General features: G+C 37.7%; 3 protein-coding genes and 2 long non-coding RNA genes across 19 annotated transcripts; 2 read left to right on the top strand and 3 right to left on the bottom strand.

Annotated features, from left to right (window-relative positions):
• Positions 1-2,284: 2,284 nt before the first annotated feature.
• LOC133727076 (uncharacterized) lies at positions 2,285-3,717 on the bottom strand. The gene is made up of 3 exons (XR_009855004.1): positions 3,141-3,717; positions 2,940-3,032; positions 2,285-2,800 (listed from the first exon to the last, which is right to left on the bottom strand). It is a non-coding gene; the product is annotated as an uncharacterized LOC133727076 (long non-coding RNA).
• An 11,112-nt stretch (positions 3,718-14,829) lies between these two features.
• On the bottom strand, positions 14,830-17,315 carry LOC133727075 (uncharacterized). Its single transcript, XM_062154702.1, has 2 exons — positions 17,146-17,315; positions 14,830-16,567 (listed from the first exon to the last, which is right to left on the bottom strand). The coding sequence occupies exon 2, from the start codon at positions 16,533-16,535 to the stop codon at positions 15,450-15,452; it is 1,086 nt and encodes a 361-aa protein (XP_062010686.1). The 5' UTR covers positions 16,536-16,567; positions 17,146-17,315; the 3' UTR covers positions 14,830-15,449.
• A 16,886-nt stretch (positions 17,316-34,201) lies between these two features.
• On the top strand, positions 34,202-38,587 carry LOC133713201 (uncharacterized). Of its 10 annotated transcripts, none has more exons than XR_009847912.1 (12): positions 34,202-34,352; positions 34,705-34,903; positions 35,331-35,433; positions 35,588-35,698; positions 36,196-36,339; positions 36,835-36,950; positions 37,030-37,067; positions 37,279-37,321; positions 37,779-37,844; positions 37,932-38,055; positions 38,134-38,229; positions 38,338-38,587. It is a non-coding gene; the product is annotated as an uncharacterized LOC133713201 (long non-coding RNA). The 10 variants fall into 10 exon arrangements; XR_009847905.1 differs by having other exon boundaries at positions 37,732-37,844; XR_009847916.1 differs by lacking the exon at positions 37,279-37,321 and having other exon boundaries at positions 36,202-36,339.
• A 1,131-nt stretch (positions 38,588-39,718) lies between these two features.
• On the top strand, positions 39,719-49,568 carry LOC133713179 (uncharacterized). Of its 4 annotated transcripts, none has more exons than XM_062139299.1 (17): positions 39,719-39,842; positions 39,942-40,105; positions 41,035-41,164; positions 42,500-42,624; positions 44,491-44,548; positions 44,813-44,865; positions 45,364-45,573; positions 46,070-46,152; positions 46,244-46,379; positions 46,617-47,110; positions 47,195-47,242; positions 47,388-47,562; positions 47,659-47,771; positions 47,860-47,956; positions 48,071-48,290; positions 48,516-48,669; positions 48,896-49,568. In XM_062139299.1, exons 7-17 carry the CDS (start codon positions 45,369-45,371, stop codon positions 49,328-49,330), a joined length of 2,160 nt encoding a protein of 719 aa, XP_061995283.1. In that variant the 5' UTR covers positions 39,719-39,842; positions 39,942-40,105; positions 41,035-41,164; positions 42,500-42,624; positions 44,491-44,548; positions 44,813-44,865; positions 45,364-45,368; the 3' UTR covers positions 49,331-49,568. The 4 variants fall into 4 exon arrangements, with proteins under 4 accessions (XP_061995283.1, XP_061995295.1, XP_061995290.1 ...); XM_062139311.1 differs by lacking the exon at positions 45,364-45,573 and adding an exon at positions 44,057-44,220; XM_062139306.1 differs by lacking the exon at positions 45,364-45,573.
• Positions 49,569-52,516: 2,948 nt separating this feature from the next.
• On the bottom strand, positions 52,517-56,264 carry LOC133727074 (zinc finger CCCH domain-containing protein 64-like). Of its 3 annotated transcripts, XR_009855003.1 has the most exons (11): positions 56,117-56,264; positions 55,747-56,020; positions 55,305-55,432; positions 55,078-55,199; positions 54,840-54,957; positions 54,288-54,736; positions 53,847-54,132; positions 53,678-53,771; positions 53,336-53,481; positions 52,864-53,087; positions 52,517-52,765 (listed from the first exon to the last, which is right to left on the bottom strand). XR_009855003.1 is itself a non-coding variant. In XM_062154700.1 (10 exons), exons 1-10 carry the CDS (start codon positions 56,189-56,191, stop codon positions 52,959-52,961), a joined length of 1,821 nt encoding a protein of 606 aa, XP_062010684.1. In that variant the 5' UTR covers positions 56,192-56,264; the 3' UTR covers positions 52,517-52,958. The 3 variants fall into 3 exon arrangements, 2 of the variants coding, with proteins under 2 accessions (XP_062010684.1, XP_062010685.1); XM_062154700.1 differs by having other exon boundaries at positions 52,517-53,087; XM_062154701.1 differs by lacking the exons at positions 52,517-52,765; positions 52,864-53,087 and having other exon boundaries at positions 53,342-53,481; positions 53,707-53,771.
• Between the last annotated feature and the right edge of the window lie 4,684 nt (positions 56,265-60,948).

Raw genomic sequence — 60,948 nt, 5'->3', positions numbered from 1 at the left:
TTTTTGATGACTATAGGCCCAATTTATTCTCTCCTAGTCTTGACCAGCTCAATGTTATCGGGTTCATTTGCTCTTCTTTTATTTATTTATTTATTTATTTTGAAGTAAGGGCTAGTTTAGCTGTCCTCAAGGCTTTATTAATGAAATTGCAGAATACATGGCGTCTCAGGGGAGGGGGGACATGGTGCCTAACCCTTGGATTATAATATATATCAAACACCAACTAGCGAATAGTGTTCTACTAGCTACTCAATTCGCTTTACAATTGTGGTAACATATCAGAAAAGATAACTTTATTACAAAGAGACATCATTACAAATAGCACAGTTTTCCCACTATGTTGCCACCGGAATATAAATTCAGTAACACTTAGTTTCACCCTACCACTAAGATGTTGCGACTGTTTGACCAATATTTGCTCTTTTTTAGTAGGCCGTCATGTAAGTACTCTTGTAGCTAGTAAATTTTAGGTGCATTTTGTCTCTTTTCTTCTCCTTGGTTTTTTTTTTTTATTTTATTTATTTTTAAGACCTACTTTTAGATCGCATATCCACATCTCGACCGTTCAGTTTTTTGGTCCTAATGTATAGATCACTTTTGCAAATTTTTAGCCAAATTAATGATCGTTAAGGTATCGAATTGGATTAAATCATTGGACGAACCGAATCTGTCCAACCTGAACTGTTCGTATTTATAATTGTAAATCGCAGTTTTCAATACCTTAATGACATTAATTTGGCTGAAAATTTGCATAGATGATCTACTTATATATATATCTAAAAACTGAACGGTCAAGTTGTGGATATGCAGTTAAAAAGTTATCAAGGAAATCTTTAGATATTAATATTTAAGGACCTCCTTAGAAGAGAAATATATATATATATATATATATATATATATATATATATATATATATATATATATATATATAATTTTTCTCAGGTAAGGACGTCCTTACCTAAGGCTTAGGTACGGATTTGGTGTTTTTGGCCACTTTTCAATCACATATTTATATCTTAACCGTTCAGTTCTTAGGTCTTAATGTATAGATCACCTCTGCAAAATTTCAGCCAAATTGATGATCGTTAAGGTGCCCAAAGCTGCAATTTACACGAACGAACCGAATCTGTCGAACCAGAACCGTTCGTGTACATTGTTGTAAATTGCAGTTTTGAACGCCTTAACGATCACCAATTTGGCTGAAATTTTGCAGAGGTGATCTATATATTAGGACCTAAAAACTGAACGGTTAAGATGTGAAAATATGATCAGAAAGTGGGTGAAAACCGAAAATCCATACCAAAGGCTAGGTACGGACGTCCTTAGCGTAGCCGGACTGTGTGTATGTATATATATATATATATATATATATATATATATATATATATATCAATGTTCTAAAAATCAGCCGCCTAGGCGGCGCTGGGCGGCAGCAAGCCGACTCGAGTAATGGGTAATCGGACGTATTGGGCGGCGGAGGCAGAAGGCCAAGACATCTATTCCCGAAAGGCCAAAACAGATCGCAGCTCTTCATCGCTCTTCAGCTCTTCATCCCCGCAGCTGCATAGCGCTTCTGCTCCACCCAGCTCTACCGCACGTCTTCTCTTTCATAGCCGCCGACGGCACCAAAACCAAGTTTGAAAGATGCAAATTTATTTGCAGAACCTCTGTAAAGACTCAAGTTTGACCACAAGCTATGTTATTCTGAGAACTTGAGAAGAACAAACAGCCCAGTAATTTGGATTATTACTGGAAGAAGAATTTGGATGGGATCTTGAAAGGAACCGGTCGTTCCAATTTCTTTTTTGCTGGTCTCCAGGTTATCTGTTGGGTTGGTGTTGAATAAGGATTAAGGAAGCCATGAGGTGTGTTCGATTGACATTGGAATCTATATTTTATTATTTTATTTTTCTTATAGATATTTTATTATTCTTAATTATAAATTATAATAAGTCTTTAACTCTTTATGTATCCTTTTAAGTATATATATACTCTTATTTATATATTTATATGCTATATAAATAAAATAAAAATTAAAAAATACAAAATCGCCTAGGCCCCACCTAGTCATCCGCCTAGGCGCCTGGGCGCTCCTCCCTAGCCCACCACCTGACTAGCGCCTAGCAATTTTTCGAAACTTGATTTATATCATCAATATTAATTAAGCCAATAAAGCTTATGGTTAAATTTAAAAAAACCCCACAATTTACCCTTCTTTGATTATAGTCTAAAAATTTATAATTTAACACATGAAGGATAAAATAGTAAATACACTACTAGAAAATATAGCCACTGCACACTGTGCAGAATCCGTGTGTATTTCTCTTAATTTACACAGATTTCCGTGTGAACTTGCTAATTCACACAGTACAGTGACGGATATTTTATCCGTAGGTATTGCTGGCGTCGCTGATGCGATTGTGCTCGGTAAAGCTTGTCCGTGTGAAAGAAATTGATGGGTCCCACGCTATTCTCGTTTGCTGAATACCAGTGACCAGTCACATCAATCTGACGAGCTTTTGTTATAATATATTACTGGTCCGTGTGAATGGTATTTTACGTTGGATTTGGATATTTTGTTGTATCCTTCATTACTGTTTCACAATACATGGTCCTGTTTCAAAATACATGTTACCGGAGGACGAACTGATCCAGAAAAGTTCCGGGCAGAGGAATTGCACAAGAATTCTTAAGTCAATTATCTAAATCCAGAGGTCGGTAGTTGCAACGGCAAAGATTAAGTCGGTGGAGGAGGGCAGATCCCAAACTACTACTTCTTCATTGGACCATCTGCACATGACTACTGATTCCAAAGAGTTGCAGGTATTAAATCAAGAAGATTAAAAGAAACACGAAGACTAGTTTGGAAAATATCCAATCATGAAGTTTCAACAACCCATTTGATAACGAGTCTAAAAATCAAGAAACTCAGCTCATACCATGATAAAAATATAAGGACGAGAACGATCTGGCGGAGTTGCGACTCTGCAATTCTGCATGTAATTCGAGAACCGACCGGAGACGACTGAGATCTGAGGAGGAATAACATTAAAGAGAGGAATTTTAACCTCAAAAAAACCCAGTCAAATATATAACATAAATACTTCAGCAGTCAAGAAAAAAAAAGAAAGCTACTTTACCAGAAAGCTTCCATGGTTTGGGTTTGGGTTTCGCCGGAATTTTGAGGTGGGATTTTTTTGGGTCGGATCTGAGAGCTTATGGGGTTTATGAGATGGGGACTGATTTGGGGATAAAGAAGGTGACTTTTTGATTTGAGGTTGAGACTAGTGAACATTCTGAGGGGTACATCTTTGCCATTTCTAGTTGTTCTTGTTTTGGTGGAATCTTTGTTTTGGGGTTGCGAAAATCGACATCGTTGAAGCCTGAAGAATCGGAGGGTGGGAGAGAGGTTGAGAGGCCGAGGAGGAAGCGAAGGAGACTATGTCAGTCTTGAGGTAGTCAAGCTTGTTATTTGAGGGTTTCTTAGATTTCTTTCTATCCGCCATTGCTGGCTGTGGAAGATGAAGGCTCTAGGGACTTGAGGTCGTTTCTCTACGAAGCTCTCTGTTGGTTAAGTGTTGATAATTAAACACAAAGTCTTCCGTTTCCATTATTAATAAATTTGCAGGTCAGAATTCATAGGAGCATTAGTGGTTTATTACTTTATTTCCTTCAAAACTCACACAAGCATTCGTGTGTAAACAGAGATGCACACGGATAGCCGTGTGATAACAATACATGATGAGACAGGATTCCTAACAGGATTGTTAACCTTACACAAATATTCGTGTGTAGTTAAAATCACACGGAGTTCTGTATGTGTTAGGACAATTAAATATAATAGAGTTCAGAAATTTCTGACGCGAATGTCTAATCAATTTTTTCATACACAGTTATCCGTGTGTAATGACATTTCAATTTTACTTCATTCCTATGTTACCCTTTGATTTCACACAGTGTCTGTGTGTATTACTAATTCACACAGATTTTTGTATCATAGGGTACTATAAGCCACAGATACTCATCTGTGTGAAAATCCGTGACAAATGAATCCGTGTGCTGTGGCTACTTTTTCTAGTAGTGATATAATAGCAAACTGAATTTAAGAAATTACCAATAAAAAAAAGATCTTAGACGTTTTGTTAACTGCAATGGCAGTTTCTATTTTTTTTTTGGAGTTGGCAGTTTAAATAAAAAAAATTGCTTATTAAACAAAAAGTTATTCTTTTTTTTTGAAGAAAAAAAAAATCATTCATAATTTCATAAAAAATAAACATTTTTTAGAGAAATTACTAAAACAAACTCTTTTTTTTAGAAATACTAATAAAAACTCAAACAAAATATTATAGACACAAATAAAGTATAAAAAAAATAAAAAAGGCCAATTGACACACGCGTGAGTGTGTGTTAAGAGCGTAGTATATATATATATATATATATATACAACCTTGCTCAGGTGCGGATATCCGCACCTAAGCAAAAAGATACGGATTTCCATATTTGACCCACTTTTCGATCATATTTTCACATCTTAACCGTTCAGTTTTTAGGTCCTAATGTATAGATCATCTCTACAAATTTTCAGCCAAATTGATGATCGTTAAGGCATTCAAAACTGCAATTTACGCGAACGAACCGAATCTGTCGAACCGGAACCGTTCGTGTTTATAATGGTAAATTGCAGTTTTGAATGCCTTAACGATCATCAATTTGGCTGAAAATTTGTAGAGATGATCTATACATTAGGACCTAAAAACTGAACGGTTAAGATGTGAAAATATGATCGAAAAGTGGGTAAAAACTGGAAATCCGTACCTAAGAAAAACTGCTGACATCCGCAATGGAGAAGCTTTGTACACACACACACACACACACACACACAGGAGAGGGATGGATTAGGACTTGGGAGCCAACCAGAGTGGGTGAGGAATAATAAAGGAGAGGATGGTTTCTTTTCTCTTCTTTTCAGCCTTTGCAAAGCTGCAGCCTGCTTCTCTCATCAATATCATGATCTCTTCAAACTCTCAAGATCTTATTCACTCACTCTCACACTCATCCCATCATTCTCATTAGTCTCTAGCTCCTATCATTTCTGATATTTGAAGTCTGGCTGCTTCTTTTAGCAGCCTCAGTTGGTTCTAGACTAGCAGAAAAGCCAATGTTGTTGAGTCACAAATTACTTATGCAATTGTGCCTCATAACTATGAAAATTGATTTGTCTACCATGCTATTTTACGCTTTTTAATCCCTTTCCTTTCATATGTAGGAAACCATGCATTGAGAATAAAATGACCATTTGAGGCTTGAAATGTGGAGATTTGAAGCTAGGAGAAGAAGACACGAAGATTGGAAGAAAATTTCCAAATTGACTTTTTCGGCGAACTTTTCCGGCAAAGTTTTCCTGTGAGCCGCCACTCATGGAGGATATTTTCTCCAGCAAAGGAGGACCATGGTTGTGAGAATCTCCAATAACTTTAAATTCAAATATCTCCCTACACCTTGTCATTTTGTCACCTTGCCAATTTGGGACCATTTGGGGGACAATGGTGTAAAAGCATCTTTTGCACATTTTGGGACCATAGAGGACATGCATAGCTGATCCAAAAGAGGCAAAAGACCAATTCTTCAGCATTCTTGGCTCCATTGAATCATCTTCATCCTATCCAAGATCCATTTTTCTCTCTAGAGAAGAGACCACCATTTCCACCACTAAAACCACCATTCCCACCACTTCAACCTCCATTTCCTCCACCACTCAACACCACAACTCACCTTAGAGATTCCAAATTTCACTATTCTTACCAATATCAAGAGCTTGGAGCAAGGAGAAGGAGGTGACCACCACCACATCATGTTTTTGGAGACCCACTCCACCACCTCTTCCGGCATCATCAATAGTCACCCTTTACTCCCTATCTCTTTATGTATTTGATGTTTAATAGAATGTTGAAGCTTGTGTATCTAGCTATGTGTGAGTAGTGAACTTTGTTGGGGCTATGGTTGAAAGTCCTAGCCAAACTTGTTTGTATTGATGCTTTTGTTTATAAATTGATGCAAATTCATGTTGTCACTCTCACATGCTAAGTCAATAGTTGAATGCATTACTTAGACCTAACCAATTTGAGTTATGTATTTGCCATGACATGAAGTTTTTCCTAGAGATTGATTACCTTTAGACAAAAAGGGAGCATGAAAGCACACCATGTGTGCATGTGAGGGTAGTGAGCTAAAATCACCTAGAGATAGGATTGGTTTGCTTGCTTGGTTACCTAAACTCTAAGCTTTATGCATTTAGGGGCAAAGGATTGAGACCTATCCGGTAATTGAATTTGTCTCTAGGTAGTTAGCTCTAGACTTATCCGGTTAGAGTTAATAAAATGAAAGGGGTTTGAGCCTTAGTAGTCCTATCCGGATGTTAAGAGGGTAGTTGGACAATTAGCTTTGCATCATTTATATTCAATTGCTTTAATGCTTGTAAGGGAGGCAAAAGGTGAAACCCGATGCCCTAACTCCCATCCATTTGATAACAACTTATTTAGCTTAACTTAGTTTCCATTACTTGATTTCGTTGTTTCAATTTGAATCGAAACCATTCTCAAAATCAAAATCAAATCTCTACACACCATATTGCACATACTCACCATGAACTTTGGTAGCTGAAAATATGTGCAGCTACTATTAGAAATATAATTAACTAATCAGTGTTTGCTCAATTTGACTTTCAAACCTTTGTTTTTTCTTTTTTTTTTTCTTTTTGCTTTCACTTCTGTTTACAGCAAATTTGTGTTCAAGTTAGATTTGACATGGATTTAACCTCTAGATATGATATACTGCAGGGATTTCCATAACAATATCAAAAGAGGCAGCTAATACAGTTCGAGAAGAATCTTAGAACTTAGAAAAGAGCACATCAGTTGATAGCAGAAAAGGTAACAGTAGCTAAACCAGTAGGAATGTATAAAACAGTGCTTACAGACTTAATGATATTACTATTTGCTGATACCTTTTTGCCATGTGCATACTATTTGGATCAATCTTTTATTTTTTGGATCAATCCCAGCACAAACTATTTGGTTTTGTATTCGCTTAATTTCTGTTTTCGATGTAAATGTAGTTCATGCTTCTTATCAGAATTGATCTAATCTGTGGGATTTGGTCAATTTCAGTGGGTGGGTTTTTTTTTTGTTTTGGGTTTTGTCTTATTGCATGTGATTATGTGAAATTTGTTCTTAGTTTCTTTTAGTGTTGTTCGTGTTTTTAGTTAGGGTCTCTTCCCGTATACCCAAAAAGCTTCTGTATTTTGCCCAACTGCCCAACACTTTTGTATTACACTATTACTTTTAGGGAAAGACTAATAGGGATAAGTCTTTTTATAAATGCCTTTTGTATCCTATGTTGACCCGTGGTTTTAACAGTATTATTTGAAAAAAAAAAACTTTGTTTTAAACGACAAAAACAAAAACAAGACTAGCCTTTAACATGCCTAAGTTTTTCACCTAACGGCCTCTTGCCTAATGGTAACTTTAACAGGCGGAATCACTGCTGCTTGTCCTAATTTTTTGTTTTAAAACTGGTTTTTTCTGGTGAATAGTACAATCAGAACCTTGGATTTCTACAGGATGCATGCATCTAGATAGTGAAACACGAAGAAACATAATGACAACTATAATTAAAGAAAAGTAATGACAACTATATTTGTTTGAAGAAGTGGGTGAGCAGCCACATGAATTCATTTATTCAAATATACATACATGTTAAACATTCAGAGCCTCATTCTCAGGCAAACAGCAAAAGACTGTTTAGCTATTCATAAGAATGAGAACAGGTACTTACTTGTAATGAAAGCACACTACTTCACACTTAGACAGGAAGGGAAGCACACTGCTAAACTATTTGAGAGAAAACTCTTCTACTCAATTTTCTAATTCTATTTTTCGAATCTAGAACTGATATCGGAATTTTCGAATGCCTAGCAACTGAAACTAAGGCTTCATATATAGGGAGCGGAACTCAAACTAGAATTCAAAACATAAAAATGTACAGAACAACTCCATGACTTTTCAGCTTTTCTGAGTGCTCCTGATGATGGAGGTCGGATGGGGAAAGCAGAAAAGTAGTTGGCGAAGTGTCTTTTTCTTGACTTTTGAAAAAGCAAAAGTAGCTTTAGAAAAAGTCTAAAGGTCTATAGTTGCAAGTTTGGTGCTGATTCTTCACCTGTAGCTTCACATGTTCTCGTCTGTTTCAGAATTGTGGCCAAAGACAAAGGAGTTGTTGTCTACCTGGGCCATACGAGTGGTTGTGGCATTATCTTCGACATCTGTATCAACATACATCTTGTAGTGGTTGTCTGTTTCAAGTCTTTCCACCCACTGTAAGCATGCCAGTGTCGAATCTATCTCTTTTCTGGTAAGAGATAAGAACAGGTCACTACTGACTACGTCAGGATGATCGTAAGCAGTGATAATAGTTTTTTCTCCTGCTGCCAGGAAGGTATTGCTGATATCTTCAGAGATGATCTTCTTGATGTATTCCAGTGCCATGGCTTTCATCCATGGGATGCTTGAGTTTGGCTGGCCATTGTACCCAACACAGACAGGCTGAAGATATTGTCTTTGAATAATTCTCACATAATGATACGGAGAAATATATTCAACCTCACCATTTGCCTTCTGGATCCATTCTGGAGGAGTGGATCTGAACTTCAGACGAAGCGTACAGTCATTTTTCCTTATGTTTTTGACTGTGTTAACAATGATAGGGGGCAAGCCTTTGAGATCATCATTTGTTTTAGTCCACAGATTATGGACAAAACCATTTTCAACAAGCCATAGCTTGTGTTCTTGAGGATGTTCACTCTGAACATTGACCAGGTATCTTCCAACATATGGTCCTGCAATAATAAAGAGGGTTGGAGGAATACGGTCTTCAGAATTATGACTTCCTATCAGACTATGGAATTCATGCCAGTCTGATTCTTTGAGTGCTATGACAGGGACCTTAGCACTTTTTGGATCTTCTAGGAAGTGAATTTTTTCTTTCTTGACAGCACTCTGCTGTAGTTCTTCAAACTGTGGTCTTGCATTTTCATAGAGTTCTTTAGCTAATGCAAAGAGAGCTGGAAACATCAGACCACTGCTTCTTTCCTGAAAGGCAAATACGAGATTGTCCAGAATTGCCTTCTGGTGGTAAGCTAGTCTCCTGCCAGTTCTGAACACAGGAGTATCAAAAGTTCGAAGTTCATAATTAAAAACATTTATTACTCCAGTTGGAGTAGGTTTGCTTTTTGGCAAAGTAACAGCCATCAACGGTCTTGATGAGCCTTTACCGTCTGCCGTTTGAGACGGGCTAGCCAATCTTTTACCCTGAGATTGATCAGTTGTGGCTAAGCCTTTTGGACCTAGCAGGAATCTCTTGAGGATTTTTTCTTTAGGATCCTCAGCTGGCTCATTGTTAAGCCAAATAGCTACCCTCAAGTGCAAGAGGTACAAGTTATAGAATAGAGGATTAAGTAAGGATGTCGAACCCACGAGGATTGGTAAATCCTTTCCTAGCTAGGGAAAAACCTAAAGGAAAACTAGAAGAATATGGCAAATGTACAATCACAAACAAAGGCTCACAAGTGAGTACAAGTTCATGGTGAGTATGTGCAAGATGGTGTGTAGAGATTTGATTTAATGTTGGGAATGGTTTCGATTCAAATTCAAACAACAAAAGCAAGAAAAGTAAACTAAGCTAATTAAACAAGTTGTTGTCAAATGGATGAGAGTTAGAGCTTAGATTGTCCACCAAAGCCTCCCTTGTATGCATTGATGCTTAAACTACAAGTGATGCAATCCCAAATACCCAATTACCCTCTTTGCATCCGGATAAGATTACAAAGGCTTAAACTCTTTTAATGTTATCAATTCTAACCGGATAAGTCTAGAATTAACTACCTAAGAACAATTCCTATTACCGGATAAGTCTCAATTCATTGTTCCTAGATGCATAAAGCTTTGAGTTTAGATAATCATGCAAGCAAACCAATCCTAGATCTAGGTGATTTTAACTCACAACCTTCATATGCACACATGGTGTGCTTTCATGCTCTTAATGTCTAGAGGTGACTAATCTCAAAACACTAATCATGAGATGACAAATGCATTATACTTGAACTAGTCAAATTCCAATATAAGCATTCACTTCTTGAATTAGCATGTGAAGGTGGTAATGGAAAATTGCATAAAACATAGGATTCACATCAATATCATACAAGATTGGCTAGGGCTTTCAACCCTAGCCCCAACAAATTCACTACTCACTCATAACTAGATAAACAAACTTCAACATTCTAAGATACATCAAGAATAAAGAGTTAAGGAGTAAAGAGTGATTATTGATGATGCCAAAAGTGGTGGTGGAGATGGGTCTCCAAGCTCATGAGGTGGTGGATGTCTCATTCTCCTTGCTCCAAGCTCTTGATGATGTGGGAATGGTGAAAGTAAGAGCAGCTAGTGATGATTTGTGGTGATGGAGGGTTATGAAAGTGTTGAGAAGATGAGTGTAGTGGTGGAAAAATGGAGGTTTTCTCCTGGAAAAAATGGTGGCCTTGCTTGAGAGATGAGAGAGAGCATGAGAGATTCCTTCCAGCCCCCTTCCGTCAGTGAGAGAGAGAGATTGCAGCTGGATGGAGTTGAGTGAGTGGACTCCTCTTTTCAGCCATCCATGTTCCCCTTGGTGTCAAAGTGTGCAAAAGTTGTCTACCACCTTGTCTCCCCACAAAGCTCCAAAGTGTGCAAGAGACAAAAGCACAATGTGTAGGGAAAATATCTGAATTTCAAGTGAGAGATTCACACAACTATGCTCCTCCATTGCTGGAGAAATGATCCTCCATGAGTGGCGGCTCGAGGAAAAGTTCACCGGAAAAGTCGCCGGAAATGCCGATTTGTAATTTTCTTCCAATCTCCGTGTCTTCTTTTCCTTGCTTCAAATCTCCGCATTTCGAGCCTCAAATAGTCATTTTATTATTAAAGCATGGATTCCTACAAATAAAAGGAAATGGATTAAAAAGAGTAAAATAGCCTGCAAGACAAATCAATTTCTAAGTTATGGGGCACAATTGCATAAGTAATTTATGACTCAACAAATACCCCCAAACTTAAACATTGCTTGTCCTCAAGCAAACTAACCCAAATCCGACACTACAACAACTACCTAATCCTTCCAACAATTTCCTCAAAGAACACAACATCGATAGGGCATGGAAATCAAGTTAAGTCTTAAAGCTTCATGGATCATGGATCAAATGCTTGCGTTTTGAAATGTGTAGCATGTCTTCAATTTGTCATTTCAACATACCGAAATTGAGAATGCATGTCAAACCATGTTAACCATAAACTCACAAGATATTCACTCTGTTTTTCACACAAGTGTTTATGGGTTATCTATTCTACACTCAAAACAATCTCATGCAATACCGCCATATGCTTGCTCTTCAATCTTATCTCCACTTATCAACAAAATCACACCTTGGATGAAAAAGGACTTTTATTGGATGTAATGAGGCTTAGGGGTGAGGGGTTAAAGAAATGAAATGGAATGGAATAGCAATTTTTCAAGCAACAATCCTTTTGAGAGTAAGAACTTAAAAATTAAAGATGCTCAATTTTCACTTTCTCACCACTCCCCCAAACTTGAACAAAAACTAATTATTGAATTGAAATAACATTCTTTTGAGATTTTCTTTTGTTTCACTTCTTCTTCTTCTTCTTTTTTTTTTTTTTTTTTTTTTTTTTTTTTTCATACTACTTTTTTTTTACTAATAAAAAGTAAAATTGCAAAACAAAGAACACCCCCAAACTTATTCTTTTCCGAGTACCCCCAAACTTGTTTCTTTTAGCATCATAACACAAACAATCTCGTATTGCTCATTAAGAAAACTTGAAAGGGTAAGGCAAATGTTTAAGTTAAGGGTAAACATTTATGGTGTGAAGAATTGAAAGGCTAATTACACAAAGGCTCAAAATGGCAATCTAAGGATATTCAATCTTTTGGGACATACTCATTTGGCCATGGTGGATTCCTAGTTGCCTAAATCATTTCCAAGATGTAACATTGAGACAAAGAGTTTCGAAAGATATGAAGCAAGTTCTAGAGATGCAAAGCAAATGAGATGTTCACTCATGAAGAAATCAGTGCTTATAAGGCATGTATGCACTCCAATTAAGCTCAAATCTCACTATATGGCATGTAATGGCTCCCACAAGTCTCACTATGCTTCTCTAGCTCAATATATTGACATGACAAATATGGATATAAATGAAAGCAAACACTTGATCCATAATGATTTATTTTGAAAAATAAAGCTCATAAGACCCAAACATGCTTTCTAGCCCACATTTATATTAAGCTCAAGTTCATCATTGGTGTTGGAAGGAACCTAAAAGAACACACACACAAAACTAGAAAAGAAAAGATTTTTTTTTTTTTTTTTTTTTTTTTTATATATACTAACTACTAAAAACACAATAAAGCAATAATCTTTCCCCCATACTTAATTCATGCATTTTCCTCAATGTATAAACAAATATAAAGCATGCAAAGCATAAATCAAGCATAGAAGAGAAAGTTAACGCAACGAAACCTAAAACAACTTAAAATTCATGAAAATAAAATAGAAGGAAGAGTTCAAGAAAGCAAATCTGCGTTTGATGGCTCCTCCACAGCTACAGTTGAAATGGGTTGCCTCCCATGCAGCGCTTAATGTTTAAAGTCTTTCAGCCTAGACTTATACCTCCATTTACTCATTTGGAGGAGCGGTATGCGGGCGAGTAGCAGCCCTCTTGCTGGTTTCAGCCTCCGGAGGAGGGTCCTCATGGTGTGATGCAGTAGAGTCCTTGCGAGGAAATCCAGGAGGATAACTCTGCAAGTTATTGACTTCTTGAGCAAGCTTGTTTATTGCAGTGTGACAGCGGATCAAAGAGAGGTTCATCTCAGAGATGTAATCGATCATGCATGTGACTCTCCAATCTGTCACCATAATACCATCGCGGAGAGAGGAACGCAAATCATCAATCGAATCCGACAAGCTTTCCAGGGTGGCCACAGGCCGAGGAGCATGCGCAGCTGGTGAGGAAGAGGATTCTCCGGGATGCAATCTGGGAGAGCGACGAGGCAGAGGAGGGGGACTGCGGCTACGCTCACGTATAGGACGATGGTCCCCAGGACGAGTGAGGCCAGCTCTAGCGGCCGCTTGACGACCTTCTTCCTCCAAAGAGAGAACACGACGTTGATTGACGCCCATGCGAGCAGTAACCCTGGTTCGAACCATGATGAAGGAGAAGGAATTTGAAAAGGCACACAGTTTGAACAAAGCTTCTCCGGGAAAGAGGAGGGTTATGACAGTTCACAGCCCAAGAAACACGTATGCACATGAACAACTCCCCCACGCGGAAATATTCCTTTCTTTTCCGTGATTTACGGCAATTAGATCTGCTTTCGGCTGTAGCTCGTCTGTCACAGCTCCTCGAGATCCGTTTGATTCCCCCACGCGTCCTTTCTTTTCCTTGATTCACGGCAATTAGATCTGCTTTCGGCTGTAGCTTGTCTGTTGTAGCTCCTCGAGATCCTCTCAGTCCCCTCACACGCTCTCCACGCGCCAACAGCTTTTCCGTGTTTTCAGGCGACTTTAATCCAACGCGTAGAATGAATCTCAGAGATCGTCCATCCAACGGTGGAGATCTGCTCACCTTGTTCTATAAATAGGTGCATCCTGGAGAAAAACTGTTCACACCAAAGAAAAGAAATTTTTCCCCAGCCATTCTCTCTCAAACTCTTCAGCCTTCCTCTCGAAACTCAAATCCTTTTTTCATCAATTTCAATCCTTCTTTTCTCTGAACTTTCAGATCTCCAACACCCCTTCATCGACCTTAATCCTTCTAAGGTCAATCTCCCACAAACACTCAACAACTTTGTTCTTCAATTTACACTTCCTCTCAACTCATCACCATGGAACCACGAACTCTGCAACTAATGGAGCTACCAACCCAGCAACAAATCGAGGATGTAGGAAACAACCAAGCAGCCGGGAGTAGTGCCAACATGGATTTCTGGCGAAGCCGTACCAGGTGGATTCCTACTCCAGATCAAATAAGAATCCTCAAGGATCTTTACTACGACAAGGGAGTTAAGTGCCCAACTACAGAGCAAATTCACGAGATCTGTCTCCAGCTGAACCAGTATGGACAGGTTGAGGGCAAGAACATTTATTTTTGGTTCCAGAACGTCAGGGCTCGAGAGAGGCAGATGAAGAGTTGTAATCAGGCTGCTCAAGTGCCCATGGGAACTAGTTCTCCTGGTACTGGTGGATCCATTGATCTCAATTTTGGGTCCACTGGTTCTACTGGTGATGGTGGATCCATCGACATCAATTTTGGGCCAGCTGGTGGATCCATTGACATCAATTTTGGGTCCACTAGTTTTACTGGTGCTGGTGGATCCATTGATCTCAATTTTGGGCCAGGCAGTGTTGACCCGTATTTCTCCTCACCCTTCACTACTAGTACCAGTACTACTTTCTTTGGCAGGAATGAAGAACAAACTTCCATGGAACAACAAGGAGAAGATCACCAGGAGATTGAAACCCTTCCACTGTTCCCCATGCACGATGAGGACATTGGCAACAAGAAGACTCCTTCCGAGGGAGGTAGCAGCTATGATGACTACTCAGGTGGCGGCTACAACGGTGGCTCTCGCATTGTTCTTGAGCTCAGCCTCAACTCCTCCGGATCTGCTGACATGGCTTAGTTACAATTTTATTTTGTAAATATATGTAAATTATTATTATTTTTTTTTTTTAATTTATTTATTTAATCATAAAACAATAACACACAATCCCCCCACACTTGAACTTAACATTGTCCTCAATGTTACAAAGTATTTTCTTGAAAGCAATTTCAATGAAAAGTCCAAGTATGAAAGAAAAACACAAGTTATTTATAAAACAAAAAGAAACAAGTAAATAATCACAAATTGAAATTAGAGACAAGAGTAAATAATGACAAGAGTAAGTTAGAGATTTCTCCCCCTTGAAGTCCATGAATTCCAAGCAAGACACCAACAAATAACCAACAAGGCAAGGGCCTTGCAATCCAACTCCAATAGTGCCAAACATCGTCATTGAGCAAGAAATTCTCCATCAAAAATTAGCATCAAACCCAACATTATTCAAACAACAAAGTGAAGAAGAAAACAAAAGTACCAACATGCTTCAAGAATATGATCGTGAATGAACAAATGCTTAGCCATAAAATGTTGCAAAAATGGCTAAAAGCAATATGAAGCTATAACTAAAATGAAGTCCCCCCCCTAAAACATTAGGGGTTACAAAATAAAACCGAGAAATAAAAAGTGTACTAAACACAACTAACAATAATTGACTAAAAGAACTAAACAAACAACAAACAAAGTCTTCAAGCATCCTCCCCATCATCGTCATTGCCATTCTCATCATCATCAACATCCATGTCGCCAGAAGGTGGTACAAAGGAGGGACCCATAGGAGCCGGTGGAGCTCCCATCAAATCAAGCCGAGCCATGATAGTACCAATTCCTCTCATTATTTCCTCATTTTGACGGATTTGAAGGCGTGCCAATAATCTAGCATCCCGACCTTTCAAAGTTGAAATGTCAAAGGAACTCAAAGAAAAGCTAGTGGGAATGCTAGATGGAGTGGGAATGGAGGAAGAAGATGGGGTACCATGTCTAGCATTGGTAATTTGGGCCTCACTCCTAAGAATGGCTTCATCATCTAATGGAGAATAAGCCTTGAGCCACTTATCGTCACGTGACATTTGTGGAACCTTTTTGGTCTTACAAATGCGTGAGATGAGACAAGGAAAGACTAATTGGCTCCTAGGCGAACCATAAGCACACGAAATGATGGCCTCATAGATAATAAGGGCAAATGGGATAGGAATCTCATTCGCTACCATAAGAACAAGAAGGTTGCCACCAACCGTAGGGATCTCGGACTTTTGGGTGTGAGGACTAATATTTCTCCTAACAAATTGCCAAAAGGTTCGATAAGGTTGAGGAAAATCACCTTGATGAACTTTTTGGCCAACTCTACTCTTATATGCATCTTTACTCTCTAGCACATGCTCCGCAAGATAAGGTAGTGTTAACTCATTGTATTTGTCCTCAAATTTTTTTATTTCATCCTCCGAAATATGTGGCAAATCAAGAAAATCTTGAATGAATGCCGGACTGAGTGTGATTTGCTTCTTTCGAATCTTAACCACAACTTCCTTAATAGTAGGCTTAGCCGGAGGAAAACCCCTATAGAAGTCTCTAACACAACTTTCATCAAATGCATCATTTTTGGAAGCTAAGTTGGTCAACCCTCTAGATGAAATATAAGCCCTAAGAGTAACAAGAGGAGGATAGGAGGTGGCTCTAACCAAGTCAACATTCCGTTCAGAATGAATCTTCCTCACGGGGCCGGAGGAGGATTCTTCCCTAGGCCTCTTGCTCGCTTCGGTTTGACGTCTTGACATCTTGGCTAGATGAGCGATGATGAGTATGATGCCTAAAAACAAGAACAATTACACACAAACATTTTTAGAAAGCAACCTTTGAACAAGAGAACAACTCAAGTAGCTATGACTATTGCTAACACAAAATTCACTATGGGTTACCAAATTCCTAACCACCACCATCAAATTCATCATGAAATTAAAGCAAATTGAGGTAAGAATCCAACAATCACATAAACAAATGGCAAGGAAACAATAGTAAAGTTAGGATTTAAAGAATCATGGCAATCATCACAATATCAAAATTCTTGAAGCTCATTGACTAGATTCCATTAACCCATAACTAAACAATCAAGAAACAAGAAACTACAAGCAAAAACAACAACAATCAAAGCAAAAGAAAATCTGGAAAAACAATCAAAGCAAAAGAAAATATGGAAATCTAGGATTCTAGAAAATCTGGAAATTTAGCTATGGTGCCCAACATCTAAATCATCAAGTTTCAACAAAAGAACACCAAATTCCATCAATCCATAACTCTAACAACCTAGAATTAACCTACAATATGAACAAAATCGGAATGTACACCTTCAACACACAAGAAGTTCAAAGTTAAGAGATAGAGCTTTACCTCTTGGAGAAAGCTCAAAAGCTTCACCAAAGACTCAAGAACACCTAGAAATCTAGAGAGAAACCCGAAAATCCCAAGTTTTTGGCTTGAAGTTGAGTGAAAGATGAAGGAGAATGGAGGAGGAAGATGATGAATAGTACACCGTAGAGAGAGGGTCGAACTGGGTAGAAAGAAATAAGAAAGAAAGCAGGGAGAAAGAGAAAAAAAAAAAAAAAAAAAGAAGAAAAAGAACTTTAAAATCTGGCCCGAAATTTTTTTTTTTTTTTTTTTTTTTTGAAGTGGCTTGAGATCGATCGTTCCAATTGGACGATCGATCGTTTTGAAATTGTGAACTCTCTGCCTCTTTCAGCGATCGATCGCACCAAATGGTGAGATCGATCGTTTATTCAAATTTTTTTTTTTTTTTTTTTTTTTTTTTTTTTTTTTTTTTTGGGAATGGCTTGAGATCGATCGTTTGGAAGTGAAGATCGATCGTTTCTGATTTCAAAACTCTCTGTGACTCTTAAACGATCGATCGTTTGGAAGTGAAGATCGATCGTTTGCTCTGTTTTTTCAAAACCACTCACCAAACTTAAACTTTTAACACTACAAACAACTAAGTAAACATGAAAATGAAAGATGTAAGTAAAGGATTATGAGAAACTCCCCCTTGAAGACCACGGTTTCCATTATAAACACCTCCAATCACCAAGCAAACATTACCGAAGTCTTACCACCAAGCTTGTCATCTTTGGTGTTATTCCAAGAGTTTTCTTTCTCCTTCGTCTTACATCAAGAGCATGGCTACCTCCAAGTAGGGCTTTGCTTTAAGGACATCTTGCCGGTCCGTTGACTCTCCAAATCAATGAAGAGGAACAAGAGGAGCATCCATGAAGTACATGACCTCCTCTTCAACTCCCAAGCTACCAAGCAAGTAAGGCTTCAATCGGTGGCCATTAACCTTGAATGTGCTCTCATTACTTGGGTTCTTGATCTCAATGGCACCATGGGGAAAGACTTTCACAACTTCAAAAGGGCCATACCACCTTGATCTAAGTTTTCCGGGAAAGAGTTTGAGCCTTGAGTTATAGAGAAGAACAAGTTGTCCTTCCTCAAATGTCTTCTTGATCAACTTCTTGTCATGATAGGCCTTGGTTCTCTCCTTGTATAGCTTGGCATTCTCATATGCCTCCATTCTAATTTCGTCAAGCTCACATAGATCAAGTTTCCTCTTCTCTCCCGCCTTAGCAAGATCAAAATTGAACTTCTTGATAGCCCAATATGCTTTATGCTCCAATTCCACAGGCAAATGACATGCTTTTCCATAAACTAACCGATAAGGTGACATGCCAAGTGGAGTCTTGTAGGCGGTCCGATATGCCCAAAGAGCATCTCCAAGTTTGGTGCTCCAATCTTTCCTTGTGATCCCCACAATCTTCTCTAGAATGCTCTTGATTTCTCGGTTTGAGATTTCAACTTGACCACTTGTTTGGGGATGGTAGGGAGTGCCAACCTTGTGCTTGATGTCATACTTCTTGCATAGAGCTTCAAAATGCTTGTTGAGAAAGTGGGATCCTCCGTCACTTATGATGGCTCTTGGAGTGCCATACCTTTGAAAAATGTTCTCTTTGAGGAACTTGAGCACAACATTGTGATCATTCTTGGCACTTGCAATTGCTTCTACCCACTTAGAAACATAGTCAACTCCAACAAGGATGAATTGGTTGCCATAAGAGCTTGGGAATGGTCCCATGAAGTCAATACCCCAACAATCAAAAATTTCTACTTCCATGATGTTGGTGAGGGGCATTTGATTCCTTGAAGCAATGTTACCACTTCTTTGGCATCTATCACAAGCACTAACATAGGCATGTGCATCTTTGAAAAGAGTAGGCCAATAAAAACCGCAACTTAGTACCTTGAATGCCGTTTTCTTCCCTCCAAAATGACCTCCACAAGCAAGTGTATGGCAATGGGAAAGGATACTAGGAACCTCCTCTTGAGCTATGCATCTTCTCAACATTTGATCCTTGCCAAACTTGAACAAATATGGGTCATCCCACAAATAATGGCGTGCTTCCTTGAGGAATCGCTTCATTCCTTGATAATCAAGCTCACTTGGAATGTACTTCCCTTCACTTGCATGGTAGTTCACCAAATTAGCAAACCATGGGAGCTTCTTGACATTGATGTTGAACAATTGCTCATCCGGAAAAGTGTCCTTCAAAGGAATGGAGGAGTCATCACCTCCTTCAACCAATCTTGACAAATGATCCGCCACTTGGTTTTCTTTTCCCGGTTTGTCTTTGATCTCAATATCAAACTCTTGCAACAACAAAATCCATCTTATCAATCTTGGCTTAGCCTCTTTTTTTGACAAAAGATACTTCAAGGCACTATGATCCGTGTGCACAACAACTTTGGTACCAAGCAAATAGCTTCTAAACTTCTCAAGAGCAAAGATAATTGCAAGAAGTTCTTTCTCCGTTGTGGTGTAATTAATTTGTGCATCATTCAAGGTACGACTAGCATAGTAGATAGCATGAAGTACCTTTTCCTTCTTTTGAGCCAAAACCGCTCCCATAGCATAATCCGAAGCATCACACATTAACTCAAAAGGAAGAGACCAATCCGGTGCAATCATGATAGGAGCTTGAGTGAGCATCACCTTGATTGTCTCAAATGCTTTCAAACAATGTTCATCAAACACAAAAGGAGCTTCTTTGGCTAGCAAATCACAAAGAGGCTTAGAGATCTTGGAGAAATCCTTCATGTACCTTCTATAGAAACCGGCATGTCCAAGAAAACTTCTAATTGCTTTGACATTATGTGGAGGTGGTAACTTAGAAATGAGCTCCACCTTGGCTTTGTCAACTTCCATTCCTCTTGCACTCACCACATGCCCAAGAACAATCCCCTCATTCACCATGAAGTGGCACTTCTCCCAATTCAAGACTAAGTTGCAATCTTCACATCTTTGAAGCACAAGTGCCAAATGGTGTAGGCATTGATCAAATGAATCCCCAAAGACACTAAAGTCATCCATGAACACTTCAATGAATCTCTCCACCATATCACTAAAAATGGAAATCATGCACCTTTGAAAAGTTGCCGGTGCATTGCACAAACCGAATGGCATTCTTCTATAGGCAAAGGTACCATATGGACAAGTGAAGGTAGTCTTGTCTTGGTCTTCTGGAGCAATGGGGATTTGATTGTAGCCACTATACCCATCAAGAAAGCAATAATACTCATGGCCGGCAAGTCTTTCTAGCATTTGATCAATGAATGGCAATGGAAAGTGATCCTTTCTTGTGGCATTATTGAGCTTTCGGTAGTCTATGCACACTCTCCACCCATTTGCCACTCTTTGAGGGACAAGCTCTCCTTTATCATTGGCCACAACCGTTATGCCACTCTTCTTAGGAACCACTTGAACCGGTGACACCCACTTTGAATCGGAAATGGGGTAGATGACACCAACATCAAGTAGCTTCATTACTTCCTTCCTCACTACTTCTTGCATTGGAGGATTGAGCCTCCTTTGTGGATCCCTCCTAGGCTTCATATCATCTTCAAGGAGGATCTTATGCATGCACATACTTGGACTTATGCCTTTGATATCAGCAATAGTCCAACCAATGGCCTCCTTGTGTTCATCCAACATTCTAAGTAGCTTTTGTTCTTGCAAAGCACTCAAACATGAAGAGATAATTACGGGTAACTTGTGGTTTTCACCAATAAAAGCATACTTTAAATGAGAAGGAAGTGGTTTCATGTCAAGAGTAGGAGGATATTTAATTGATGGAAGTAAAGGAGTAGAGTTAGCAAGAGGTACCTCAACCTTTGGTTGCAAATGTGGAGTGCAAGGCCTTAAGGCTTCAAGTGTAAGCTCGGCTTCTCTGGTTGCCTCCTCAATGAACTCTATGCCATTATGATGCAAACATGTCTCCAATGGATCTTGAGATGCATTTTCAATAAAAGTTTTCTCCACCATCTTGTCAATACCATCCAAAACGTCAATCCGGAAACAATCATAGGCATTTGATGGCTTACTCATTGCATCAAAGATTCTAAAAGCAATGGTAGTATCATGAACGGTCATGGTCATCAACCCCTCCTTGACATCAATCTTAGTACCGGCGGTTGCCATAAATGCTCTCCCAAGGATGATAGGCAACTCCTTCTCATGGAGAGGAGCCTCTTCCATGTCTAGAATGATGAAATCGGCCGGTAGGATCAAGTCTTGTACCTTCACAAGAACATTTTCCACAACCCCTCTTGGGTAAACAACACTCCTATCCGCCATTTGCAAAGAGATAGCAATGGGCCGGATTTCACCAATTCCAAGAGACTCATAGATACTATAAGGCATTAAGTTGATACTAGCACCCAAATCCATCAAAGCTTTATCAAAGAAAGTTTTACCTATCTTGCATGGAACGGTGAATGAACCCGGATCTTTCAACTTTGGTGGAAGCTTCCTTTGCAAAACCGCACTAACTTCTTCACTTAGACACACTTTCTCATCCTTCTCAAACTTCCTCTTGTGGGTACATAGCTCCTTGAGAAACTTGGCATATGTAGGAATGGTTTTGATTGCATCCAAAAGAGGGATGTTAATCTCCACCTTCCTAAATAAATCAAGGAACTCTTTCTTCACCTTCTCATTCTTTTGCTTCAATACCTCTTTCCTTTGAAATTGAGGATAAGGAAGGGAAATTTCTTTCTCTTGAACTATCTTCATAGGAGGATTGAAGGTGATACCTCTTTTGAATGGCCTTTCTGTTGGAGTAGATGTAGAGCCTTCTTTGTCATGAGTTCCGACCTTGACATTAAATTCGTTCTTCAAGGCTTCCTCTTGCACTTCTTCTTCTAAGGCTACTCTCAAACCCAAAGGCTTGTCAAAGGCATTCATCTTGTCATTCAAAGCTTCTTCTTCACCATCATTAAACCCCAAGATGACTTCTCCATGTGACAATTCTCTTGCCTTACCCTTTTCTCTCTTTTCAAAACCAGGTGGCTCCCTTGGAGTTACAACTTCCTCATTTTTAGGCATGTACACATTGTTCTCAACTTGCCTCCCACTTCTCAAAGTAGTAATGGCTTTGGCTTTATGCCTTGGGTTGTTCTCCACTTGGCTTGGAAACACACCTTGCTTCCTTTGGCTTAACTCTTGGGCTAGTTGTCCCATTTGTATCTCAAGCTTGCTCATGCTTTGGTGAAGGACATTAATCTTCTCATCTTGTTTTGCTTGAGTACCCTTGTTCTCCACAAAGAAATTCATCAACATGTCTTCAACACTAGGCTTCTTCAATGACTCTTGAGGTGGTACTATAGGTTGTGGTTGAGGTGGAGGTTGATAAGGTGCCCTTTGGAATTGATTGTTGGCTCCTTGATTGTTGTAGTTGGAGGAGCTTGCACCTTGATAGCCACCACTAGACCTTTGAAAACCTTGGCCTTGCTCACGATTGCCAAACCCTTGATCTCGGTTTTGGTTGCCTCCCCACCCAAAGTTGGGGTGGTTTCTCCATCCGGGATTGTAGGTGTTACTATATGGATCATTTCTTGGCCTTGGTTGGAAACCAACTTGGTTGCATTGCTCCATATCAACTTGAAGTGCACCTCCTCTTGGACAAAGCATTGTCTCATGTTGATCACTCTCACAAATTAAGCACACTTGCTCAACCATCTTGCTCGACATAGGTTGGAGTTGCTCCCGGTTTCCTTGAGCATTAAGAATCAAGTCTAGCTTCTTATTCATGTTGGCCTCAATCCTCTTCAACTCAATCTGCATTTGAGTATTTGGTGAATCCATCTCATACATACCTCCTCTTCTGTGTTGATCCTTCAAAATGACATTGGCTTCTTTCACCGGTCTTCTATCACTTTGATTATCATAGAGTTGGGATGACTCGGCTAATGAGTCAAGAACACTTTCCGCTTCGATCTCATTCTTCTCCATGAAGCTCCCTTGACAAGCATTGTCAATTCTTCTCTTGGTATCTTGGCTTGACCCATTGTAGAAAGTGCTCAATAACAACCATTTCTTGACACCATGATTAGGGCAATTTTGCTCCATGTCTTTGAATCTCTCCCAAGACTCGTGAAACAATTCAGATGGAAACTCTTGGAAAGTCATGAGTAAGTTCCTTAATGCATTGCTCTTTGATGGTGGAAAGTACTTCTTGAGGAATGCGGCTTTCATGTTATCCCATGAATTGATACTTGCCGCCGGAATCTTGTACAACCAATCTTTGGCCTTATCCTTCAATGAGAAAGGAAAAAGCCTTAGCCTAAGGTTGTCTTCATCAATACCATTGAGTTGGACCGTTGAGCAAACTTCATTGAATAGCTTGATGTGCCTAAATGGATCACCGGTGAAGCCACCATCAAAAGCCGGTAGAAGTTGCAAGGTACTTGGCATAATAGAAAAGGCATGAGCACATGGTGGCAAGACAATGCAACTTGGATGATTTGTGAAAGTAGGAACGGTGTAGTCCTTCAATGGCCTTGGTTCATCACCCATTTTTGGTTCAAGACACTCCTCCCTTAGTTGCCTTAACAACTCTTGTGCTCTTTGATCAATGTATTGAAATAGAGTGGGTGGACCGATGGGGTAAGGTTCTTCTTCACCACTATTCTCTTGAATGATATAGTCTTGATCGTCACTTGGTGTGCTTGGAGGAGATGGATGCTCTTCACTTGATTGAGCAATAAGATTCATGCACACCTATAAGAATTCAAAGCAAAGGTAAGTACACAAGTTGCAACACAAAAGAAAACAAAAAAAATTGCTGAAACAGGGGAAACGATCGATCGTTTATACCCTGAGATCGATCGTTTCTTAAAAAAAATTGGAACGTCCAGTCGAGATCGATCGTTTTTTCCAAACGATCGATCGTTTTTGGTATTTTTCCTCTCTGACACTTGAAAAGATCGATCGTTTCAAAGCTGAGATCGATCGTTTTCTGGGAAATTTCAACAACAACAAAAATTCAAAGAAAAAGTAAAGTTTCTAGCTTCCCCGAAGGCAAACCGAGCTAGGAATCGGATTTCACTCCAATCCCCGGCAACGGCGCCAAAAACTTGTTAAGCCAAATAGCTACCCTCAAGTGCAAGAGGTACAAGTTATAGAATAGAGGATTAAGTAAGGATGTCGAACCCACGAGGATTGGTAAATCCTTTCCTAGCTAGGGAAAAACCTAAAGGAAAACTAGAAGAATATGGCAAATGTACAATCACAAACAAAGGCTCACAAGTGAGTACAAGTTCATGGTGAGTATGTGCAAGATGGTGTGTAGAGATTTGATTTAATGTTGGGAATGGTTTCGATTCAAATTCAAACAACAAAAGCAAGAAAAGTAAACTAAGCTAATTAAACAAGTTGTTGTCAAATGGATGAGAGTTAGAGCTTAGATTGTCCACCAAAGCCTCCCTTGTATGCATTGATGCTTAAACTACAAGTGATGCAATCCCAAATACCCAATTACCCTCTTTGCATCCGGATAAGATTACAAAGGCTTAAACTCTTTTAATGTTATCAATTCTAACCGGATAAGTCTAGAATTAACTACCTAAGAACAATTCCTATTACCGGATAAGTCTCAATTCATTGTTCCTAGATGCATAAAGCTTTGAGTTTAGATAATCATGCAAGCAAACCAATCCTAGATCTAGGTGATTTTAACTCACAACCTTCATATGCACACATGGTGTGCTTTCATGCTCTTAATGTCTAGAGGTGACTAATCTCAAAACACTAATCATGAGATGACAAATGCATTATACTTGAACTAGTCAAATTCCAATATAAGCATTCACTTCTTGAATTAGCATGTGAAGGTGGTAATGGAAAATTGCATAAAACATAGGATTCACATCAATATCATACAAGATTGGCTAGGGCTTTCAACCCTAGCCCCAACAAATTCACTACTCACTCATAACTAGATAAACAAACTTCAACATTCTAAGATACATCAAGAATAAAGAGTTAAGGAGTAAAGAGTGATTATTGATGATGCCAAAAGTGGTGGTGGAGATGGGTCTCCAAGCTCATGAGGTGGTGGATGTCTCATTCTCCTTGCTCCAAGCTCTTGATGATGTGGGAATGGTGAAAGTAAGAGCAGCTAGTGATGATTTGTGGTGATGGAGGGTTATGAAAGTGTTGAGAAGATGAGTGTAGTGGTGGAAAAATGGAGGTTTTCTCCTGGAAAAAATGGTGGCCTTGCTTGAGAGATGAGAGAGAGCATGAGAGATTCCTTCCAGCCCCCTTCCGTCAGTGTGAGAGAGAGATTGCAGCTGGATGGAGTTGAGTGAGTGGACTCCTCTTTTCAGCCATCCATGTTCCCCTTGGTGTCAAAGTGTGCAAAAGTTGTCTACCACATTGTCTCCCCACAAAGCTCCAAAGTGTGCAAGAGACAAAAGCACAATGTGTAGGGAAAATATCTGAATTTCAAGTGAGAGATTCACACAACTATGCTCCTCCATTGCTGGAGAAATGATCCTCCATGAGTGGCGGCTCGAGGAAAAGTTCACCGGAAAAGTCGCCGGAAATGCCGATTTGTAATTTTCTTCCAATCTCCGTGTCTTCTTTTCCTTGCTTCAAATCTCCGCATTTCGAGCCTCAAATAGTCATTTTATTATTAAAGCATGGATTCCTACAAATAAAAGGAAATGGATTAAAAAGAGTAAAATAGCCTGCAAGACAAATCAATTTCTAAGTTATGGGGCACAATTGCATAAGTAATTTATGACTCAACACTCATGTTCTTTTCCAGATCTTCTGCTTCTGGCATTGCGACCTTCGTCGTCATCTCTTCGACTGAACATGACTAATTCCCTTGTTAAGGCGTCTGGAAGATAGTTCTTGTTTCCTGCAATTAATTCAACAACATAATCATATTGGTTAAGAAATAATTGCCAGTTAGCTAATCTTCCTCTGTCAGCAGCTTTATCAAGTTTAAAATTTTTGAAATTCTTTACTCTAGCACAATCGGTGCGAACAGTAAAGGGTTTTCCAAGAAAAGCTGGAGAATTTAAAATTGTTTTCTTGACAGCCAAAATTTCTTTTTCCCCTGTGAGATAATTTAGTTCTGCAGGGCTGAACTTGCCACTACAAAATTTGCAGATCTTTTCAATGTTAGTTCCAGGCGTTTTTGCCAGAACAACACCGAACCAGTAATTATCACTCGCATATGTTTGGAGGATAATTTCATCATTTTCCTCTGGTTGCTGTAGAGGAGGGAGGTTTTTGCAGAGATTTTTTATCTGCTTCACAGTTTTTTCATCATCTTTTGTGAAGTTCCATTTTCTTTTGGCACTTGTCTTAGGAGATAACATTGCTGTTAACCCTGAGATTTTGGGAATGAAATCTCTCCCATAATTTATGACACCAAGGAATCTCTCTAGACTCTTAGCATCAGAAATTTTATCTGGGAATTTCCAGATCTTCTCAAGGATATGAGGTTGGAGTTTTATCACTCCATTCTTGATATTTATTCCTAGGAAATCAACTTCATCGAGGATAAAGAAGATCTTCTTTTCTCCTAGGATAATTCCATGCTGAACTATCAGCTTTACAACCTCGTGGAAGTGTTTCATGTGTTCTTCTCTGTTTTTGGAGAAGACAAGGATGTCATCAATATAGACGACGCAGAACTCCGCAACATGTTTGAAGATGTTGTCCATCTTTCTTTGGAAAATTGAGGGAGCTTGCTTTAAACCAAAAGGCATTACCAGCCATTCGTAATGTCATTGTGGTGTTCCAAATGCAGTGAGAGGGATACTCTCGGGATGCATCTTGACTTGCTAAAAACCCGACTTTGCATCGAATTTTGAAAAGACCTTGGCTCCTCTGAGTTGGTTGATCAGTACTCGTACTTGAGCAATTTGATACCCGTCTTTGACAGTCTTTTTATTGACATCTCTGTAGTCAATCACCATTCTTGCTTTTCCTCTTAGAGTTTCTGCATGATTTCTCACGTAGAATGCTGGAGCATGATGAGGGCTAGTGGAAGGTTGAATTAATCACTTGTTCAGGAGATCTTCAATATCTTTTCTGAATTCTTTTTGATCTTCCTCTTTATACTAAGGAATGACTTTGACATGACAGATAACATTCATGTCATGCAATTTCAATTCACAGACCACTGGGTCTTTTTCCCAAAACTTCTGATGGTCTACATCGATATTCTGTTCGAGTAGTTTCTTGATTTTTTCAAGAGTGAGAATTTTCTGAGACTCAAGCTTATTCTGAAAGTGCTTGAGGTTATGCTCATGGATGAAACTAGCTTCTTCTTCTTCACCAGTTTCTTCTTCGTCTTCTTCTTCAGAAGATTCGTCAACAACCAATTCTGCTTGTTGTTTGATTTGGAGTATGGGTTCAAATTTGGGTTTGTAGGGGGTAAGATCACCACTATTCTGTTGCGATCTCTGATATTGAGTAGTAAAGTGAGGACCTACTACACTTTTGGCTTGAGTAAGCCTATCTGCCCAGAACACCCATTCTCCTTTTCGGAAGCCTATTGATAGGAGCATTTTAATGCGACGTTTTAATAATTATTTCCTCATATTTTACTTAGTTATTTCCTTAAATAAATAAATTTTAATTTAATTTTTATTTTCTAGGTACATTGGAATAAATGGAGAAGAAATGAGCTGAAATGAAGAAATAGAGTTTTCCTGGTCCGACTAGGAATCCCAGTCAACGCAGGAATCCTGATGAGGCTAGGAAACCTAAAGGCATTAGGAGACAACATGATGACGTGGGAGATATTTTGGGAGATTAAATCTGATTTTTGCATGGAAAATCAAGGAGATTACGTGGAGAATTTCACGGGAGAATTTCAAGGAAGAAAAGGTTCAAAACAAGTACAGATTCGTTCATTAATTCCCTCAAGATATGTTGGCTGAAATTAGAGAATAAAATCTGCAATTTAATGTGAAAATCAAGAGAAAATCAAGGGGAGGATGTTAAGGATAAAGCCATGGAGAGATTTAAGGGAAGAAAGGTCCAAAATGCATCTAGATACATTGTCTAGGTTCATGCCTAGATATTTGGCCGAAAATTAAGAGAAAAATCAGAAATAATCTTGGAAAAATCAGCAACAATATATTAGGGATTGATTTTGGAGCTTTTTGATTGGTTGGATGACACACAGAGCTGACGTGGCGCTACGTGATTGGTCGAAGCTGTGTGGCAAAGCTTGGCCATTCCCCTATATAAACCCCCCTATGCTAGACGTTTAAACACCATCACACAACAACACCTCACACCACAACAACACCATCACACAACAACACCTCACACCTCACACCTCTTCATTCAGAAACCTCTCTCCATTAGTAAATAAACATTAGAAAAATTCTCTCTATCCTCTAGTCATCTCCACGGGTTCAAGCAAGGCCAAAGGAAGAAGAAGGAGCCGTGAGCACCACCATCCATCCCTATCCTTGAAGCTTGCTTTCGAGTTTCAAGAGACCACAACGTTAATCATCCATCTTCATCTTCCATCCACGGTGTAATTCGACCTCTACTTTGTAACCTTTGTTTGAATTTCGTTGGTTATGTACTAGTTGACATTCATGATTGAACAAAATTTTCAATTCTGAAATTTTATATGATTGAATGAAATTTTCAGATTCTATTATTGTAATTCGAGAGTTGCTTATGTGAGTTTGTTTAATTAAATTTGCTTTATAGATATCTTTTGTATTTTAATCTTATGTGGTTCGAAACACTTAGGGTTTTGATATGAATGGTGCTAGATTTAAGAACATGAAATCAACTTTTTGTTTGGTGTAACTTGAATCGAAGTAGTAAAGGTTTTGGACAAAAACCGAATTTAATTAAAGAGGATTGCAATTAGGTGGACTTTTTCATACTAAGTTGCACACTTGAGTTGATAGCCTTTCCATGTGTTTCATGCGTTAAACATGTCATGATTGACTAGCTTTCTAGGGCTTGATTACATGTTTGATAGGATTAATCTTTGTGCTTTCACTTAGGTTAATTAGCATTGAAAAGTAAAAAATGGGAAATTATTTGCTTTCGAATATTTCACATGATCAACTCCTTTCTCATGACTTAGATGAACAATATTAGGGTTTAATCGAATTTGATCATAGTTTCGGTTTTGATCTTTGTTCTCTCATTCCACCCGTGTATATATGTTTTTACATTTTCTTTATTTTATTTATTTTAGTTTTTAATTTAATAATCCTAAAACCCCCTTTTGTGTTCATTTGTATATATTTTTATTCTTTGTTTTATTTTTGTAAATAATACTTTTTACTTTTATTAATTTGTTTTTGCAATTACAGGTGTACCCTCAATCCCCGGAATAGAACGATCCCTATTTACTATATACTAACGATGACATTTCAGGGTTAAATTATGCGCTTGCTTTTAGCTGCATCACCTATCGCTTCTTCATCCTGAATAAATCTCTGTTGGAGAATAAAGACATTTGCCAACAAGAAATCTGAGCCTTGGCCTTCAGACTGCCAGACATTATGGATGATAAATGTTCCTCCACCAATGGTGATATGAACATTTTTTGCTACTTTATTCATGGTGAGATGACTTCCGTCAAATGTGACACCAGTAGCTGTTCTTTTCTTTTCTTCTTTCCAGAGTTCTTCTGGAATTGCAAATCTCTTTGCAACAGTAAATCCTGATCCATTATCTACAAAGGCATGTAGATGATATTTTTTATGATCAGGGAATTTTAGTCTAATCTCTATGTAGTTGCTGTATCTACTAGTAGAGACGACCTTCGATTGTTGAAGCTCATTTTCTTGAGCTTGTTCCTTTGGAATGAACGGTTTACATTCTTTTGGAACAATTTCTGGTGGTTCAACCAGTTCAATGTTTTCCTCGATTTTTTCTTCATCGATGATTTCTTCCTTTATTTTTGAGGAAGATGGTTCCATGATTTCTTGGAACAAGGCTTCTACCTTTTTCTCTTTTTGTTCAGAGAAATATTCTTCATATTCTTGTTCAACCAATTGGCTGACAAGGCCATTCTTGGTTTTTCTTCTTTCTTCAGCTATGAAGCATTCTTTGTAATAAGTCTTTTTTGACTCCTCACAAAACATAAGGAGACCATCCTTTTCGTGACATAGGCAGTAGTCACAAACGAATGTACCAGGGTTCACCTGATAAGAAGACATTAATGATTCTGTCTTACTTTCTTCCCAGTTTTTGATTCTTAAAACATTCATCTGTCTGGATTCGAAGTATTCTACTTCAGAATCTGTCTCAGACTCAGATGATTCTTCTTCTTCAGACCAGGCAGAGTAAACTGACCTGTCGTCTTCTTCATCATCAGAATAGGCTATTTCGTAGCCTTTCATGCTTGCTGTTTATACTATCTGCTCATATTCTTCAAAAAGAGCTTTAGTAGATCTTTTACCCTTTTCTGGGCATTCATTGGCATAGTGCCCTTCAGCTTTACATAACCAACATCTGCAAGCTTTCTTGCTTGGTTGTTTATGCTGATGACTATTCTTCTTTTTCTTGAAGAATTTCTTTTTAGGATCTTCATCCTGTTGTTTCTTGACATTGGAACTCTTCTTGAATTTCCAATCTTTCTTTCTATTACTCTTTCTGAATTTTTTAGAGTAATATTTTTCTTTTTTCTTTCTGTGGAATTTAGATTCATGACAGCCCCAGTTGGTTGGCATATCAAGTATTCCATAATAGAAATTTTCAACTCCTTCGAGTTGTTTCTTGGCCATCTTAGCTCTAAGATTGGCTTTACATTGTTCTTTCAGTAATTGCCTGATTCTGTCGGCAATTCCTCCAACTGAAAATCTTTCAATTGGTTTTTCAGCTATGCTTTCTGTCACAGCTGTCCTCCATGGTTCAGAAAGTTTCTTGTGCAACAGGTTGACTAGATCAGTATTTTCTAGTTCGCCAATCGTACAGTAATATTCTTGAAATTCATTCAAGTATTCTTCAAAATATCTCATGTCACAGATTTTGAGAGCATAGATATTTGATTTGGCCGTTTCTTTAGCCTTTTCACTCAAATTTGAGAGATCTCTACAGAACTGATCGTACAAGGGTGCTGCAAAATCATACGGAGATTTCGAAGTTTTAATTTCTTCCAGCCATTATTTTCCTCTGGCGGTTTCTTTGAAATAGAAGTAATACTTTTTTGCTACTCCGGTAAGAGTAGTTTCAAAGTACATCTGAAGATCAGGAGCTTCAAATTTTCCAAGGGTAAGAGCAGAGGCCATCATCAGGCTGTCTACCCATTGGTCAAGAGTTTTTCTCTTGTCTAGAGCTTTGTCTAGATCGAGTCAGATACCATAATTAGAAATCGGTACTCTGGGTATCTTGTCCTCTGGGACAAATCTTTGAGAATTTCTTTCTCCATTTCTGCCCGTAGGGGCTTTATGTATAGGGAGTTTCACTTTTCCCTTTTCTCTAGTGATGAAAGTTTTGGAGCTTTCTCCTTCTTCCATTTCAACATCTTGGTAGGGAAGGAGTTTTCTTTCCTTTCCTGGTTTGAAAATTTTCATTTCTTCGATTAGTTTTTCTAATCTTTCAGGATTTTCGCAAAATTCTGCTTCTTCATAGAGATCATAGAGCTTTTGTGCTCTAAACATATTAACTGGTCTGTTTAGATCAGCTTCTAGTTCTTCTTCAGTGATGGACTCTGATGGTTCTTCAGAGTTTTTTGTACCGCTTACACTAGCTTCTCTAGTGCTGTAACTTCTTCTAAGAAGTTTTTTGTTTATCCTGATGTTCTCAGGACAGACATCACTTTTTCTGTGATTGTCAAAATTTAGACTGATTTCTCCAGTCTTTCTACTTTCATAAATTTTAGCTTTTGCACTTTCTGCTGGTAGCTTCGGACCAGATAATTTCCATTCAATAGGAAAAGTTACTTCATTCCAAGTAACCTTGTGAATCTGTTGAGAATGGTTCTTCTGACTGGTGAGGAATCCAGTAGTAAGACCAGGGATGTTTGATATCCTTGTCTTTGGTTCTACTGTGGTACTCATCAGTTTATAGTATATTCTGTATACTATAGCCAATTCTTGCATATCATTTTTCATAGATATGCCATCTGTCTTGACTCTCAGTCTTAGACAGTGGGCTGCATCTTTCAAGCTGGTTGAGAAATTTGGGAAGCAGTTGAAATAAGCCACTTGATTGCATAAGGATGCTTCAAGGGTTCCCAGTAGACTAGCTTGAAAATCTGTTAGTCTATTGTCTTGTAAGACACATAGAATGAACAGTTTATGCCTTCTCGGGCAAGAAGTTTTATGCCTATTTGGACTGCTCTAATATGCATAAATTGATAATTTTTTGCTTTTGCTCTTGCAACTTCAGCAGGAGTGATCAGTAGTAAATCTGTTTCTCCTGTTGTGGAGGGGGTTTTAAATTCCAATAATTTGAAATGATGGCTGTCCATCAGGTCAAATGTTCCCCTTTTGTAGATTTGTTTGAAATCTAGCTTTGGAATTGAGGCGTTTTTTACCTTATGCTCGATTTCGTTGTATTCAAACTCTTCAGCATTTAGGAGTTGTACTCCTTTCTTTTTCCCGAAGATACTCATCATTTTGACATCTCGAGTTTCTTTCGGCTTTTCATCCCGAATACTAGTAGAACTAGTTGAGGGATCCAGAAAAATCATGTTTGGAACAGGATTCTTTTCTGGTCTTTCTAATGGTTTGAATCCATTAGCTTTCTTTGTCTTTACTGTAGGCACTTTCTTGTCCTTCAGTATATTTTTCATAGAATCCAGCGTTTTTTGCTGTTCATTGATTTTTCTACTAACACTTGTTAGTTTTTCTTCTTCCGTTTTTGGAAGTTCTTTGATATAATCCAGTTTGTTTTCCAATTTTTCTAATTGGTGGATTATAACAGGAATTTTTTCTAGATGCTCTTGATATCTAGATATTTCTTTCTGCAGGTTCTGATATTTTTCATCAGAAGATTTTAATAGAGAATTCAGTCTCTCTATTATTAAATCAGACATTGTCCCCATTGGGGATTCCCCTGCTGAGCTCTTTACAAGCTTTGATACCACTGTTTTGCGGATCTAACCAATGCTCAAATAATCAAGAGGTTTTTGTTCCTCTTCCAGAACATATAAGAGATTATCAATATCTTGTTCTAATTTATAGATTCTAGTTTGAAGTCTATAGATGATATCTCAGTAGTTGGGAGTTGCTCTATTAAGATTTTCTCTATAATCTTTCAATTTTCTCAAGTTTTCTCTTTCCTTTTCCAACTCTTTGCTAGTATTTTTACAGATAGCATTCAACTCAAGTCTGTCAACGATCGAAATTCTGAATAGTAAAGTGTACTGTTTACCTTTGAAATAGAGGATGATTGCAACATCTGTATATATATTTGAACGAATAAAACTCTGATGGGCCCACCACGTTTCAACAAAATTTTTAAACAACTAAAAATAGACAGCAAAGAAACCAGACTGACAAGGACAACAAAGAAAGGGTACTACTGGTAGGGGTTTTGATAAGATGGGTTGGTAGGAATGGAAAGGAGAAAAAGATGTGTAAAGAGGAAGAAAAATAAGACACCGGAGTGTATGAGAAGTATTCTCAGGAATTTGGGGTGTATAAGCATTAACCCTTTTAGTTAATTGGTAGCCTAGCATCTACCTACTAATAGTTTTATACTGTGCTAACAATTGAAAGTTGGAACCTTTTTAATTATTAAATCAAATGAAAGTCATTCTGGTGTCTGTTATCTAATGTTCTTGATTGGCATCAAATTTTTGGACAATTAGATTAGTTTGTTCCAAACAATTTCAGTGTTATTTTGCTTTTTTTTTTTTTTTTTTAAACCACAAAAATCTTGGATCGGAAGTTGTAAACAGTTCAAAGTTTGAAGGTTTTCAATCATTAAACAAAATAAAAGCTATTCTGATTGTCATATTGTCTGCTATGTAAGCTTTTTGATCGCTATGCAATCCGAATTAAGCTATTAGAATGCATAGCTGGAAGCAAAAATGTATAAGAATTTACTATATACTAATTCTCATCGCACTGTTCATCGGCTTATGAACAGTGACGGCTCGAGCCGAGCCGGTTATGGATGAAAGACGATTTTGCCCCTCCGTTCTGTTTCTTACTTTCTTGCTTCGACACCTGGGGGTGCCGCTCAGTGCGTGCTGTCTCTTCCTTCGACACCTGGGTGCTGGTGCTATCGTGTCTTTGCTACTTCACTCCACAAAGAGGTAGATAGTGAAGGATTTCTTTGTTGGGTTTTCTTTGGATTTACAGTTCGTTAAATACGATTCGGGTTGAAAGATTGGGTTTTGGTGATGAGTTAAGTTTCTGGGTTTCACGTAATCTGTTTTCTCAAGCTGACAGACACGATCTTTTCTCTCTTTTCGTCCTTGGCTGAGCTTTGTGTTTCTATTGTTGATAGAGTGAGAGAGGGAGAGAATTACAGAGAATAGGTTCTGCATGTTCTCTGTGTGTGTGTTTTTGTGTTCTCTGATAAGAGAAATAATCAAGAAAAACGGAGAATGAAAGAATTTGTGGTTTTTTTTGAAAGAATTCTGATTTGGGGTTCTGGTGATGCAGGGGTTTAGGGTTGTCGTATTGGGTTTGTCATCAACAAGGAGAAGGAAGGCGATTCTGGGTTATTGGCTCAACCTTGAGGTGGAGGTGCGTTGAGAAAAGCAGGAGAGCTGCAGCTTTTGGTATTTGAGTTGTGGCCTGAAACATCCGATTCCAGAGTCATTGTTCATGCATGTAGACATAGATTGCTTCTACTTTCAAGGTTCCTTAATTCTCCTCTCTCAATTTCTCTATTGTAATTGTAAATTGCCCCTATTAGAGTTTTCAATTGAGTAAAATGGTAGGGATGAAATTCCAATTTAAGAGATGCTCACCTCGGTTTTCTGGTTGAAGCATCTATTTTTGTGAAGCCCTTTTATAAATTACGTAGCTTTGCTTGATAAGATTGAAAACCACGGGATTTTTTAGTATTTTTGGAGTTGTGTTGATTATATTCTTAAGCTGTGATTGTAGGTTGCTATGGATTTTTGGAGTTGTGTTCATAATTTGTAATTTGTATGAATTTGGGTTTTGTTTGGATTTGATTCTGTTTGTTTAAATTTTTTTTTTATATTATATATATATTTTTAAGGGATTTATGGTTTTGATCTGTGTTTTTAATGTTAAACTGTAATTGGTTTTGTATGCAGGTTTCACCTGCTACTATCATTGTTGCTGCAATTGATTTATCTGTTGTAAAAAATTGGTCTGCAAGGTCTGAAAAAAAGGAGAAGCTTGAATCTGTCAATCAAGGTAAATGGAAGAGAATGCATGTTAAGCAACTTTTGATAGTACAATGGATTATTTGATCAAAGTATGGTATGGAATGTGTAAATAAAGGTTGAGAGTTAAAATCAATTTTCAACAAATTTCAATCATAATTCTCTGGTTTTTGTGTATATATCAGATTGGAAGAATTTTTGGGTCTTGATTTTTGCTCAAGTTGTATCTAGCTGGAGCTATCGGTGGTTCAGTCTTTTACTTGGAGCACCATACCTGGATGTACTTACCGCCAGAGGTACCATGATACTCAATTGATAACTTATCTTTCTGGGTATAATGACTCACAAACCTGTAAGAAGATCACAGCATACTTGACACAAAGTAGCTATTCAATCCATTCATTACAAACATGGTTTATACGTAGACACTTTTGAAATAAAATTGAAATAATAAAAAAAGAATCATTTTATTTGATTTAGTTTGGTTTGATTGGTATGTTATGGTCCAAAACAAGAAACTGCATGCAAGTCTTTTGAACTGTGTATTCTCAATCAGCTTTGCTTTACTATCTATCTCATTTGTTATTTGTAAAATAATGAAATCTTATAAGATCATGCATAGCATGTTACTATCCAAGTTTTTGTTCTGTTTGGACATACCTCATGATATTTGGAAGCATTGCTTTTTTATATGAGTCGATTAATGGCTGACATAATCCCTCTATACTCCCTCATTGATTTTGGTATTTCATTAGAAATGGGTCTAAATGATTTGCTTTTTCTATTCTTCTAGGGAAAGATCTAAGGCATGCATCACCAGTTCGATGGAGTTCGGTTCTATTAAGCATCATAGACATTTCTGCTCCTAGATTGCATCAACAGGTAATGGAGCACCTGGATGGAAACAACCACAGTCAGCTTTACAATGTCAAGAAGGGTAAGATTAAGTAAAAATAAAATCTGCTAAATTTTGATCATATTATTTTCAGCCTCTTTTCCAAAGTTTATGAGATCAAAATTTTTTGGATTATACAATGACTCAGATCAATGCTTTTGTAATTGTTTTTATGAGATGAGGTGCATATATAGGAAAAGAATATGTTTTGAGAGGCAATGTTTTAATTTTCTGTGATAAAGTGGTTATGTGTGTCGGTAGGATGTGAGAATGAATTAATCCTCATGAAAATCAGTTCTAAGACTTTAGATCCGAAATGATGTAACAGAATGTTACTGTTCATATATGGCTAAACTGAACATTATGCATGAACTCAAAGTAGCCTTGATATCAGCACATGAAAGATTGTCGCACTATCATATAGATTTTATTGTAAAGGTATTCCGAGAAGAATTAGTATAGACTTGAACAGTAATTTGGTAAATTTGAATTTTGGTCTCTTATGATATGTTTGATAGATTTGCTTATATTTACCAGTGCTTTGCTTGCTCATATCAACTCAACCAATCAACTGGGTTTTGGGACCTGAATGAGTGGCCTGTGCTTAAACCCCTTCCATCTTATGGTACAAGAACAAATGCAGCAGCTGGAAGGTACTCCACTTTCATATTTGGAACAAATCTCACTGATCTCATTGTTACAAGTACCTACTTAGTTTGAATTCTGCAACAGGTTCCAAGTTATCATAAGAAGAGGCAGAGAATAGAAAGGTATGTTCGATTTATACAACCAAATAATCACTCTTTCTTATTGCAGTAGTATCTACTTGACAATATTTCTGTAAACGCATAAACCAAGACACAGGTTTTGGTTTCTGTAATGTATCAGTTTTTAGTTAATACAAAATACATATCAGAAACCACATGATTTCATCGTATATTCATCTTTATATACTTCTTATTTCTCTGTTCTTTATGACAGTCTTGCCTATTCCATGACCTAAATGATGGCACATAAGATCTTAGTACGTCTGCTTGATTTTATTTTTATACATCTCATGTTTATACTTTCAGAGCCTCAGTAGAATCTTAAATGCAAAGTAGATATCAGTTCATTGGGATTTAAGAATACTTAACGGAGCCTAATGGAATTAAACTTTGAACTAAGTGAATTACTGTTATAATCTCCTGGACTGGAACAAAACTTTGAACCAGGAGGTAGATCGTTTAACTTCTCTTTGTTTTTTGATTGATTAAAATCAATCTGTGCATCTCTGATCAATTAATAGCTCTAAATAGAAGTACTGATAGTGATCTATTTGAATAAAAAGTACTAATAGTATTCTAGATATTGCAAATAAAACAAGTGTGCTTGCATGCCTGTAGATAATTTTTTGTGTGGTGCTGATTTGTGAATAATTATTTATGCTGTTAGTGGGAAGAAAATATATCCTTCTGACAATAAGTCATGATTGCCTCCAGTGCTATGGTCCTTAATTATTGAAAGCATTGCACAAACAAATCGCAGTGTCTACAGCTGAGATACAGGTACATCCTTAAAAACTGTTTAGCAGATAGTTAAATGGTAAATCAAGGGTTGATGTGGTAGTAATTTTCTGTTGGTACTCTTTTCAGAATGGTACTGACGTAGAGGTTTATGGATCACCAACTGAAAGAGGAATTCTACACTTGAGGAATTAAGATTCTATTCAATCTCGAGGATCAGAGCTCTTTCCAATGTTCAATCTATCCATAAAAGGTAATCATCAACCATCTTCTCTTCCCTTTTGACCTTCATCACTGAAACAATAGCCATATCTCATAGAAATCATCGCAGTATTCTGCAGAGTCTCAAGCAACAGCATTTGACACAGTTTCAGATAACTACAACTTCAATACACTTCATGCAAGTGGCTTTCTATGGACTATCAGTGTGAGTATAATATATCCTATACATATTTTTCTCTTAATTACATACATTCAACAAAATTTTTCAAATATCAGTATCTAGAATTTGATGATCAACTATTTCACCTTGCAGGACCTCAACAACAATCTGGATCAACATTATCTTCTCATTAGGTTTGATTTCAAGTTAATGATTATGGTGGAGAAATTCGTGTAACGTGTTTTAATCATGCAGCCAAAAAATTCATGTATCTGACAAAAACAATATAAATATTCTGATATGTACTGTTATAAGATCACCTTACCTAAATTGTAAAGTTCGACAAAAACAATCAATGATCAAATCAATCCTGCAGCAAAGCGCGGGCAACGTTTCTAGTTAATTCTATGAATGACAAAGTTTCATAGTATTTAAATTAGGCTAATTAAACTAATAGCAGACAAAACTGCTTAGTTTCTTCACCATTATATTCTATATTATTGCCGTGTAATCATTGTTTTTTTCTTGAGAAAAAAAAAAGGGACGGATTTAGGTGGTAATTGTAAATGATTTTCTGAGGTTTCAAATTGTTATTATAGGGGTTACATGTTTGCACGCTTTCGGTGTTCGGAGCATGGCAAGTAGGATTGCAAGAGTAAGGACAGTTTATCTTTTGGAATGGAGTTCGGTCATAGAACCAGTCTCTAACTGCCCCTGCAATTGTCTGCACATGAGTTTTTACAGAACCAATTAAAATTAGTGTATTTGCAAGCACGAAATAAAACCTAGATATTTTTCTTTTGAAAGAGGGTGTTTGCGGTCTTTGTTACCATTTTGTTAAGGAGTGGAGAATTAGGCATTAACGAAGTCACCTGCAATTCAGTTTGACTGTATAGATAGCAAGAGTCTGAACATTCGTCTCCTGCAATCTCGCTTTTCTTTCTTAATCACAACAATGAACAATTCTGTGATTAAGAATCTTAGAGGAAATTTAAACCGTCTAAAAGTGTATCAGACAATGATCCTCATCACCTACCAAATAAAGAAATCATTTGATTACGGTTACAAAAGTATTTAAATTGAGTCCTATCTTTATTCCATTTGGGGTCCTATCTGGGTTTCATTTTCATTTTCCTTTCTCTTTCTGGGAATCAAATAATGCAGTATGAAGCTAAGCTGCAAATTTCCTTTTAGGGCCTTCGACTTTGATAGTGTGTATTAACTCCAAAAATTAACTATGTAGCTGTTTATGTATCATAAGATAATTCTATCCGGCAAGTATTTTTTTTTTTTTTTGGGTAATTTGTGAGGATTTTTTTATTCTGAATTCTATCCTACAGTTTGGATAAGAGAACATTGCAACTTTTTTGTGCCGCAGCATCGCGCGGCCGGGTTTTCTATTACATAGATCTAAAGCTCGGTTTACTGTTCATAGCTGTGCAAAAAATGAAATGGCGCTTTTGCCCTTTCTGTCTGCCTCAATTACAAGTTTGCCATTCTTCTGCACCCTTCTAAATTCTAATGCGCATGGTTTTTGTTTTAGTCCGAGTCTTTTTCTCGACTTGCGATTCTGCTTCTTTGCTTGAGTTGGGGAGAGAGAGAGAGAGAGAGGGAGGAAGAACAAGGGGCCGGGAAGGGGAGGACGAAGATGTCTATGGGTAATGTCTGGGTAATTGTTTTTGGATTCGTGCTTTTTATCAGTTTTTCCTGATCGATGATTAAAGGGGATTTGTGGTTTAATTCACAATTTCTTTCAGGTCTTGGGATACTCTAGAATCGATTTTCCAAGCTTCCAACTTTGTGCTTTAGCACCATTTTGGCTTCTTATTAGTCACAGACACTTTGCAACTGGATTGGGCTTTGCAGAAAACAGAATCAGACGAACAAGATTCCACAAGCTTCAGGGCTTCATCCGTCTCAGGTATTTAGATTTAGGGCACACCATGAATTTTAATTCAATCCCTCCCAATTATAAACCCAATAACTCATTTGATTTGGGATTGCAAAATCCGAGCCAAGTTTACATTTTTACCGATTACGAAATTGGGATCGTGTTTAATTTTTATTTGTTTCATGCAAATTGCGGGAAGAATTGTTAGAAATGCTTACTTAATTGCTCAATAGCTAAAGTATCGTAATTTAGGGCTCAGTTTTACTTTCTCAAATTTCGAAATTTTGGTGCTTTGGTTTTCGTAACTGTTTGATGGAGTGATTGAATTTTGGGAGAATAGAAGGAAATGATAAGGAATTATCATTTACCTAAGAGTTAGTTCTGTTTGCTCCTGCCTTTTGCTCTGACTTTTGCATAGTTGCCCCCTAAGGAGAGGAAAAAACAGTTTCCTTACACGTAACAAACTCTTTCTAGGTGTAGAGTTTAGCACTTTAGCTGCGGTGTATATATCACCTAACGTGGCCTCCACTATCATTATGTAATCCTTCACCAGCATTGCAGAGCATCTTCTTTAAACACTAATCTGTTCATCGTCTGTTGAAAGTTCATCAGAGCTCAGATTCAAGATAGAACTGACCAAGACCTCTTCCACTTGCTATGCGTTTTCTGTAATTGGCTTATGGCTTGCGTTCGGGGTTGGTTAATTAATTGTTTATGTGTCTGTTCAATTTCAGGTATTTGAATAAATATTGTTGCTGCTTCTTAGTTCAAATGAGATTAGTTATGCAATATGGTTAGTTTAAATTATACATTTATGTTTATTGTCGGATTGCATGCAATTTTGTGGCATTTGTTTTTATTTTTATTGGGGGGGGGGGGGGGTTTCTATCATGTTTTTTGCTTCTGGGTTAGTTTCCCTATATATTAATATGTTTATTTGCATGATGTTCTGCTTGCAGTTTATTCCCGTGAAGAATATGAAGGCAGGCTAAACAATATTCCAACAATCTGAGCCGCTTCTTATTCAAAGGGAATACAAATTGTAATCTTCTCATCAGTTGTCAGGATTTTCAATTTATCTAAATTCAGGTCAGTTGAATGTCCCTGTTTGTGAGACCTCATTCTGTAAATTCTATATATTTGTGCTTCCTTCACACACTGTGTTAATTTTTAGGTAATACAATTACCTCTTTCGTGATTAAATATAAAAATATAGTTGGATTTACAATTTTAAGCTTCAAGAGTCTTTTTATTTTTTTTCTTTCCTGTGGGACTTGGGGTATTGGATGAGTGAAAATATTCGCAACAGCCTCAGGTAGTACAGCTGTAGTCTTCAAAATTTGACTTCAATGACATGAAAACTCAAGATTTATGTTTGTACTGATGATTGATACTTTGATAGTCTCTTAATCTTCTGTTTGAACTCTCACATGATTGATACTTTGATAGTCTCTTAATCTTCTGTTTGAACTCTCACATGCTGGATTGATGGAGATAATAACGTCCAAAGATTGAGTCGAAGGTTATATTGATATGGGATTCATAAATTTGTTCTTGATAAAGTGGATATCCAGGAATTAGGTTTGTTGTGATTCCTACAGCTTCTAATTATGAAAAAAAAAAAAAAAACTTCTCTCTCATCTGTTAAACAAATCTTTAGGATAAATGTTTCGGTTTGTATATGCAAGTCTGAGAAAGAGTTCTAACATTTTGATTATCCTTAACATTATGTTGAGTATTTATCTGTGTCGCAAAGATACATGTTCAATATACAAATCATTTTATATAAACCTATAGCTGAAGATACCTCTGATCAAGTTTCTAGGTGGGAAATAGTGATTTTATACAATGCCTATTGTATATGGACTGATTTATTATCCTTTGTCCATAGTATGAAGGCATTCTTGGAAATACAGTAGCTTCAACATAGCTTAGTCTGCTGGAGTATCATTAAAATGATATATAATATCTGACATATATTACTTAAAAATCCGACGACTCAATTTCAGAACAAAAAAAAAAAAAAAAATTAAATGGTTGATTGCTTTTGGGTGAAAAAATAAATACGAAAGTAATGCAGGAGTATCATTAAAATGATATGTAATATCTGACATCACCCGACTCAATTTCAGAACAAAAAAAAATAAAAATAAATGGCTGATTGCTTTTGGGTGAAACAATGAATACGAAAGTAATCAAGATTGTTTAAACTTTAAGAGATCTCATTGTACCAGTGGAGTGCATAAACTTTATGCTCCAAACTGAATGTTATACTTTCTTTTGCTGATTGGAAACACATATATGCTATGTGTATGTATGTGATTTATTTGTAACCTGTCTTATTTTAACTTTTGAGTTTGCAGTTTTTTTCTTGGAGTATATCGGATCTATAGCCTTCTCTGTCCTCTGTCTTCTCTTTTACAGGCTTTCATGAGAGAGAGAGAGAGAGAAAAAAAAAAAAGTCCCTGCAGCATCGCGCGGGTTTAAGCACTAGTTCCCACTAAATAAGAGATTGCCAACGTACCACCACACATAAAAATTGGATACAGGTCAGCAATTTAATTTTATTTCAATGAATCACCACTACTCTTCCTATCATATACCAATTATGTTGCACATCATATTACTACTAGTTTGATAGGTTCAGCAATTGGTAAAACTGAGGTGAAACAGACAAACCAATTAGCATATTCTCACATTTGCTTCTCTATATTCCTGAGAAGGGCCCTTGCTGTTGAATTGCAAGTGAAAAAAGTCGAGAGCCATGAGAATGTGAAACTAAATAAGATTGTTGTAGGGACTCAAAAATAAACAGGGGAAATTTGAAGATGGCTTGATTAACCGAAATACCAAAGCTTTTTCATTCAATTTATATACAAAAGCTTTTGCTTCATTAATAGTTACCTTAATCAATAATCCGACTAGAAGGAAAGTCAGCTCCTGGACCAGATCGAAGATGAGCCGATTTTGAATGATGGTGACGACCAAATCAAGATGAGAAACTTGTTTTGTTTTGTTAGATCATATTACTGCTCTAAGGTTCTAAAAATCGTTAGATGCTAGTCGGGCGGTGGATAGGGGAGTAGTGCCCAAAAGCCTAGGAGGTTTTTATATTTTTAATTTTTAATGAATTTATATGCATATAAAAATAAAAATAATATATATAAATACTTAAAAGATATATAAACGCTTATTTTATAATATACTAGTCTGTAATCACATGCTCTGCATGCGTACGAAAAAATTTCACTTAAAAAAAAAAGTGGGTAGTTATTGCAGAAGAAATAGATTCACTGGTAGTTATTGCAGAGAGAATAGTGGGAGAGAAAAGTGGGGGTTGTGAAATCATTTCTTTTTAATTTTCTTAATAAAAATCTATTTTATAATTGTCCTATTTATTCTTGAGATTTAATTTCTTCTCAAAGTTTTTTAATATTTCATGGTTAAATCTGTCAAAATTTTCATTTTTGGCTAACAAAGCCTCTTCTCCTAATAATAGTATAGATTAGTATTTCTCGACACATGCTTTGCATGTGCATATATTTTTTCTTCTTCAAAAAATAAAAAAGAAAACAGTAATTGCAGACAAAGGATAATGAGAGAAAAGTGGGTTTAGAGTTATTTTTTTGTTTATTTTTTAATAAAAATATATTTTGTAAATGTCATAATTTAATTAGTTCTCAAAATTTTTTAATGTTCTAGAGTCATTTTGGTCAAATTTTTTAATTTTAGCTAGCAAATCTTTTTCTTTTAATAATAGTATAGGTAGCTCAATAAGAATAAATTATAAAAGTGTAATTATATTATTATTTTGCATACATCTAAAGCCGAATGACTGTTCCTAGCACTGTTCATTCACTGTTCCTCGACGCTGTTCATTTTGAATTGGCGGTTTTGCCCTTTGTTTTTGTTTCAATTTAGATTGCAGGATGCACTTTTCCCGATTGCTGCTTCTGAGACCTTCTATTTGTTTTGGTGTAGAGAGAGAGAGAAAGGGAGAGAGAGACTGTGAAAGGAAAAAAGGAGTGATCGATCTAGCTTTAGAAAGAAGCGGAAGAGGGATCTGATTCTGGGTTTGTTTTGGCTTGCTTGAGGGAATTTGAGGTTTAATGGTTGTGTTGGAAAGGGGTGTGCAAGGAGAAGAGGTGATTGTTTATAGCGATTGATTGCTATACTGATGCTTTTTGAGGTTTTGGGATATAGGTTATGGGACTTCCTTTAGTATGATAAAAAAAGAAAAAATGATTGTTTATAGACTCTGACCTCTGTCATTGTTTTTTGGAAATGCACATATGATCTTTTGGTAGTTAGATATCAGAAAAATCTGAGTTCAGTTGTGATTCTGTACTCATGTAGGTTTTCCATTTGCATACTTGGCTGACAGTTAAGTTCTTTTCTTCCATTTTTGTTTGCAGGTCATTGTGTGAGGGAGTAGAAGTCTGATCTTTTAATATATGTCTAATAGCTGCAAAGGTAAATGATCTACATTTTTATTTCCTTCATATGTATATATACCTCAAGTATCTTGATCAATTACATTGTATTGTCTTTCTCTGTATAAAGTGTCTCAACCAATGTTTAGGGTATTGTATAATTAAGAATTAGATGTATACAGAATGCAATGGGGGTCAGACCCCTTCTGTTCTCTTAGTCTAGATAAAGGATTCATTGTCGTTAACGTATAAGGACTTTTATGTCCAATTGCTTCTGATTCATTCTTTTTCTGTCCAATTGCAGTGGAGGTAGTTTCTACTTTGCTTTGTGTGTGATTTGGATAATCGAGACAAAAGGTGTGTTCAACAACGTGTGAGATTTTGTTCTATACTTTCTGTGCTTTTGGGGAAACATTGATGATAGTGCTAAGATACTAAAGAAACTGATCACTTCTGTATTTTGCTCATGGGAATCTTGCAGTTGTTTGCTAAGATATCTTTTTGTAGTTGTTTATATATGCTGATATAAGTTTCCATATTTTTAAGATTTTGTCTTCTGGGTTTTATGGTTTGAATGGGTAGGATAGGATAACTTTAGAGTATGTCTTTTTTGTGTTTTTGTTTTTGAGGATTACAATATGCCTTTACAAAATGATGTAGCTATTACTAGGCTAGGCCCCAAAGACTTTAGAGCCAACTAACCTTGTCCTCTATATATTTGGTCCACTTACTAAACCGTCCTTGCCGCCAAGCCCAACCAACTATTGCTCCTCTCAATCGCAACTACCACTTTACTTACTTCTTTTCTTTGTTCCTGTTTCGTGGCCATGCTCTAAACTTCGTGTCAGTTTCTAGGTTCTATGGCGTTTTCACGGTTGTTCAAGAGGTTTAGCGGCATGTACAAACTGAATGCCAGAATCCAACCATACCCATCTGCCTACATCCCTACAAGAGCCCTATCACACTCTAAGCTTTTCAGCAATGGCGACAATTCTGTGCTTCCGGTTTTGATAGTGGGTGCAGGACCTGTGGGTCTCGTTCTTTCTATACTCCTAACAAAGCTAGGTATGTTCTTGTTCTAACCCAACTCTTTAATATCTCAATCCTTGCTTATATTGCTTATACTTTTATTTTTCAGCTTCAAAGATACAAACTTTGTAATGGTGTATTGTTTTTGTTTTGTTTTCTTTGTCAGAAAGTTTAGTGTAATCAAACTGTCAATGAGGGTAGTGAGTTGGTGTTTTAGTGTGGTTGTAGTACTCTTTGTGATTGGAATTCATGATTGCCATTACTAGATGTGTCTTTGACTGTGTGATGTTTGAGCTGAGGTTTCTTATGTATGTGCTATAGTCTTTAATTCTGAATTTTCTAGTAGAAAGTTTTTGACTTTTTTTATTGTTTCGGCAAGAAATTGCCTTTCATAAAATGGACCTCTTGTTTACTTGATTCTAGGTTGAACTCTAATGTTATTTAATATCCTATTTGATTGTAACTGTTTGTTGTTCATGTGGTGGAGTTGGGATAAATTCTTGAGATATATTATGGATCATATTCTTTGCAGGGGTCAAATGCGCAGTTTTGGAGAAAAGTACAAGTTTCTCCAGACATCCACAGGCACACTTCATTAACAATCGGTCGATGGAGGTTGATTTTTCTTTTTCATTTGGAAGATATGATTTAAAAGAGTTATTTGAAGGGATTTCAGGCTTCGTTTATAACATGTATATTATTGTAGATATTTCGCAAATTGGATGGCCTGGCAGAGGAGATCCAGAGGTCTCAACCACCAGTAGATTTGTGGAGAAAGTTTATATATTGCACTTCGCTTTCTGGTTCCATTCTTGGCTCAGTAGACCATATGCAACCTCAAGGTGCAAATGAACTCTTTACTTTTCCATGTTCTCTTCATAGAACCCAGCTTTTAAGTCTTACTCATTACAGTCAGATTAGACTTCGGGCTATTAGAATTAATTTTATACAATTTAGTCATGGCAATGCCTAAGTGTTCAAGTTTTCTACATTCTTATAATTAGAGCATTTAGTGTGTGAATATACCGAAGAATTTGGCATATCTGATCAGCTTCATTTTGGTTTCACATTATCACCAGATTTTGAGCAAGTTGTCAGCCCAGTCTCTGTTGCACACTTCTCTCAGTACAAACTGAATACATTACTACTTAAGCAACTTGAAAATCTCAGCTTCAAGTATTATACCCCTGACGGGTTGAAAGGCCTTGACCATGAACCCCTTGAGGCAAGGCAAATATTGATGGGCTATGAGTGTGTTTCCATCAATGCCAGTGATGATATTGTTTCCGTGACTGCATCTTTTCTCAAGGATGGGAAACATATGGAGAGGAATATCAGATGCAATATGGTTGTAGGTACTGACGGTGCTGGAAGTACTGTACGTAAGCTGGCTGGTATAGATATGAGAGGTGAAAAGGACTTGCAGAAGCTTGTGAGTGTCCATTTCTTGAGCAGAGACCTTGGAAATTACTTGCACAGTGAGAGACCTGGCATGCTGTTTTTTATCTTCAATACTGAAGCTATAGGGGTCCTTGTTGCACATGATCTCAAGCAAGGGGAATTTGTATTGCAGGTATAGGAGCTTTAAAGATGTTCTGGAGATCCTTCTGGTGATAAAATGTAAAGTTATATTGATTTTTCTCTTGTCATCTTGCAGATGCCATTTTATCCACCCCAGCAAAACCTTGAAGATTTCAGTCCCAAGGTATATTGTAGTAGCTGTGAGTTAAATGGAAATTGCTATGCTTGCGTGACTGTTCCTACTAAGTCTAAGGCATTCTTAATGTTTAACGCCTTAATATGCTTCATTGGGAGCGATTACTCACTTCAAAGGGTTTAACTTGTTGTAGACATGTGAGAGGATGATCTTCAAATTGGTAGGTCAAGAGCTTGGAGACATAAATGTGATTGACATAAAACCTTGGGTAATGCATGCTGAAGTTGCCGAGAAGTTTCTAAGTAGTCAAAACCGTGTAATTCTTGCTGGTGATGCTGCTCATCGATTCCCCCCTGCTGGTGGATTTGGTTAGTGGTTCTCTTTTTTTGTGATGCAGAAATGTAGGAAACTCTCCTGCTGTTTGTGATGCAAATAGTTTTTTGTTTGTCTTGTGATCTATACAGGTATGAATACTGGAATTCAGGATTCTCATAACCTTGCCTGGAAGATAGCTTCTGTAGTAAAGGGTATTGCACCACCTTCAATACTTAATACTTATGAAACAGAACGTAGGCCGGTACTGGCTTTATCTTCTTCACCTTTACTCATAATTCTATTACGAAATTATCACGGATCTTGCGATTGATATCACATGTTGGTGTCAGATTGCCATTTTCAATACAACTCTTAGTATTCAGAACTTCAAAGCAGCCATGGCTGTTCCTGGTGCGCTTGGTCTTGATCCAACTATTGCAAACTCGGGTAAATTAATCTATTATAAACTTTTGGATGTGTTTTCCTATTTGGTAGAGACAATGCTCATGTTAAAATGATGCAGCAGAAACAGCTATTACATTACTTTTTATTGGTTTGCAGTACATCGAGTAATAAATAGGGGGGTTGGTTCCATTTTACCATCTGGACTACAGAGCGCCATTTTGGATGGAATTTTCATCTTAGGTCGTGCACAGTTATCAGAAACTCTTTTGAATGAAAACAACCCAGTTGGAGCTTTAAGGCTTGCTAATCTGAGACGCATATTTGAAGAAGGAAAGAGTCTCCAGCTCCAGTTCCCGGCAGAAGATCTTGGTTTCAGGTATCACACATCATTCAATTCCTAGGCCACCCTCCCTTGAGCTTTGTAGCTTGACTTGAGATTAATATGAAGTATCGTTTATTCTGGATCTAGTTTTTAGATTTATGAACACACCGATTCTGGAACTAAATGAAATCTCACTTTCACTTACCAATTGGATGAATTAAATCATGAACTCATCAAGCAGATTTTTGTATCTGTCTAACTCAAGGCTGTCAAATTTAGGTACCTAGAAGGTGCACTTGTTCCTGACCATAATGGTGCACTGGGTGGTCCAGATGGACCTACCGGTCGCCGGAGGGACTATGTTCCTATTGCAGATCCAGGTTCAAGGCTTCCTCACATGAATGTGAGGATATTGTCAAATTCATCGAGTGAGGTATGTTGCAATTTTTACATCTAAACATGCACAAGATAAATGTCTGGCGATTTGGGGATGTTCTAGCTGGTATTGCCCACTATTTTTCTTTTGTTATATTGATCTATATGGGTTCTTGTGGCTCCATAAACCACGAAGCATTGTTTTATTTATTCTGCAAGTAATTACTTGAAGCAGCTTTCTTTTATGGAGAAGTTTGAAACTGCTTAGTGGCATACCTTTGCAGGCAACTATTTCTACACTGGATCTTATATCTGGAGACAAAATTGAGTTTCTCCTTATTATAGCACCGATAGAGCCATCCTACCATCTTGCTCATGCTGCATTGAAGGTGGCTGAGGAATTCAAAGTTTCTGCAAGGGTGTGCGTGTTGTGGCCTGCTGGTAGTGCTAAAGGAGTGGAGGTAGGAAGTAAGGTATCATTGAAACCGCAGGACAATTACATGGACGTTATGGAAGTTAAAAAGTCATCAAATGCTTCGTCATGGTGGGACATCTGTCAAATGACTGATAAAGGAGCCATCCTAGTTCGGCCTGATGAGCATGTTGCTTGGCGTCTGAAGTCTGGAGTTGTTGGGGACCCTATGAGGGAAATGAGAAGGGCCTTTTCTGCTGCCCTAGGCTTGAAGTCACATATTAAAGACCAAGAAGCTGATCATTGACAGTTTGCAGCATTCATTAGTTATCCTTTTCTCTTTATTATTAGTTTTTTTATCATTGCTGAAATGATGTTTCTTTGTTGTAAGGAGCTGTTAGAAAGTGGTATCACTGATCAAGGCTCGTTATACATTAACAAGATATTATCTGTTCAGAACTTGAGATAACACAGTGGCTCCCTCCTAAAGAAGAGTTTGGAAAGCCAAAATCAAATACAAATCTAAATAGTGAATGCATTGAAATTATGAGTGTTTGATCTTAAAAGGTACGATCTATCCATGAATGAAACAACCTATTAGTACTAGCTAATATCATATATTGGACAAGGGGGAAAGATGATGGTATGAAAAGAGACCTCTCTAACATAATTTTGCTCTATTTCCACTCGTGCTTGGAGAACTATTTGAAAAATCAAATATCTAATTTTTGCATGATGTTTTACCAAACTTATTCACAAATGGCAAATAACATATGTTTATGTGTTCGTCGAAGCCACCTTCCATTAGTTTCTTGCTGCCTACAGCTTTGAAGCAGTGTCTTTGTCTAAAAATCAAGTAAGTAATTAATTAATCATCACTTATCACTATTTCCTAGAGCAAGAGTTGATAACCGAAAACGTTAAAGTAATTAATTATCTCACTAGCGGTGGACCTTAATAATAAAGGTGTGTGTTCTCATTTACCCAAATTATGGGTCTCACCTAGGGCTGTCACTCGGTCGGTTCGAATCGGTTATAGATATTACCAACATCAAGACCAAAGCTTTCGGTTTCAAAATTGAGCTACAAATTACCAACCAAAATTTTGGTTTTTAATTATATCTACCAAATTCGATATTTCGGTTTTCGGTATTACCAACTTTAGAACAATTAATTATTGGTAATATAAATTAGAATGAACAAAACTAGGTTCTTCAATTTTATAGTCGTAAACTTTGTATTCATCTACTAATTATAGCTTTCTTTTGTATATATGACATCAAGTTTTAGCCATTTTCAATAAAACTAGGTTATCTAACCATCTTTGATTAGGTTACTTAAAATACATATACTTTTAATGTAGTATATGTAGTAATGTTCATACTATTATGAAATTTTTTATGTTTATTTCTTAACATACATGTATGTGTATTGAAAATCACAGTATATAAAGCTAATATTTAGATAATCGGTAAATTCGGTATTTACCAAAACCAAACCAACTTTTTCGGTAATTTTCGATTTCGGTTTATCGGTCTCGGTTACCAAAAAGTCGGTTTACCAAACCTAAAACATCGGTTGGTATTCGGTCGGTTTGGTAATTACCAAACCAAGTGGCACCCCTACTCTCACCTGTCTGACCCATAATTTCCATAAAAACTCCTCTGACTCCTCTATGTATCCGGATATTAAAGGGGGATGTCTTGTCAAACAAATTTTTATACCAAATAAAAATAGAAAAGCAAATTCAAAATTACTTACTTGGTTTTTATTAATTATTCGCCACACATAATTATGATTATAAATACTTACTTGGAGACGGACGACTCTTACAGGAAGGAAAAAACACACAACTTCTTTGGCTCTCTTACTTCTTAAGATGGTGTTTTCTCTCTCGATTTTCTGATGTCTTACAAACTAAACCTAAGGCTCCTTATATAGGGAGCATAACTCAAGCTTAAATTTGAAAAACACACAATCAATAGAAGAAAAAAGAACTCTATAATTCATATATACTTTTATGAGTGTCTTGATAATTGAGGTCGGACGATAAAAGTAGATTCATTTATGATAAGGTGTTATCACCTTTTTCTTTTTAGAAAGCTTAAGATGCATTCTAAGCAAATCACATGCTTTTATCTGTTTCTGAATTGTAGTCAAGAATGATAGAGCTGTCATTTTCCATCTTGACTGTGACTTCATTATCATCTACAACTAAGTTTTATCTCCATATGTTAATTGACATATGGGTTGGAGATGCTCTTAAATATTTTCTTTAAATTGTCATAAATAGACAAAGGAAGAAATCTTTAAAAAGAAGCTTCTTGTCTACCAAAATTGGAACTAAATTGAATAATGTAGACATGGAAGCATCTGTGGAGTGAAGATGACAGGAAACTACATAGGCCAAATGCAGACATATTCAAAGAGAGAAAATAGACATTTGAAAAACCAGCATTTGGGTTTACCTTACTGGGACTCATCCTCATCTTTGAAACAAAGACCATCTGGGGTTAGTGGCTATCCATATTACAGCCATAAATCTACCCTCGGCACTGTTAAAAGTGACAAAACAATGACATAGATTAAGCAACATTTGCTTTGGTTCTCAAAACTGACACGAATATGAATACTAAGGAGGTTGGTAAACCTCACCAGTAGACAGCGAATTCAAAGAGTACATATGAAATCACATTAGGGTCACTAGTTCGAGGCTCTTGGTGTTTACTTTGTTTGAGAAAAATTAGTTACTCTTGAATCTTTTTACCATCTTAGTTTCTTCTTTGCTCTCTGTACAGTTCCTCCAGTCAGACCTGTCAGCCTTGTTCGATAAACCAGCCATAACATGCAAAATATTTCATTTGACATGGGTTTCAACCTTCGTTTCTGTCAAGAACGTTCGATATCTGAAACTTATGAGCTAAATTCCAATTATGGAATTTGCACAAGTAGCATGTATAGAAATCATATCTTAGGATATGCATCTGGCACAGAGGATAGTGGGTTCTATATCATTTTGATTCTAATCATTGAACATTGGAGAGAAAGAATCATAGTGGACGACGATATTTTGGACCATATGAAGGATCATTATGATATTTTGGACCGTGAGAGGTTTCAGAAGCATAGTCGACGACGATAGTGATGAGATTCGACATTTGCCGATATTCATATATCGGCCGATTATTTCTTTTTTTCTGTGGTAGATATCCATCTCAAGAAATGCTATTTCTTATTGATATATCCTTAAATAAATCTGTCGTGCCCAATATTTTAAACGTTGATCATGACTGCTGACCATGAGGTCTCATTTGGTCATTGCAGAAATTGTGGAAATCAGAACTCGAATGTAGTAGGAATTGATAAGCAAATAATCAAATTATATAGTTCTATAATTTGATTCTTGAACACATTCCATCACATGTCGGCCACAGCCCCTTTTCGGTTGCATCATTCAATATATAATAATCCACGAAAAAACAAAGAAGAAATCTTTAAAAAGGAGCCTCTTGGCCACCAAAATCGAACTGAATTGAATAATGTGCTTTGATATGGAAGCATCTGTAGAGTGAAGATGACAGAAAACTACAAAGGCCGGATACAGACATATTCAAAGCAAGAAAAATAGGCATTCATAAACCAGCATTTGGGTTAAACTTACTTGGACTCATCCTCATCTTTGAACAAAGACCATCTGGGGTTGGTTGGTATCCACCTTACAGCTACAAATTTAACCTCGCCACTATGAAAGTGACAGAACAATGACAAGATTGAGCAACTTTTGCTTTGGTTCTCAAAATTGACACAAATATGAATACTAAGGAGGTTGGTGAACCTCACCAGTAGACAGTGAAATCGCAAAGTACATTTGAAATCACATTAGGGTGATTAGTTCAAGGCTCTTGGTGTATACTTCGTTTTCGGAGAAAAATTAGTTAGTTATTTGGATCAAATTCTTTGAATCTACTCTTGAATTTTTCTACCATCTTCGTTTCCTCTTCTTTGCTATCTGTACACCTCCTCCAATCAGCCCTGTCAGCCTTGTTCAATAAACCTGCCATAACCTGCAACATATTTCATTTCCCATGGGTTTCAACCTTCATTTCTGTCAAGAATGTTCAAATCTGAACTAAACTAAAACTTATGAGTTAATTTCCGAATGATGGAATGGCACAAGTAGCATGTGTAGAAATCATATCTTAGGATATGCATCTGGCACAGAGGACACAGAGGATAGTGGGTTCTATATCATTTTAATTCTAATCATTGAAACTGGGAGAAAAAGAAGGATAAGTACAACTTATGTGCTTACCTCACGTCCAAATTGGGGTAGAAATTTCTCGCTCTCCTCAATTAAATGTGATAGGACTGTACCATCAGGGAGTTCAGCATAGAAGAAGCTAAAATTTCTATCAAACTGGGTCCTCAACGATTTTCTCCCATCAGAACTGTTACTGACTGCAATAAAGAGAAACACCAGTTAAAGATACAGTAGAAGCTTACTAATATCTTGTTCCTCACGGGCTCACGATTATACTTGAAAAAACTATTTCTTACATAGGGCACAGTAATTTTGGCCAAAGTCTTAAGGGAAACAGAACCCTTATAGTTATAATATAGATATAAAAATATTGACAATGCACTTGAATCTTACATTTCGTGGTCGTAAATTTGAATTCGAACCTGTCAGCAGCTAAGTGAAATAAGTTTTGAACACTAGCTGCTTTGGCTGATGGAATAGGAACGACCTACACAAAAGAACAATACTGTAAGTGATCAACGCAAAAAACTACTTTATAAACATTTGCAACATAGATCCTTACCTGAAGATTGGCATGAGTTGAATGTTTTGAAGCCCACTCAAAGAAAACTACTTCCTTGTCTTGTTTCTTATAAAATTTTTTAAGACCATCCTGGAATTTACCAAGCTCAATCTCGCATTCAGAGGGTAGAGAAAGGGTATTGGGTGAATGCCCAATAGGGATTAGCAATACGTGGTCTTCAACAAGTGGGCCTTTAGCAAGTGCACAGTAGTAATGCTCCCCTAAGCTGATAAATAGATGAGACTCTATTTTGGAGCTTGACAAACAAAACCAGCACTCTGTCGACCTGTAACGCACTAGCAGGATAGATGATCAAAAACATAGCACAGAATCATGTACTTAGTGTTACAATAAAAAACACCATCTTGAAGCCCTCTCACTAGCCTTCCCAGTAAGCATAAACCAAAAAAATAAAACAGGGGTGACACTCAAAACACCAACCTGGTAGCATTTCCAGTGCGTCTCTTGTGAGAATTGCTTTCACCTTCATCCTGTAAGCTGTGCTTAAATTTGCAATCAGTACCCCTTTCACACTTTCCTTTGTTCATAAAATCGAAGCAAACACCTCTCAAAGATTGTTCTCTTGCATCCATGTCATGTTGAAAGTTGCAAGTTTCCCCTCGTGGACAAGAACCGGAGGATACAAACTTAAAGCACAGCCTATTACCATCTCCAGCTCCATGTTTCTGCCTTTTTTGGGAGACATCATATCTCCAGTACTGTGAATCAGAATCAGAAACACTATCACTAGACCTCTTTGCACCTTCTTTTGCATTAGCTGTTCCCTTGATATACATGTATGGAGACAAGGTAGTATTTGGCGATTTTGTCTTAATTTCAAGAGCAGACATAGTAGATGCTGGAGTAGGAGAAAGCGCATGAAGAAATTTCTGAGAAGTGGAAATCCAGTGTGTTATAGAATGCCATATAAAAAATATAAATATTAACACATGCTTGATCAATGTTATTTGAAATTGTGCTCAGAATATAAACCTGCTTGTCTTTGTTTCCAACTGGAGCAAGACCTATGAAGCGGGTGATATGCACAGCATCGACATTGGAGTAAGGCTCACGTGCATAGAAAATGCCTTTGGTGCCTGCAATATGATACCTAACACAGAGGACAAACTTTGTTCAGAATCAGAGGATCAATGCAAAAACTAGATTTATTATGTTTGCTATGCAGGCCATATATAAAGTACATGATGCAATAATCTCCAAAATACTGTACCGTGGTTTGATCTCAGCTACTAACTCTGCCACAGTAGAGTCAGTGCCAAAAGGCTCAGAGGCTCCGGGAGGAACATCAGATGTAGCTGCTTTATTTGTAACCCCCCTTGGCCATTTGTTAGTAATGATCAGTCAAGGAAATCACAAAAACAGTCCAGACACTACAAAAAATAATTTCTCTCTCTCTCCATTATGTAAAAATTAACTTATAACAAAGCAAGGATATGTTAGGAACAAGTCAACAATCCCAGGATCCTCAGCAATTGCCCGCAGTGCATCAACATCATCCTGACTGTAAGTCCCAAACTGTTGTCTATCAGAAGATTGCAGACCGGAGAAATACACCACCGATAACCCTACATATGAGTACATCATTCAGTTATATACAGAAATGACATAGTGTGGTGCAACAGCATATATGCTACGATCCCTAAATTAGAACTGAAGTGATTCCTAGTCAAACCAATCAACAACTAATCCGCTTCCAAGCAAATAATAGTAAACCTAAGCTAAAAACTTCGAACATTACACTCTGGCTTAGCTCAATACTACTGATAGCCCAAACTGAAGAAAACTACCGAAATCTATTCAAGCTCAAGTTTCAATTTTCACTGCTGAATCAGTAACTTAAAAGAGAACAATGTGTCTGAAAGTAACTAATTTTTCTTACCGTGGAAGGTGAATTTGCCACTGCCTTTCAGCCAGTAGAGATTGTTGCAAACCTTCAACCCGTCCATTTTGAAGCCTTGGTTCCCGGAGTCCTTGGTTGCGGCCAAGAGAAACTTAGTGGCACCGACGCCATAGTCGCCGATGAAGTAGGTCGGGAGAGGAATCCCGGCCCGGCCTTCGATGTAACCGGTGAACTCCTCGAGCTGGTCCGCCGAGTCGGGAAAGAACTGGCCGACGCAGAACAACGCGTCGAACGGACCGGCCGATTTGTTGACCTAGAACGAGTTAATCAGAGTGTCAGATTACGAAATATTGAGTTGAATCAAAAGCGAAAAGAAGGGGAGGGGGAGGGGGGAGAGAGAGACAGAGACCGAAACGACTCGTTTGAAGAGCTGCTTGAGGTCGCCGGAGACATCGCCGCAGAGTAAGATTTTGGGAGGAGCCATGGCGGTGAGCGGTGAGCGGTGAGAGAAGAAGGAGGTTGAAGAGACGGGTGAGTCGTTTGAGACTTTGAGAAGGTTCGTTTTGATTCCGAGAAATCTAAGGATGTTTACTTACTTAGAAGTGGAGTAGGCCTGGGCACGGGCCGAGCCCGTTTCGTAATTCACTGGGCCCGGGACCGAGCCCGAACAGTTCGGGCCGGGCTCATATTAAGTTTTCCACATCCAGGGACCGGGATGGCCCGGACCGTTAACAAACGGGCCGGTCCTTCAGGCTTTTCGGGCCCAACTATGAATTTCTGGAAAAACTATGAATTTCTGAAGAAAAAAAGCCTGAAAGTATGTTTTCCTGTTTTCCTGCAAATATAAACCATTTTCTGGAAAAAAAAAAGCCTGAAACTTTTCCTGCAAATATAAGCCATCACAATCACATTCAACTTAAGCCATCACAATCACATTCAACTTAACAAAGTCGTCGTTGTCTCCGTCTGGCTTGAAGCTGTCTCACCGCCGTTAGTCGCCGCACCGCCCTCAATGGATGGATTCGCCGGCACCAACTGATTCCCAGAAGTGGCCATTTCGAACAAGAAAGAACAAGATATCATACGTAAAAGGCTGAAGAATGCTATACACGAATCGATCGAAGCTTGATTTTAGAAATAGGCTAGGATTGGAAAAAGGGATTGGAAATCTGAAATTGGGGGTTTTACTTCTCGTTTAGGGTTCGAAGAAAAGAGAGGCAGAGAGTGAGAGAGATGAGGGTTTGTGCTAGCTGCTAAACGAGTAGGATTGGAAATCTGAAATTGAAAGGGGATTGAAAATCTGAAATTGGGGGTTTTACTTCTCGTTTAGGGTTCGAAGAAAAGAGAGGCAGAGAGTGAGAGAGATGAGGGTTCGTGCTAGCTGCAAAACGAGTAGGATTGGAAATTTCAAAGGTAAATGGGATTGGAAATCTGAAATTGGGGGTTCGTTTTAGGGTTCGAAGAAAAAAGAGCTCGAGTGAGAGAGATGAGGTCGTTTAGCTCGAAAAGATAGGCAGAGAGTGAGAGAGATGAGGTCGTTTAGCTAAGTGGGGGTTGTGATCACCTGTCGTCAATTTCACGGTATACTCAAATAAATTACCTATCACAGAGGGACATATGGCAGTAATGGGACTAATGGCTTATACGGGCTGTAATCCGGGCTTTTACGCATTAGAGAAACCAGGCCCGAGACCGGCCCGTTTTATTCATAAACGGTCCGGGCCACAAATTTTCATCTTTTTTTTTCTCAAAGCCCGGCCCGAACCCGGCTGTCCTGACCGGTCCGGCCCGGTTTTTCGGGTTTTCGGGTCAAAACGCCCAGCCCTAGTGGAGGGAATGATTATAGGGTAACACATAAGGAATCAGAATGATTTCGGGTAAAAGAATATAGATCTCACCTCCTTATCAGGAATGGATTATTGAATACTCAGGAATTTGATTACGAAGGGGTGAGATGGGTTTAAGAATCAATCATGCGGAATCAATACCGATTCTTTTCTTCTCTCATTTCACTTGTCTCTGATTCATGATTATTTTCCATTCTAAGTAAGTAAACGTGTCATAAATGGGACAGTAAGTAAACGTGTCATAAATGGGACATAGTTGACACTTAAGGTTCCGGTATTGAGATTTGAGAAAAGGTCACAAACAGTACCCGAATTTAAAGTCATTCTACACTTTGGTACCTTATCTTCTAAATATATCACTTTGATACCTCAACTTATTATTTATGCATAAGATTCATACACGCCGTTAGTAACACCGTTAACTCAAGTGTCATGTAGCTTTATGTCATGGGTATTTTCATCAATTTATATTTTTCCACCAAAAATCTCATGGTATTTGCCATTTAACAAAAACTCACTCCATTAACGGTGATTCTAGTTGGACCTCCATTTTTACTATGTAGACCTCAACTTCATTATAAAAAAAAATAATAATAAAAAAAAAAGCCAAGAAGAAGAAAAGAGACAAAATGCACCTAAAATTTATTGGCTACAAGAGTACTAGTCAATTTTACACGACGGCCTAACTAAAAAGAGCAAATGTTGGTCAAACGGTCACAACATCTTAGTGATAGGGTGAAACTAAGTGTCACTAAATTTATATTCCGGTGGCAACATAGTGGGAAAACTGTGCTATTTGTAATTATGTTTCTTTGTAATAAAGTTATCTTTTCCGATATGTCATCACAATTATAAAGCGAATTGAGTAGCTAGTAGAGCACTCTTCGCTAGCTGGTGTTTGATATATATTGTAATCCGGGGGTTAGGCACCATGTTCCCTCCCCCCTCCCCCTCCCCGGGGCGTCATGTATTCTGCAGTTTCATTAATAAAGGCTTAAGGGCAGCTAAACTAGTCATTACTTCAAAAAAAAAAAAAAAAATAAATAAAAGAAGAGCAAATGAACCCGATAACATTGGGCTGGTCAAGACTAGGAGAGAATAAATTGGGCCTATAGTCATCAAAAAAAAAAAGTGGGCCTATAACTGCAAATTTTGCATTCTCTGAAATTGGATATTTTGAACGAGGAATTCTTGTTCATCAAACGGTTTAGGTCAACTTCAGTCCTCCTATAAATAAATAAGGGCTAAATATTGGTTACTACCATGTGGTTTAGATCCAAAATCAATTCAGTCTCTGGACTTCTAATTTCATCAAAAACACCCCTGAACTTCCAATTTTGATCTAATAGGTCCAATTCGTTAATCTTCTGTTGTGGATTCCAGTTATAGTTGGATTATTTGTTGAAAAACTTTTTATTTCATAGATTTCTAATAGTGAGACCCACTCCTAAACTGACTATGCATGCCACCTCAACACCACATCATAAAACATAGGCCATATATGAATCACGTTAACTTAACGGAAGACTAACAGATTGGACCTATTAGATTAAAATTGAAAGTGCAAGGGTGTTCTTGATGAAATTAGAAGTTCAAGGACTGAATTGATTTTGGAGCCAAACTACAGGATAATAATCAGTATTTAGCCCAATAAATAAATAGGGGAGGTTGTTTTGGGGGGGGGGGGGGGGGGGGAGTATTAGGGTTTGCTTTGACGGCGATCGAAAAAAGTGCAAGATGGATTTGCCGATCTACCTACAGTTTGGATGTCATGAGAATGGGAGGATTCAGAATCGCTAGATTGTGATCGAGGATAAAGGTGGTGAAGAAGAAGAAGAAGAAGATGGGTCGACGGTGGGCTGGGTCCTTAAAAGTGAAAAAGACAGGGTGAGACAATTGCATCTTCCCCAATTACCTTACCATCTCGAAGAGCACAATCTCGTCGTCGCCGACTCCCGTTTAATAATCGTCGGTGGCTGTTATCGTACTAAAGATGGTGGGTATTACAATTTTGACGGATTTCACCAACTTGACTTGCGAAGCTCGCCACTCTGTTGGAGCAGAGTCAGGTATAACTTTAAGAGACCAGAAGAATTCATTTTTCTGAAAGAGGCGGCGGTTTCCAAGGTTGGCTATCTTTATGTGGTGGGAAATAAGGCGACCCGCATCCGCTTTTGGTCGCACCAAATGCGTCAATTAAGATCTAAATGTTCTAAATTTACACCTGAATCTAGATGTGATTGTCCTCCTGCTATTTGTGAAGAAGTTCTTCCATGGTGTGATTGGCAAATTCACACTCCACACCAACAACAACCAAGACTCAAGTGCCGCACCCTTGTACGCTCAACTCTTATCTTCTGGAATCTGTCTTGGAGGTGACACTTATTTGGTCAAACATGTAGTACTCAACATGAGTAAAACCAGTTTCATGCCGATCAAAAATTAGTACGTACCTATATCCTAGGATTTATGTCTTTATTAATATGTATGTAATTAGCGCAGCAACGAATTACCCGCACATAGTAGCTAGTGTGATTATTCAGCACTCAGATAGGACTTTGCTTTTCTTTGTAGTTTCGTAACCAGTTTCTGGGTAGTCTTCAATTTCATTTTCTTTTGTATAGATTTTGATTGACATGAACAAGTAGTCGTCCAGTTCAGTGTTAGGTTGAGTTCAAATACAGCTACTTGGTTATCCTCATTTTGCCCTGTGGTCTATTGTGGTTGTGGTTGAAAATTTTAAAAGTCCCTCCACAAATGTACAAATCAACCACTATATAGTAACATTAATGGCAAAAAATTCTTGATCTGGAATTAGCCTGTATGTATGTAATAACCTAGTTTTTTTTAATCAAAGCAAATTTTGGTGGCAGACACTTTTGATCAAAGTTGGGTGTGTTCCGTGATTTAAGGGTAGTGGTCAATCACATAATTAGAAGACCGGTGCTTTATTATCTTACATGATTATGCATAATTGGAAGAACCATACAAACAAGCTAGCAGACAAATTTTCTCTCTCTCATCCGAAACCATCCAAGAAACAGAGCAATTATTCTCCAAGCTTGTTCTCGCTCCACAGGCCATCGATCGACCCCAGACCATGTTCCACAGCTTCACCTCGATCTTGCTCAGCTGCAGGTGGCAGCCTTCCGCCGCATAACGGTCTGAAACGGCGGCGGAAGCCCGTTTTAGTTCCAAGCTTGATAACTCGTGTTTCCGGCCACCGATCCTTGCCAAACTTCATCCTCGTGCTCGCCTCAACTTACTGAAGCTCCCAGAAGCAGCCTTACACGGAGGTGCGACCCGTAGCAGCGGCTGCAAGTCAACCCCGATCTAGATCGAACGGAACTTTTGATCCGGATATCTCGAGCTGTAGAGCTTCGTTTTGAGTGAT

This window comes from Rosa rugosa, chromosome 1, assembly GCF_958449725.1.
Source record: "Rosa rugosa chromosome 1, drRosRugo1.1, whole genome shotgun sequence".
Lineage (NCBI taxonomy): Eukaryota > Viridiplantae > Streptophyta > Magnoliopsida > Rosales > Rosaceae > Rosa > Rosa rugosa.
This window is presented reverse-complemented; position numbering and strand designations above follow the sequence as displayed.

What these genes read in the sequence shown, in the direction of transcription:
- LOC133727075 (XM_062154702.1), bottom strand. Translation starts at nt 16,535, where the DNA reads ATGTCAAGACGTCAAACCGAAGCGAGCAAGAGGCCTAGGGAAGAATCC.
- LOC133713179 (XM_062139299.1), top strand. Translation starts at nt 45,369, where the DNA reads ATGGCGTTTTCACGGTTGTTCAAGAGGTTTAGCGGCATGTACAAACTG. An exon ending in ATGAAACAGAACGTAGGCCG is followed by an intron (nt 47,772 to 47,859) that starts GTACTGGCTTTA and finishes TGTTGGTGTCAG; the next exon opens with ATTGCCATTTTCAATACAAC. An exon ending in TGTCAAATTCATCGAGTGAG is followed by an intron (nt 48,670 to 48,895) that starts GTATGTTGCAAT and finishes ATACCTTTGCAG; the next exon opens with GCAACTATTTCTACACTGGA.
- LOC133727074 (XM_062154700.1), bottom strand. Translation starts at nt 56,191, where the DNA reads ATGGCTCCTCCCAAAATCTTACTCTGCGGCGATGTCTCCGGCGACCTC. An exon ending in TTGGAAACAAAGACAAGCAG is followed by an intron (nt 54,737 to 54,839) that starts GTTTATATTCTG and finishes TCCACTTCTCAG; the next exon opens with AAATTTCTTCATGCGCTTTC. An exon ending in CAAATTTACGACCACGAAAT is followed by an intron (nt 53,482 to 53,677) that starts GTAAGATTCAAG and finishes TCTTTATTGCAG; the next exon opens with TCAGTAACAGTTCTGATGGG.